The 71,568-nt window shown below is 50.8% G+C and overlaps 2 long non-coding RNA genes across 5 annotated transcripts; one reads left to right on the top strand and one right to left on the bottom strand.

The window, feature by feature from the left end:
- The first annotated feature begins 34,972 nt into the window (after positions 1–34,972).
- On the top strand, positions 34,973–54,358 carry LOC123567616 (uncharacterized). 4 transcript variants are annotated; one of them, XR_010579669.1, is made up of 6 exons: positions 34,973–36,140; positions 37,585–37,767; positions 38,209–39,212; positions 39,857–40,047; positions 41,436–46,368; positions 47,400–54,358. It is a non-coding gene; the product is annotated as an uncharacterized lncRNA (long non-coding RNA). The 4 variants fall into 4 exon arrangements; XR_010579671.1 differs by lacking the exon at positions 38,209–39,212; XR_010579670.1 differs by having other exon boundaries at positions 38,209–40,047; positions 46,227–46,368.
- Positions 54,359–55,330: 972 nt separating this feature from the next.
- Positions 55,331–68,614, bottom strand: LOC141407989 (uncharacterized). The gene is made up of 2 exons (XR_012419791.1): positions 68,445–68,614; positions 55,331–60,851 (listed from the first exon to the last, which is right to left on the bottom strand). It is a non-coding gene; the product is annotated as an uncharacterized lncRNA (long non-coding RNA).
- Positions 68,615–71,568: the final 2,954 nt, after the last annotated feature.

The following is a 71,568-nucleotide window of genomic DNA, read 5'->3' as shown; positions in this document are numbered from 1 at the left end:
CCCCCCCTTCACGCCATTCTCCTGCCTCAACCTCCCAAGTAGCTGGGACTACAGGCGTCCGCCACCTCGCCCGGCTAATTTTCTTGTATTTTTAGTAGAGACGGGGTTTCACCGTGTTAGCCAGGATGGTCTCGATCTCCTGACCTCGTGATCCGCACGTCTCGGCCTCCCAAAGTGCTGGGATTACAGGCTTGAGCCACCGCGCCCAGCCGGACAGCTGCTTCTACAGCCCCACCTTGATGAATTATCCACAGCTTCACAAGTGTGGACCCGCAGCGGGGAGAGCATCCCCAAGTCACTTTAAAGGTGAAGGACAGAAAAGACTCCCAAGATAGAAAGTCAAGGTGCAGCATCACTTTCCATCCACCTTTTCATGAACAGCCTTGCGAGAGTCCTGGGCTTTGTCTTGTCTTTGAGTTCTTCAGAATGGATGTGGTAAACAAGTGCTCCCTCCTGTAACACCAGCTCCATCCTGATTCCTGGAGGTGCCTAAGGCATCCCATCTCAGGGTTTCTCTACATTGCAGCTCAGCAGTTTTGACATCCCAATTAAGCCCCACTTCCAGTAATGGGAGGGAGGTTGAGGACTTGGCAGCAGGATGTAACTTGGGAAGATTTATGAAGCAAGTCAAGGGGGAACGTCTGCATAAGCTCTTTTTTTATCTAAGAGATAAAGGCTTCACTACAAGGTATTTACTGCACCCATGAAGCTGGAGAAGAAATCGACTCAGGAGGGTTATTGTATTTAAACATCATGGTGTTCTTCACTGTGGAAGATCAAAGGATGATGATTTAGAACATGACATGCCGTATAAAGGAGGGGTCACACCAGCTCGACAAAGCCCTCCTCCCTCCCTTAGGACCAAGCACTAAAGCCAAATGGATTAACCTTCTCTACCCCATGCCCCAGTTTCCAAACATGCTTCTCCCAGAGCATCTGCCCTCAGGTTAGAAGGAACACTGGGCTCATATATGGTCCTTCTTCAGTCCTGTATCTGAGCCTGGGTCCAGAGTAAGCCCGTGTATGTGTTACATGTGTGCTGCCTGTGCGAGTGGCCTGTGCCTTACCTGTCTGGTTCCCATGTGAATTGCCCATGGGTGTGACTTAGGGACTGCCCATGTGTGTTAACATAGGTATGGCCTACATGCATAATGCTGTGTGTCACCTGTGAGTGCCATATGTGTGCTGTTTCCTTGTGTTTGATGTGCTGCCTATGTGTGCTGCCTGTGACTATACTACCTGGGAGTGCTTCCTGTGCACTGGTGTCCGTTATCTTTGTACATGGTTTGTTACATTTATGCTGATGTATGTTAAATCTGTGTTACCTGACCACCACACGCCCTCCTGTGCTACTTGGTGTGTGTGTGTGTGCATGTGTGATCTCTATATGTGTACCATTTGGCTGCATTTCTTTTGGTGTTTTCCCATGTACTATTCATGTGTGCTGACTACATGTAACCTGAATTTGCTGCCTCTGTGTGTCATCCGTTTGTGTGCAGCCTGCACGTGCACTCACTTGGGTGGGTCACTCGTGTGGTGTGTCAGTGTTATAGTGTGGGCTTCTCCTGTGTGTTGTGACGTTATCTGTGTCCTTGCTGCCCATGTTACTGAATGTATCACCATCTTTTGTCACTTGTACATGTCCCTTGCGTGTGTTGCTGCTTATTTGTGTTGCTATGTGAGTCTCCTTTGTGTCCTCTCCGGTGTGTCCCTGGTCCATGCATGCTGCTGAGGTGTGATTCCTGTGTATTTCCTCTGTGACCTGTGTGTGCCACCCCATGTTTCGTGTGCCTCTGCTCTGTGTGTTAACAGTTTCATATGTTCCTCTATGTGAACTACCGATCTGATTTTGTGGGTTATTTGCCTATACTGGCTGTATGGCGGTGTCTGTGTGGTGATGTCTGTCTCATGAGCCTTACTTGTGTGTTTTGCCGTCACAATTAGTACCCCGATGTGACGTCTGGGTTTCTTCCAGGCGTGGGGCCTCATGAATACCCACGTGCTCCTACCACCCTTCCCTCTAGTATGGCAAGAGGGGCAGGCAGCGACGAAGGCTGGCAGGAGAATCCTGGGAACTCCGGGTCCTCAAGCTGCTTCTGACAGGGCCCTCCGGGTCATGGGAACAGCCGGCCGCTGTCCTCGCCGGGACCAGGACTGCATTTCCTCACCTGTTGCTGGGCCTCTCCTTCCGCTGGCCAGGACCCTTGGGAGCGAGCCTGAGCCACTTGCCCTCCAACCAGGGATGTCAGAGGCCCGGCTTGGGCGGCGCCCCTACTGCCCGGGTGGTGAGCACAGTGGGCCTTCTGTGGACTCGGCCCCACCTGACTCTGTTCCTCTGTCTGGCACCAACATGCGAGGGCACAGCGGGCTCCACGGGCTTGGGGCTGGCATCGAGGCAGGGTTGGCCCAGGGCCACCCGCGCTGCCCTGAGGCCCCTCGTGCTCCTGATGCCCGCCCTTTCCCGGCTCCTTTCACAGCCAGGGAAACTGAGGCCACGAGCCCAGGCTCAGAACGACAGAGGGGGAAGGGGTGAGATCCGGGTTCTGGATCCTGATCCGGCTTTGTGTGGATCAGAACTCTTCGGGCTGGAAGCCACAGAAACCCTCGAATGAGCTCAAGGAAATAAAAGCGAGCAGCGGACCTGGCCTTGGCAACATTGCAGCACAGGCCTGGCTGCAGGCTCGGCTGGATCCAGGGCTCCAGTGATGTTGTTTTCCATCTCAAATCTGGGCCTTCAGCTGCTCTGGCCCCGCTAATGACCCAATCTAGGGCCTGCGCCCCTCAGAGTGCCCCTCAGGGGCCCCTCAATGGGACAAGATGGCAGCTACAGTCCTTCCAGTTCCTCTCATAGGAGAGGCGCTGCCGCTCCCCCTGGGTAAGTCCTGGCCTGCACTCTGATTGGACTGGCTGGGCCATGTAGCCACGCCTGCACCAATCACAGGTCCAGAGGACAACCAGTGGAAAGTGTAAGAGCCTTTCCCATTGGCCAGGGAACAAACACTGATGCTCACTCTGATTGGACTTGCTCAGGCCATGTGACCAGCCCTGCACCAATCACAGAGCCAGAATACAGTGGCTTCCCACCACAGCCGGGGCCACAGGCCTCTCCGTAGACCAAAGGCATTCGTGGGGGTGCCAGGGTCCCTGCCTGGGGCGGGCAGGCTCCTGAGTGAAACTCCGGGGGTCCTGGAAGGAGGGAGCGAGACCCTCCGCGTATCTGGAGTCTGTGCCCCGAGGCCCCACATGGGGACTGGGAACGAAGAGAGGGGCTGCTGTCGGGGGCTCAGCTCCCCACGCCTGCTCGGGCACCGGGCACCGCCTTCAGGCCGGCTGGACGGTCCTGGTGGGGCTCGGCGCCCCCCGTCCTGCGCCTCCTCCGGGCCCGCGGGTCCCCGGCTCCCCCAGCCCCGCCGCAGGCCGCACCTCTCTGGACGGCGCTGTCAGTAGGTGTTCAGCCCCAGTGCATCTGCGCCAGGACCCGGGCTCTGTGGCCACTGAGTGCAGAACACGCCGAGCTTCGGAGGTCTGGGAGTTCCAAGTGGATTTTGAATTTTTTTTTTTTTTTTTTTTTTTTTTTTTTTTTTTGAGACGGAGTCTGGCTCTGTCGCCCAGGCTGGAGTGCAGTGGCTGGATCTCAGCTCACTGCAAGCTCCGCCTCCCGGGTTTGCGCCATTCTCCTGCCTGTAGTCCCAGCTATTCGGGAGGCTGAGGATTTTGAATTTTTAATCTATTTGTCTGATTCCTGAACTTGGAAGCTGACATCACGCAGGCGTCCCAAGGTATCAGCTGCAGATATGCACGTGAACGCCGGCAGGAGGCTCCAGGCCTGGGATTTTCGCTCAATCTGGGAATGATAAATGCAACCTAATGACACCCGGAGCTCCTGAATCACCCGAGGAAAATGACGAGAGACACTCTCTGGTGGGAACGTCTCCTAGAGACAAGGCCTAAGATGGGGCAACAGCAGCCCCACAGCTGTGTCCAGATGGGTGGACCACTCGCCCATGCTGACAGGTCTGTCCAGTGGTGGAGAAAGGGCCCAGACCCCACGGCCCTGTGGTCCACTCTTAGTGCAGGGGGAGAGAGGGAATCCACGTCAGCAGTCAAGGAGCTGGAATCTGAAATGGCCAAGGCTGAGCCCTGCACAGTACCCAGACCTCCATGTGCCTCCAGAAACATCCGAGGTTGGGCCTTCCTTGAGATACTGTTCAACTTCAAGGCTCTTTTCACCTGAGCTCCCTGGAAGCTGTTCCAGACCCCCAGTCAACCCTGCTGCTCCCCCTCTGTCCCCACAACGCAGAGTGTGGCCCCATTGGAGAGACTGCTTTTTCCCCGTGTATGGGAGTCAGTCACCCCCACCTGGAAGAATGGGATTGTTGAATTGAGGCATCGTGGGTGAATTGAGGCTTCCATCCCAGAGCGTTTGATTTGAGTGGTGAGTCTTTCCAGAACCCACTCCCTCTGGCACGCAGAGGGCAGCAGCCCCAGGGGCCCTGCAGTGGTTGCAGTGAGCAGAGAATCCCTGTGAATCTGCCATGGACAGGGCACAGGGAAGAAACTGACAGTGGCCTTTTAAGCCCTGGAGATTTGGTGATTGCTTGTTACTGCCTGAAACCTTTGCTTTGCATGGATTAGCCAAAGGCAGCTCCTGTAACAGAAGAGCAGTCTTGGACAGCAGTCAGACAGAGTTTCTTTCTAGTCACATTTGACTTCTCCGTTGCCCAGGTCCAGCTGTTGTCCTGTTATCTTGCATTCCAGGGCCCAGAGCTGTCACTCACCTTTATTCCCTATAACAACCTCTTTTGCAAGGATTAGGGTTCATTTATTATTTGCAACTGGTACATCTGTTTCATTAATTCTGATTTATTATCCTTATCATTCTGTTTATTATTTCCAACTACTTTTTAAATATTTTATTTATATTTTGTTTCAGTTTCTCCTGTTTATGCCATAGAATTGGGGTTTCATTCTAGCGTTGTTGTCCGTTAATCTCTCCTCTGGGCTCTCAGATGGTTTTTCAAAGCTCATGAACATGGGTTAGAGCATCTCTAATGAGTTATCACCTCTGAATGGAGAGTTCACGATTTATAAACAGGGGATCTTAGGCTCAGAGTGTGTGCTCTCTAAATCTGTTAGACCTGTGCTTAGGTCAGTAAGACCGAGGGGCAGGTACACAACTATTTCATTAATTTAAAAGTTTAGAAAAACAAATCTTATAATACTGGTTGGCACTGTACAAATTTTAAAGAAGACATACATGTTTAAAGCTATACACTGTAGAAATAAATTTAGAAGAGATCAAATAAAACCAATATTCAGAATCACATGCAGACTTTACACAGAACCATTCGACATCTGCCACTGGTCAGTGTCTACATTTATAAGTTAACACGAGTGGTTTCCATTAATCACTGGGATGGTGCACACTCCCTGCCTAGAGTGATCACATGAAAATCTACCCCACAAACGCTGACGAACAGACTTCAGACTGATGTGTGGAAATGACCCATATTGGTGAGAGCTTCCCGTGTGTTGGAGCACCAGGCACTCATATGCCTTGCCTGGTCTCAGTGAATCCTCATACTGGCCTATAGGACAGGTATGATGTTATCCCTATTTATAGATGAAGAATCTAAGTTCCAGAATTGGCCATGGTCTTGTGTTTAATGGGGAAGACAGGACAGCTGTCTACTAGCACATATCCTTAGGATACTGTGATTGGTGGGTACACAGCATTGGAAAAGGAAGACACTGGGAACCATGAGGATGGTATTGAATGGATGTGGTTCATCCCATTCATCCCCAGGGTGTGGGGTCACTGGTACCCTCCTGGACCTTGTTGAAGCCTCATTTATCATCCAATAGCTCTTCATTGAGCACCTACCACATGCCAGGGAATGTTCTGGAAAGTGGGGATGAGACACTGAACAGGTCAGACACGGTTCCTGCCCTTATGGAGTTAATGTTATGGGGGCAGAGGCTGACAATAAGCAAGTAACAGAATCATGGACACAATGATTCCAGGTGGTGATGTGTGTTCTGAGGACAGTGTTGCAGGGTAGCAGTAGGGAGTGTGTCTGTGCATGTGTGTGTAAGTGTGTACATGTGTGTTTATATACAAACATAAATGCAGTTTGTGTGGGTGGACTTGTAAGTAGGTGTGTGTGTGTATATGTGAATTTATAGGGGTATGTGTGTATCCGTAAGTGTGGAGGTGTGTGTAGGTGTTTGTGTTTTTATGTGTGTGTGTGTACATGCATGCTAATTTAGAAAGAATGGTCAAGGGGAACTTTCTGGGAGTTCAGTCAAGCTGAGGTGTTGGGAAAAAGTATTACAGGAAGAGCAAATGGCAAGAACAAACGAGCTAAGGTGGGACCTGGGCTGGAGTGTGGAGAGAAGAGAAATTTTCATTAGAGATGTGGAAAGCAATGTACGTGGGGCCAGGTTCTATGAGGAGCAGCAGCCTGAAGTAAGGGGTTTAGGTTTCTATTCTGATTCCTATGAGAAGCCCTTGGGGTTTTTTCAAAACCACATTTATTAAGGGTAATTGATATGTAATAATCTGCACATTAAGTTTGATAAAGCTTGATAAGGTTTGACACATGCACACACCCATGAAACCGTCATCACAGTCAAGGTTGTGAACATAGCCCATTACTCTCCAAACCTTCCTCCAACCACGCCCTCACTTGCATGACAAACAGAGAGTGCGGGCATTTGACACCCTCCGGGAACAGCCTCCCACTGATGACTGATGGGAATTGGTATATCAGTACCCCAACTCCCTCATCCTTGGGGGGAGGATAACTCTGAGGCATATGTCCTGCCTGGATTCTCAGATTTCCCAGTGGGATAAAGCTCTGGTTGCCCCAGAGGTAACACTTGAAAACAAATTATTTACTAACTGCCCCCTCATCCTGCCCCATTCTCCCTTCTCTTACCAGTGTTTCCTGGGGTCACCTAGCAAATACATTGCTAGTCCTGAATCTTTGTCCCAGGCCTGCTTGTTCCTGAAGGGCAAAAACTAAGATGATATATATTAGAGGCAGACCTTGTAGGACCTACAGGAGATTAGACATGGGGCGTGAGATGATGAGGGAGGTAATGGATGAAATCTACAGTTTTTGGCCTGAACATGAAGGCAGCACTGCTGTAGACTCATGGATTTTATAAAAGAAAAACATTCCAGAATTGGGAAAATACCAGTAAAATCTCGAGAGTCACATTATCTAAATTCTTCCTTGGCAGCCCCAGGACGACGGGCTGTGAATATTCCATCAGTTCAGTCGCCCCAAACTGCGGATGTCTTCTGTGGGTCTTTTCATTCCTGCCTTACAGCATTAGAAAATCTCTCTATCATCTGTTGGCAATGGAATATTCAAATAACTTCCAATGAGCAGGATTTGTGTGTAAAATGTTCAGACACTGTCCTCAAAATAATTTCATTAGCCACCTCATTTTCAGTCACACATGACTTTATTAAAAGGTTCCTCTTAAGAATTAAATTTTCATGCTTGGTTTGCGCTGATGGTGAATCCATTGCAGAATTTAGTTAAATTTATTTCAGGGCTTTGTGAGTTAGCAGAGTGTATGCTTCTAACTAGTAAATGGATTTCTTCAACTTTACTTTTGACCATGCCTGGGAATTGTCAAAGGTATTCTGGTTAATAGACAATTAAAATACTGCAATTCCTTCCCTAATGGAATGTGTCAGTGGTGAAATTAGCACAGTCGTAGGCAGGAGTGGGAAGGTAAAGATCCTGGGGCTCAGTCTACAGCCCCCTTCTCACCCTGGCTTTGCGCTGTCCTTAGGCGAGCTCACCCAGCTGCTGCTCTGAGCAACCCTTGATTCAAGTCCATCATGGTGTGTTTGGCAGAACAATGGCCCCAAATATGCCCAGACCCTAATCTCTGTAACCTATGAATATGTCACCTCACATAGGATAAAGGGCTTTGCAGATGTGATGAGGGGTTTGGACCCTGAGATCGGGAGAGCATCCTGGGTTGTCAGGTGAGCCTAGTGTCCAGGTAAGCCCGTGTCTAGGTGAGCCCTGTGTCATCATGTGAGTCCCTAAAATAGGATGACTTTCCCAGCTTGGCCAGAGAGATGAGCCAGAAGCAAGGGAGATTGTTTGAGAGCCTTACCCTATTGCTGGCCCAGTAGGTAGAGGATGGTGCCAAGGCATGCACATGGCCCCTTGAAGTTGGGAAGGCCCTGAGCCAGCCAGCCAACGAGGAAACAGGGATCTCAGTTCGATAACCACAAGGGAATTCTGCCAGCAACCTGAGTACACCAGCAAATGATCTTCCCCTAGGGGCTCCAGAAAGGAAAACAGCCTGTGGATACCTTGATGTTAGTCCAGTGAGGTCCACATCAGACTTCTGACCTATAGAACTGCAAGAAAATGTATTTGTGTTGTCTAAGCCACTAAGTTTGTGGTGATTTGTTATGGCAGCAGTGGGAATGTAATACAGGTGGTTATGGTTCTGGAAGTAAAGGAAAACTAACCTTCAGCTTGCAGAGACTGGAAGGCTGCTCCACCTGAGGCCAGGGGTGTATGTGCAAGGTATTGGGTGGGGAGAGTTGACCTTAGGATGGAGAACAGAAACAGATGTGGTGAAAAGGATGCATCCATCTGCCCAGGAAAGAACGTTGGCAGTGTTCACCAGTATCCTGAAAGGGAGAACAGGGTGAGTCAGCCCCGAATAACCACCACTGTGAAGTGGAATCCTGAGAGCTAATTACCCACTTAGCAGAGTACTGATTCTGCCATTTGCTTAGCAGACTTGGCAGAGGATCAGCAGAACGGCTTCCTAGAAGTGCTGGGGCAAAGGAACAGGTTGGAAAGTGTGTGATCTGCTGAAATGTTTTTATTTTCTATCGAGAATGTCGTGTTTGTGCTTTTTGTGTCCTAACTGTGAAATGATACATCGAAAGATGGATTTTAAGAAGCTGCGCTTTGCTTGCTGTGATCTTACACTTTTGAAAGGTTCTCAGGGAGGGGTCTTGTTTCTTTCACTGGCGGGTCTGAATCACACACCATTATTTATAGAGTAGTTGGGCAATTTCTCTCGGCTTCCCTGGTGATCACCAGCTGTACCAGCTCTGGTGTGGATCCTAGAACGTTGTCTGTGACCTGTGGCAGGTGACGACTTCCTGGAAAGAGTCCACATTGAGTGCTTACGATGATTTGGAGCCTGTGTACAAGTCTGTGTCTGTGACAAGGACATGACGGAATGGTTCGGGGAACCTGGGCCCGTCCTCCACTTCTCTGACATTCATCCTTTCACCTGCTCTTTCCTGAGTGTGGATTGTGGGCCAGGCCCTCCCCTGGATGCTGGGTGTGAGCATCAGTGGGAAGATCAAGTCCTGTAAACCATCTCACATGTCAGAGACTCGGGGAGCAGAGACAGTGGGATGGTGGCAGGATGAAGTCGGCACCGTCTGAATACCAGGAGGGGCGTATTTTCTTTTGACTTTGCCCCAGTGTTATAAACTAGGTTCTGCAGTGGACTGAATGTTTGTGTCTCTTTAGGTTCGTAAGTTAAAATCCTAACCACCACCACGGGGATCGTATTAGGAGGTGGGGCCTTTTGGGGAGTGATGAGGTCGTGCAGGTGGAATCCTCATGAGCAGGGTTAGTGCCCTTATAAAAGAGGCCCTGGCAAGTTTCCACCATGCAAGGGAATGGTGAGAAGTCTGCTCCCTGCAACCTGGTAGAGCCTCACCCTGCTGGCACCCTGATCTCAGACTTCTGGCCTCCAGAACTGCGAGGAGTACATTGCTGTTGCTCATCCACCCAGTCTGTGATACTTTCTTATAGCAACCTGGGCTAAGACAGAGATCCTAGAGAGATGTCCCCTTGCATTTGGGGTGAAGTTTGCTTTGTGTGAGCAAGTGTGAAAAGGGAAGACAAAGAGGAGGGAGAGAAAGCTGCTGTTGGCTGACGTAAGAGCTTGAGGGAACACTGGGGAAGGCTGAGCAATTTCAGCTCTCACTTGGGGATAAATCAAAAATCACCTAAAGGGGGTTGATGGAAAACTCAGGAGATTTTTCTTCCAGTTGGTAGGCAGAGGAAATGGGGTATAGAAATGAAACAGATGTTCTGAGTAAATGTTAATGACCCATAGGCTTGTGTGAAAGGCAAGATTGTATAAAATCAAAAAATCAATTTTAATCTGAAGGAAAAAATGCAATGATACTTCCTGTTGCTGTTATTCTTCTAAAGTCTAGGTTGAAGCATTAGGACTGAAGTGATAAGAAAGACAGGTTAATGCAGCCAGGAGAGGAAGAAAAATGTACATTCAACAGGAAGAAATATTTGCATCCAGGGTCCTAGTAATGAGAAAGATGAGAAAGTATTTGATAAAAGCCTTCAAATGCAGTGCTTTATTCACAAAAGCCTTGGAGCAAGGCATGACAAATTAAATAATCATTTCTGCATCCTGTACTGCAGAGTCCATCTTGTGAACTTGAAGTTAATAACCACAGCATTTATTGTGCACCTACTGTGTGGCAGGCCTTGTGCTAAAGGCCTTAGATGGATTATCTCATCTAGTCTTTGCCTAGTGAGGTACGTACTATTATCATCCACATTTTACTTGAGGAAACCGAGGCGCAGAGAGGGTGTACAGTTGACAAAGGCCACACATCCAGCAAAGGAGAGAGCCAGGATTCCCACACAAGTCTGTCCCGCTCCGAGTTGGGTCCTTAACACCCAGAATGTGGCACAGTGGGATGGTGACACACAATATGCGGGGGTTTTAAAAATACAGACAATGCAGTTGAGCCAGGGATCAGGTTTACATCACTCGGATTAGGTTTACATCACTCAGGGATTAGGTTTACACTCAGGGCCTTTGAACAGCACCATTTGCCTGGCATTAGAGCAGATTGCAGTGTTTTGCTTTTGTTTTCTGTCCAGTATCAGATGAAGTAGCTTCCTTTTTATAGGGCTATTTTGAATGAAAAGCTTAATTTTAAACATCAAGATCAGTTTCTGGATGGTGAGATGTTCACCCCTGGAGAGACAGATGAGAGACAGCTCCTCTCCATTTGGGGGATTGGGCTTCTTGACTTGAATTAGCTGAACAGTTCAAATTACATTCATTCTCTCTCTCTCTCTCTCTGTTTTTGGGTATATACATTTGGACTTAGTAATCACATGAGCGTGGCAGGATCCCACTGTGTACCATATAGTAATTAGTGGAAGGTTCCTTGGTCGATATTCCCATAGCAACCCCCCCACATTGACTTTCTGTTCCCTCTGCACATGCTGACTACAGCCCGGGGCATGTGACTGTGTATGGGGTCAGTCCCTCTCCTTTCCCAGCCACGTCTGTTCCTACCAGGGAAGGTACTGGTTGGCCAGGAGTCAGCGTGTCTAATTCCTAACTTGCTTATGCAAGTTGTGTGTGTTACTGAATTTAGGTGCTTCAATAAAGCATCATAAGTCAATGAGATAAGAGGGCAAAATAGGGTTATTTCTATGAAAACTAAATTGAAAGCAGTAGGTTTACTTAATAGACACACTAAAAAAAATTCTTTTGTCTTAAGTGTAGCTAAAGCAACCGTAGATAACTAGGTATAATTATTGGAGGATTTTGTAGTGGAATTATTGGTTTAGTTGCTTTGTTTAAAAACATGAACAAAAACCCCTAAAACTCTGATTCCTGAGTACCATACTGTGGCTGTGGTTGATGGAAGAGAAAGTGAGTAGACCTCAGTTACGAAACCCATACTGAAAACATTGACAAACAATTGTACATTTCCATGCATTGTGTGAAAATATTTTAAAGAAGTATAGATCTTATTTTTTTCAGGATTTGCCACTTTCCCCAGCTTTATTCAGTTCACCAACTAAAGAGATGTCTATTCTGATATGAAGCTCATAGGCAGGAAAAAGAGAGTCTCACTTTTAGAACTGAGATTCATCTGTCCTTTATGCTTTGACCTTTAGTTCCGTTAAGCTCAACACTGGGTGACCTCTGACTCCTCCATCATCCTAGTAAGACGGGAGAGGTTCCCTTGCCCCCTCGCAGGTGTGCGATGGAGTGGCTCGCTTCTTCAGAGCCCTGCTGCTCGAACCTCTAGGGGAGCAGACAGACGGGCAGGCTGTGGGGCTCCAACCCCGCGGCAGTGTCTAGGGGAGAATGTTTACAGCTGAAGCTGCAGTGGGTATGTGTTCCAGGGTGCTCTTTAGTTTAGCTGTCTGTAGGTGGCTTGTGTCAGTCAGCGCAGTTAGACCCCGGCCTTATCGCAAGGACAGAGGCTTTCTGTGTCCCAGGGTTCTGGCCTGGGTGTACCAGAGGAATCAAATCACATGTGGTCTTGGAGAATGAGTGCGAGGTTTTATTGAGTGGAAGTAGCTCTCAGCAGATGGGGGAGCCAGAAGGGAGATGGTTTTCCCCTGGAGTTGGGCCGCTTGGGGTCTGGGCTGTGCTCCAACTGCCCCAGCCAAACTCCGCATTTGCCGGTGCCTGTCGGTGCTTTCCTCTTGATGTCCAGCCACCCGTGTGTTTCTCCACTGATGTGCTCCTCTCAACATCCAGCCACTTGTGTGTCTGCCTTGCTAGGGTCTTGGGTTTTTGTAGGCACAGGATGGGGGCATGGCAGGCCAGGGTGGTCTTGGGAAATGCAACATTTGGGCAGGAAATGCCTGTCCTCACCTAGTTCCATGGGGCCAGGGACCATGCCCTTCTCTACCCAGCACTTCCCCACTTCCATATCATTTAAAGGGACCATGCCCTTCCCTGCCCAGCACCCCACTCCCATATCACCAACAGCTCTGCCCTCATCTTCCCCCTCCCCATCTCTGGCTTCCATCTTCATGGCTCCCTGCTGCCTCCAGACTTACTTTCTACTCACATGGGTGATGCTGTGACTTCCTCCTCTGTCCACTCCCTTCTCTTTCTCTCCCCAACCCCATCCATTCCATCCTCCACATTCCTGAGCCGTGGCTCACTTTACCCAAACCTAGTGAGGGAGTGAGTGCATGGACAGATGAGGGGAGCCCCCAGCAGTCTCTTAGCATCCAACACCATGCCAGTTGTCCCTGTGGCTCAGTCCCAGCAGGCATCTCTTCCACCCACTGTTCATGCTCTTCAAGTGTGATCCATTCTGTGCACACAGAGGGGCTCCAGGCCCCTGGATACATCCTGCCAGAGCCAGTGCCCTTCCTGGAGACATACCGGCTAGAGGTCTCCAGTTCGTGCAGGAGATGTCAGATGGTTGTTCAGCTGTTCCTCAGAGTGGCTGTGGGGATGGGCTCACTGCGATCACCACAGCCCCTCCCACAACAGGCAGCAGCTGAGAGCCCCAGCGCACCCAGCACCACTGGCCTCTGTCTTCCTTCCTTCCCTGAATTACTGGACTTATTTCTTTGAGCATGGAGAAATGATTTGCCGTTCAAATACGGAAGAGTATTTCCTTCACCCTGCTTCAGGCAATCAGGCAGGCAGACAGACCCCACAGACCCCAATCCCGAGGCTTCCTCCCCACCCTGGGCACCTGCATTGCCAACAGCATTTGGTTGGTTGAGGGGAAGACCCTTTAAAAGTGTCATGCAGGGACAGTGGATTCTTGTTAAATGCTGGGGCCAAGAACACTGACCACGCCAGTGGAGAAGGGCACTGGCAAAGAAACCAGACCTCTGAAGGAGCCGCGCACGTGGACACAGTTAGCAGCACAGACTCAGCTTCATCTCCAGATCACTTCTTCTGGGAGGACCCCGCCTCTGTTTGGGAGATGCCTGGGAGCATCCGTGGGCCAGATCCACTGGCATCATGGTGCCTCGCTGGGCTGGCCCAGGAAAGTCATTTTAGTTTTGTGTTGAAAGGGGGTGGGGCATTGGGGAACCTTCTGGGCAGTTTTCTCAGTGCTGCAGCCTTGGATTTGGGTATCATGTTCTGAAATGACCGGAATGCTCAGGAAAGCTCTCTGAGGAGGTGACATTCGGGCTGAGGCCTGGATAGAGATGTGGGGAGAGAATATTCTAGACCAAGCCCATGGGGATGGGCCGAGTTCAGGCCCATCTTCTCTGAGTTCAGGATTTGGGTGAAGCTGCCATGGGCGTTTTGTGGCCTCTGATGGTCCCTGTGAGCGCCCTTCCTATGGGCACACATCCCTCATGGTGTCTCTCACAGTTCCAAGGGGAAACCAGACTCCATTTCCCAGGATTGCTTGCAGCCAGGTCCCTCATGTGACCTGAGCCCGGTCATGTGATTCAGGCTCAACCAATCAGAAACCTCCCATGAGCCTTTGCCTAGGAAAAGAACTGGAGGAAGATGGCAGCTGGGTGGATCCCTGTGTGGGCACTGGGGCTGGTGGGGCTGGTGGACTCAGTGGGAGTGGGAAAGAAGAAGGTTGATGTCCCCTCCCGGGGCCAGCAGGGTGAGCTGTGGGGTCAGGTTGAGTGGCCTTCCTTGGAGCAGCCCCTGGTGTGGGCTGGGCATTTGTAGCCATGGAGTCTTTGCCTGCATGAAGCGTTGAGACCTTCCTGATGTCCACACTGGCCCCAAGGAATCCGCTTCCCCTGGGTCTCATTGGAAATGCACCATCTCATACCGCAGCCCAGACCTGCTGGTCAGGGCCTGCATTTTATCAAGACCCCTGGGGTTTTGTGTGTAATGGGAGTTGGAGAAACGTGATCTGTAACGAGCTCCTCCTGCTTAATGCAGCTGGGGGGTGGGCTTCTGTGGTTACAGCAGAGAACCAGGTGGTACAGAAGCCATGGGAGGGATGTGACCAGGGAGTGAGATGATCGGGTTCATCCTTTATCCATCCTGCTGCTGACTGCAGAGGGGCGAGACAGGAGGCCAGCGCATATCCAGAGAAAACACATCTCTGACCAGACAAACACGCAAAACCTGTGACCCAGACACACACACCTGCAGGTGACACTGAGACACACACGCACACACACAAACCCAGAAGCAACCATCTACACAGGCGCACAGAACCACAAAGACACAAGCAGGGCTGGGGCGACTTCACCCCAGAACGTCTCCTTTCTTGTTTCCCTGGATCTGCAGGAAGGAGCCGAGCCTGCCTGACTTTGGTCCCTCGCTCACCACTAGACCTTGAAAGTGAAATTGGATATCCACAAGCCCGTGACCTTGGGGTTCTGGAGAATGGGTCCTTAATGAGTGTCGCGGCTCCAGGCCAGATGAAATGCAGGCGTTCCAGCCTCTGTCCGGGAGGGTCCCTCGGCCCACTTGCTGAGGGCCGCAGATCGATGTGGATCAAATGCTAATGGCTTTTCAGCTGGGGCTGCTAGAGCCCAGTGCAGGACCATGGGCAGTGTGTTTGCTGGGGGCACTTTCGCCCTCCACAGGGCGTCTCAGGCTACCTGCTGAGACCCAGGTTGGCACAATGTGATATGTGCCATTTGTGCAGCAGCAGGGGACTGGGCACAGAGACAGGGGACATCAGCCTGTGCCCATGATCCAGCTGTAAACACAGATTTATACCCAGGCCAAATCTATCCATGAATCCTTTTCAGAGGAATAAAATTGCACTAGAGGGATAGTAATTGTGCAATATATTACACTTGAAATTAGAATTCTGTGAAATCTCATTATTTATGTCTAGACTAAAAGAGATTGAGTTTTGATTATTATAACTACATTTCCTGTTGCTCTGATGAGGAATGATGCTTCTCTAAGGGCCGACTGTCTCATTCCTGAAGAGTAGGGTCTTCAGAGCAGCACCATGAGGGGCTTCTGGAAGTCTCTGGGACTCAGGGTTGGTCTGGAGGGACATGGGGGCTGCCCTGGGCCTGCTTGTCCTCAGGCCCCTTCATCCCCCTTCCCATGAGTCTCTGGGCTCACCCCCCTGGGCTGCATTTCCCAGGCTCTGACTGGGCTGGTGTCTGCCTGGATTAGCGGTTGGGGGCTGTGGTGGAGAGTGGGGGCAGGAGGACCCAGGGCGCCTCCCTCTGCAGTGGCTGCATCTCCCCCATGGCTTCAGTCCCTGCTGTGGCCTGTGAGCTGGGGACCCTACTCCCTCTCATGGTCTACCCTAGGGTCAGTGACAGGTTGCTGTGCTGGCTGATCCTCACCTCACAAGCCGCCTTTGCCTTCTCAGCTTACAACGCAGATCCCTGCATTGTCCCTTCATGGCTGAAGCACCTGCAGTGACCCCTCTTTCCTTGGCCCATGGTGCAGATGTGCCCCTCACCAGGACACCCAGGCCTCTACCCCACCCATTTCGTCCTCCTCTCACCCTCACACACCCTCTGCCCTGGTGCCCAAACTCCCTGCTGTCCTCCACGCCAGCCCCAGCGCCTTTGCTCCTGCTGCCTGCTTGTCTGGAGTCCCCGCCATAGAAACATCCCCTGTGTGAAGTCCCTGCTCACGGGTCATCTCCGAGGTCACCAGTCCTGAGCCTCCCACCTGCCGATGGCATCTGCTGCGACCTTCCAGAGCCGTTTTCTGTCCTCGCTTAAGTGCTCAGCAAGAGTGCGTCTTGCAGTAGTCAAACATGTTCATTTGCATGTGCATCCTGCGGTAGTCAAACGTGTTCATTTGCATTCTTCCTTTTATTCAATTATTCACCAAGTATTCACTGAGGCTAACTATATGTAAATCACTGTGATACAGCAGGGTAATCAGGACTTTTTCCATTGTAGGTGGCAGAAATCTCAACTCAAACTGGCTTGAGTAAGACGGAAAGTTTTTTGACATATAACCATCCATAGGTATGTCAGCTTCAGGCATGGCTGGATCTAGATCAGCTGAGGTCTCTGAAGGCTGTCTCTTTGCCCTTCTTGGCTCTACTTCATGTTGGTGATGGAGCTGCAACAGTATAATGAGAATTTATTTTCAGTTCTAAGTGGCAGAAATCTCTAGAATTGGCTTACACACCATTGTTTGTTGATGCAAATAACCACCCAGGGATAGTTTATCTTCAGGCATGGCTGAATCCAGGAGATCTCCAGAATTCTCTCTTGTTGCCTCTTACTGTGCTTCCTCTGTATTAGCTGCATCCTCAGACAGAATCCCACTGTGGTGTCAAGTTATCTTCTAGGGATCGTGAGGCTTGTGTCTCAGCCTCCCAGGAACCCTGCTGGAAGGGGAGGTGCTTGATTTCTCCAGTCTTTCAAAACCTCCTCTGAGTTTCAAATTTTAGCTTCCTTGTCTCCCAGAGGTCTGGTTTGGATCACACATCCATCTGTGTTCCTGTAAGTGGTCAGGGGAATGCAGGGTTTTGATTGTGCCTGACTCACAGGCCCAATGAACCAAGCATACATTTCAGGCAAGTCAAGTACATGTGTGTAAACAATGAAGTATTACATATATTCAATTCAAACTTTGATTTTGAGAAAATTGTAGATTCACGTGCTGTTGTAAGAAGTAATACAGGACCTTTTGCAGCTTTCACCCAGTTTCCCCAGTAGTAACTTCTGGCAAAACTGCAGCCCAATATCACAGCCAGAGCATCACCAGTGAGGCCTTGTTGGGTTGAAAAATGTCAGCAGATAGATCTTGGTTGTGTTGTCAGATGCGCCATGTGCTTCTGTGCATGCATCAGTGTGTTTGTAAGAACACCACACAGGGTGGCAGAGGTTCGCCACAGAGGCCACAGGTTACAGGGGTTTTGTGAGGTGTGGTTAGATTGGAGGAGTTACGGGTTAGCTTTAGAGGAGAAAATGTTCTTACACGGGTGTGCAACTGAAAATTAGTTTCCCAAGATGGTGGACTAGGAATGTGTTCATGCATCTCTGTTAATTAAAATTATTTTAAAAATAGAAATAAAATAGTGTCCATTTCCCTGAAGGCAGAATGTCTCTTACCTAGTGTGATGTTTGTCACATGAGTGGCAGAGAGTGTATGATTTTATCGCATCTCCTCAGTAGATCGCTGGAAAAATTTTCCAACACAATAAGGTTAAGAGCTTCTTTATTATAGCTTTGTGTAATTGCAGCATTTTGTTTTTGACATAAACTAGCAGGAACTCTCAGTCTATAAACAGTCCCCTCCCTGCCTGTAGCAGAGAACACCCTCCCTGTGGTTAATGGGGATGTATCCCTGGCTTCAGAAGGGAGGAGCTATCCTCAGAGGGTGGTCAGTTCCTCAGGTCCTGGTCGTGCAGGCAGTGGGCGCTGTTGCCCTGTCCTGGGAGGGTGAAAGTCAAGGGTGCTTTTCTACAGGGCAGGGGAGAAGGGAATACATGTACAAGATGCAGCATGCATAGCCCCTGCTCCAGGATCTGCAGTGGCTTCCTACTGACATTCATGATGGAAGAACTACAGGCGGAGGAGAGGGAAGGCCATGCGAGCACCGTTTATTTCTCTGGGGGGTGTGTGTGTGTGCACGTGCGTCAGATGCTGACTCTGTGTTTTGTGTATCCTCTGATGCGTATTTAAGGTAATCCTGTGGCAAGGTGTAATGATTATCTTATCCCCATTCTACAGAGGCGGGGGCTAGGCTCAGCTCCTGATAGTGGGGCCTGCAGCCATACCCACGTCTGATTTAACCAGAGCCTGTGCCTCTTTTCACAGCCATGTAAGGCCTCAGTACAGCATTGGTTCTAGCTTGCGAGCAGGTTGCCTGAGTTCATGGATGGGACGTGGGTGCCGAGCCCATGCCCCGTTTTTTGTTGCCTCAGGGAAATGAAAGGATATAGATGGGAATAGAGTTGAGGACGGAGGTCTGGAAGGCAAAGGGGGAGGAGTTCAAGCATTTTATTCTGACCTCCTAGTTATTCCCCAATATTATCATTACCATCATCCTCATTATCACCATCATCCCCAACATTGTCATTGTCATGGTCACTGTTATATTGTCATTTTCTTCATTATCATTATATTATTTACCATCATCATTATCATTATCTTTGTCATTATCAAGATCTCCTTCATCACTATTAACATCACCATCATCATCACTATCACCATTACCATCATCACCACCATTATCATCACCACCACCACTACCATCATCACCACTACTACCATCATCACCACCATTACCATCACCACCATTACCATCACCACCACCATTACCATCATCACCATTACTATCACCACCACCATTACCATCACCACCACAACTACCATCACCACCACAACTACCATCACCACCACAGTTACCATCACCATCAAGGTTACCATCATCACCACCGTTACCATCACCGCCACTATCACCACCACTATTACCATCACCACCGCCATTACCATCACCACTGCCGTTACCATCACCACCATGGTTACCATCATCACTACCGTTACCATCATCACCATTACCATCACCACCACCATTACTGTCACCACCATTACCATCATCACCACCATTGCCATCACCACCATTACCATCACCACCACCATTACCATCACCACCATTACCATCACCACCACCATTAGCATCACCACCACCATTACCACCACCACCATTACCGTCAACACCACCGTTACCATCAACACCACCGTTACCGTCACCACCACCGTTACCATCATCACCATTACCATCAACACCACCATTGTCATCACCACCACCATTACCACCACCACCACCACCATTACCGTCACCACCACCACTATCATTGCCACCACCACTACCGTCACCACCACCACTACCGTCACCACCACCATTACCATCACCACCATTACCATCACCACCACCATTACCATCACCACCATTACCACCACCACCACCATTACCACTACCACCATTACCGTCACCACCACCATTACCATCACCACCACCGTTACCATCACCACCATTACCATCACCACCACCGTTACCATCACCACCACCATTACCATCATCACTGTTACCATCACCACCACCGTTATCATCAGCACCACCATTACCATCACCACCACCATTACTATCACTACCACCATTACCATCACCACCACCATTACCATCATCACCGTTACCATCACCACCACCGTTATCATCAGCACCACCATTACCATCACCACCACCATTACCACCACCATTACTATCATCACCGTTACCATCACCACCACCGTTACCATCACCACCGTTACCATAATCACCACCATTACCATCACCACCACCGTTACCATCACCACCATTACCACCACCACCACCATTACCACTACCACCATTACTGTCACCACCACCATTACCATCACCACCACCGTTACCATCACCACCATTACCATCACCACCACCGTTACCATCACCACCACCATTACCATCATCACCGTTACCATCACCACCACCGTTATCATCAGCACCACCATTACCATCACCACCACCATTACTATCACTACCACCATTACCATCACCACCACCATTACCATCATCACCGTTACCATCACCACCACCGTTATCATCAGCACCACCATTACCATCACCACCACCATTACCACCACCATTACTATCATCACCGTTACCATCACCACCACCGTTACCATCACCACCGTTACCATAATCACCACCATTACCATCACCACCACCGTTACCATCACCACCACTGTTACCATCATCACCATTACCATCACCACCATTACCATCACCACCACCACCACCATTACCATCGTCGTCATCATCATCACAGTCACCCCTTCCTTTCTTTTACTAAATGGCTTTTTTTTTTACTTTTTTATTTTTACTTTTTTGAGACGGAGTATCACTCTGTCACCCAGGCTGTAGTGCAGTGATGTGGTTTTAGCTCACTGCAACCTCCGCCTCCCAGTTCAAGCGATTCTCCCGCCTCAGCCTCCTAAGTAGCTGGGATTATAGGTGCCTGCCACCACGTCTGGCTAAGTTTTGTATTTTTAGTAGAGACAGGGTTTCACCATGTTGGCAAGCCTGACCTCAGGTGATCCACCCGTCTTGGCCTCCCAAATGTCTTTTCTATATGTTATTGATTTATTTGAGAAAGTGAGTAATTTTTCATTGTGTGTTCATTCACTTGTTTTTAAATTTTATTTAATTTATTTTAAATTTTTTTTTATTGAGATAGGGTTTCACTCTGTCACCCAGGCTGGAATGCAGTGGCTCCATCCTAGCACCCCGCAGCCTTGACCCTTTGGGCTGAAGCAGTCCTTCCCCCTCAGCCTCCCACGTAGCTGGGACTACAGACACTACCATGCCTGGCTGATGTTTTTGATTTTTATTAGAGATGAGGTCTCTCTGTGTTGCCCAGGCTGGTCTCAAACTCCTGGACTCAAGAGATCATCCTGCTTTGGCCTCAAAAACTGTTGGGATTACAGGCGTGAGCCCTGATGCCCAGCCCTGTTTTTTAAAATATATATGCACTATTCAGAGATTTACAAAGGGAATATGTTCAGATAGGGTGAAATTAAAACTAGATAACTTTTTGCCTAAAATAAGAGAAGAAAAAGTCTGGTCACTCATTTTCACTAGTAGTACTTTGATAGCTCTCCTTCCAGTCTTAATTTAATGAAATGATATGCAAATAATTTTTTCACCAAATAGGGGAGAAGGCAGTCCATGATATTTCACAATGAGCTTCCCCAACTGGGTAATATGTCATAACACATCATACCATGTCATGCCACCGTGGTCCTTGTACACATGCTTCGTGATAGGGAATCCTCACCTGTGACTCTGGCCAGCCCCTCCCACCTGTCCTCATGGCTGGTCAGTGGGACAATGCTCTGTTCCCCACCTCCCTTTCCATCTTCATCCCACTGTTCCTTGATATCAGCCCCTGACCTACACCTTCCAGGAGACCCTTGCTCCCTTGTCCTCTGGGATCCTCTTCCTCACAGGGGGTTTACAGCCCATATGTGATCTCACGCCACACCTTTGTCACACATGCCCTGAGGCCCTCCCACTCCAGACACTGGGCTGGGTACTGAGGACATAGGGACAGCCCGGCCGACATTACTTGACCCCTTACAGGCACCAGGAATTTACTCGTCTAATCCCCTGCATTTTCACAGCAGCCCTACGAGGTGTGTTCTGTTCTGTTCCTGAATGGAACATAGATAAAGAGAGGTGGACGTTGCACAGTGAGCAAGAGGAGAGGCCGGACTTCACCCCAGGCCATCAGAATCCAGGGTTGAGCCCCGAACTCTCATACTAGTCCATGGCCCCAGCCTGGGAGGAGGTCACCCCGTGTCAGAGGACCCTTCCCCGTCCCTGCCTTGTGTCGTGAGGAAGGCCAGACAGGGCCCTAAGTGCTCTGAGCAGCTGGAACTCGTTGGGATACAAGTGACAGAAAAGCCAACTTTAACGAGAGGATTTTGGATTGAAGCTCCTGCACAGTCCAGGGCTAGAGCTGGCTCCTGCAAGACTGGATTCAGGCTCCGTGGCGCCATCAGGGCCCGATGCGTCTCTCCCCACACCACCGTCTCCTAGGTTCTTTCACGTTGACTCCTTTCTCTGACAGGCTCCTCCTTCATGGATGCAAAATGGCTGCAGCAGCTCCAGACCTCACATTGTCTCAGCTTCAAGTCCACTGGGAAGCCACCTGCCTAGGCCCCAGCATTCCCTGCAATCATCTCATTGGATCCCACTGGGTCGGATTGGGTCACGTGTCCATCCCTGAGCCAATCACAGTGGCTGGTGGAATAAATGCCCTGATTGACTTAGGCCTGGGGAAGTCACGTGGTCTTGTCTGAGGCCTTCTGGAGCCTTTTCCAAAAGACAGGACTGAGAGCGGGAAGGGACAGCTCACCAGAGATGCGCTGGCCTGCGCTCACCAGGGAGAGGGAAGAGACAACGCTTGGCACAGCCCACAGCACGGCTGCTCATAAACACTCACAGCCCCTCCGTGGTCAGAGGACCTTCCCCACCACTGACATCAGGCTGGGCCCTGTGGCCCCCTTTGTCCACAAAACTGGAGAGGAAGTGAGGGGCGTCGCTTCTGGGCAGAAGCTTTAGTACTTCATGAGTTATTCGTCACATTCTTCTTCCCTCTGAGCACATGAAGTGCAGATGGCGAGGGGGAGACGCCCAGTCAGGGGATAATGGAGGAGGAGCGTGAGCGGGGTACGAGCCTTTCCCTTCGTGAGCAGCTGGGATCGGGGATGTTTGTTACCGCAGGGCAGCCTAGCATGTCCCCGCCGATTCCCACTTACATACACAGTGTGTGTTTGACATAGACCAGGACCTGGGCATCTCTGGGGCTTGTTTCCCCACAGAGCCAAGTCTGCAAGGCACCCAGCAAATAGCCCCCAAGTCACTGTTCACGCTGCTCCTGCTTCCCTGGGCTCTGGGTCGCTCCTTCCCCCTCTAGAGCCTCCAGAGCCTCGCATGCTCCTTGCTCCAGCCTGAAGCACCCAGGAGGCCCCAGCAGCAGGTCAGGAGCAGTGACGAGCTCACTCTACTGAACTGTGGAAATGAGTCCGGTTTCGATCAATTTCCTCGGGGCCTCTGTGATATTTTCACGGCCTCTGGGCTTGGGTGTGATGAGTTTCTGCCCTGGATCAAATAGCAGGAGGGGAGAGCTGGCCCCAGATGTGCACTGACGGCCAGAATGTTCCCCAGGGAGTTCCTGCCCAGGTCGCGCTGACACTGCAGGTGCCACGCTCCGTGGTCCCGCTCCACCCACGTCCTCCATCCCAGGACAGACGCTCTCCTCTGTTCAAGCCCCGAGGTGACAATGAGTTCACCGTGACCTCATTTCCCTTTGATGCTTGGGCAGGTTCCTTCCTAAGTCTTGGCGTGGCTACACCACTCGGGGGCCTTCGCCTATCTAGAGCCCAGGCCGTCTGGCTTCAGGGAGGTATGGAAAAGTGTGACCACAGGCACAGCAGGAGCTCTGGGAGAGCAGGAGCAGGCCCTGGCAGCACCGCTGGCCCCGTCCTGCCTCCCCTGCACCACTGTCTCCTCTCCTGACTCCTCCTCCTCCTCTGTCCTGGCAGTGTCCCATCTCCTCGGGATGTGCCCAGGAGTGCCCGTCTCAAGGGAACTCCTCCCTAAGCCCACATTCTCTCCTGGCATGTCTAGTTCTCCTCCAGTTTACAGCCACACTTTTCCATTCTCTTAAATGATGAGTTTTAAAATTAATTTTCACCAGGAAGAATATGCTGTGATTTTAAATGAATGTCCTCTTTCTCTAACAACTACCACTTAGATAGGAATCTCCATGTTCCCTCCGTGGACAACGCTGTCTTTTGTGAACCTCCAGAGAGATGTTAAACACACACAGAAACACGGAGATGTGTGTGTTTTCTCAGACAATATAGCACAGCATGGACTTGTCTTCTTCAGAATTTTTTTCATTATTTTCCTTCCCCTACTGGTTTTTAGGATGGACATTCTGCATCTCTTGTTGCTTACCTTTTGACAAGTGCATTTAGTTCATTACACTTTCATTAATAACCATCTCTGCCTTCTTTCTGAATTATGATTATTAATTTCAACTATTGCCCTCTGGCTGACAGGCTGTTAACATACAGTCTTCTAGCTGGGTTTGGTTTTATTTCCTCTGTCGATATTATTATTTAATTATTTAATATTGTACCACATACATCATTTTCTTTCTCACCGTAACTTACTGTATTTCAAACTACTTCTCAGCAAATTATCTTCTTTATGCGTTTCCTTCAGGAATTCTAATAGGGAGAGGGTCCTGGAGTTAATCCCTCCTTTTTCTGTATCTTTGAAAACAGTTCTAGTCTCATGAACTCCTCATATTTTCTACTCTCCGTCTGGCCCTGTTCAGAAACGTGTGGCTGCCTCCGGGATCCTGGGAGATGGTGTCCTCCTAAGAGGTTGACTTGGAGTCACCTCGCAGGGCCTGTTTCTCCCCGGGGCCCCTCGGGGACGTCTCAGCTCCTCTCTCGCCCCCACCTGTAAATAACCCTCTGTGGGGCTGCGATAGACCCAGCTCGTGGCCCCAGGGCTTCACTCCTCTTGCGGAGCCCCCACTCTCTGCCCTTGGCTTCGGGCTTGAGCCTGGGAGTGGCTCTGGCCGGCAGAAAGGGATGGGGACGGTGCAGAATCCCTCAGGCTTCCCGTGTCCACGTCCCTGGCTCCTCACCGCACTGGAACAGGACTCCTGCCAGCAGCTGGGGAGACCATTCCTGGCTCCTCACCGCACTGGAACAGGACTCCTGCCAGCAGCTGGGGAGACCGTTCCTGGCTCCTCACCGCACTGGAACAGGACTCCTGCCAGCAGCTGGGGAGACTGTTCTCTAGGGCATCCTCTGAAGGCAGCAGGCTGCTGTGGGCTGAGGCACTTTTTAGACACGAGATAATTCACAGCTCATCAGGAACACCGCATCACTGCTTATGGGTGTCTCACGACTGCAGTGGGGAAAATAGGTCTCTTACCGGAAGATTAAGGAGAAAGATTCTCTCCCTACAGACTCCTCCTGAGCAGCCATGCACGTGGCGTTTGCTCACAATGGGCGATGGGATTTTAACCGGCTTTTATGTTCAGAAGGCAGGGCACACCTCGAAGCCATCGTCAGGTGATGGCCTGATTGAGCTGGTGAAGCACCGGGCGTGCGGGTAGGGTCCGTTCCTGATCAGGAGCGTTCTCAGCGTCGTGAGCAGCATGGGACTCGGAGGCTCGGATGCCCCCAGGAGGCAGGCCCTGCAGCGTGGGGCAAGGAATGGACACAAATGCTGGGCACGTGTTGTGGTCGCCTTGGGAGGTCTTGGCAGCAGCGGGTCCAGGCACACAGGCATCATCGGGTATGCTCCCTGCTGGGGCTGCGGGGGTGGAGCTTCCAAGTCCAGCCGAGGACACAGGCAGGTGTGCAGCTGTGAGTGCTGGGAGGGGTGGCCCATGGCCCTGGCAGCCCCAGGCCCACACCCTGCTGTGTTCTAGGGGAGATGAGATGATTTTCCTGCAATGTTCTTTCTCTTCCTGGGCCCGTTCTCCGGGTGTGGAATATCCTGCTCTAATCCTCAGCCCTGGGCCTGGCCATGTCACCTGCCTTGTCTAGTGAAACACTGGTGGACAGGCGCTGCCCGGGTTCCAGGGAGCTCCTCCCTGAGGCTCACTCCCTGTGACTCTGCCATCAGCACGGAAGGACCTGCCCGGCTGCCTCCGGGGTCAGGGAGGACACACAGTGCGGGAGCAGAGCCGGCCCCACTGCAGCTGCGGGCACTCTTCATCTGAGTGGCGCAAGGTCAGCTGACACCCGTCGGGCCCTCAGAACCCTGAGCCAGCCCCCCTGAGATCTGAGCCACCGCGGCCAAACTGCAGTCACCTGGGAAGGAAGCCCCGCATTCCACCCCTGGGATGTGCGGCCCTTTGCTCTGCAGCAGGTGCGGATGTTGCGCCTCCAGTTGCTCCCCCGCTCCCTGGTTTTGGAAGCTTCCCCTTTCCTGGGTTTCACGGTGCTGAGATCCACCACGAGCCATCACTGTGGTTGTTTCTCAAGTCCAGAGAAGAGAGTTTTCTGTGAAGTGAAAACCTTCCTTGTAACACTGACCAGAGGCTCCGTGTGCATTTGGCTGCCAGCCATGAAGCAGGCTCTGAGCTTCCCCTGGGGTGTGGGTTCTCCATTTTCAGTGGATTCAGCAGGGGCTTTCCTGGGTGCATTTGCCCCCTGGGTGGGTGCCATGCAAGTTAAATCAAAGGCATGAAAAACAATCTCGATCACAAGGCTGCTCAAACACACTCTGTCCTCTGGTCTCTGGTGTCCAAGAGGTCTTTGTGTTCATCTCAGAAACAGGATCATAAATTAAAGACCCTCTAAGACTCCTCCGTGTGGTCTAAACAGGAGGATGGGTGGAGGTGTGGCCCACCTGACCTTCCCTCTGTCCACATATGTCCCGCCCCCCTGCTGATGGGCAGAGTCATGTGACTGGTGCTGGCCAATGGGCTGAGGGCAGGAGGGACCTGGTGACACCCGGCTGAGGTGGAGAAAAACCCCAGGCCCCTCCAGCTGCATATTTCCTGCCGCCCTAAGGGGCCACATGCTCTCTTTGAGTGTGGGCCTGAGGAGCGCAGCCTTGGTCCTCAGGGCCCCAAGTAACCATGAGGAGCCAAGCTGAGTCCCGGCCCACTGTGCTCATGGGGTGTGAGTGAGAAAGAACTGAGGTTTTGTGCTGCTGCTGGGATTTCAGGGCCATTTGTTACTAGAGAAGCTGTCCCAGGGGTCCCAGACCTGGGCTTCCTCCTAGCTTGGTGCATCTTGGGAACTCTGGATATTACCATCCTCATCTCTATAGGGAGAATCATCATCATCATCAAACCTCATTCACTTATTATGAAGATTAAATGAGTTAGCATAGTAAAGCTTTAGATCAGTGTGTAGCCAATGTAGTCACTGTGTTGGTGTTGGCCATAATGAGGGGAGTCAAACTTTTGAAGGCCTTCAATACCAGGCTCAGGAGTTCGGTCTTCATCTCAAAGGCCTGCTTTGGCCAGGCACATTGGGTCATGCCTATAATCCCAGCACTTTGGGAGGCTGAAGTAGGAGGATCACTTGAGCTCATGAATTTGAGACCAGCTGGGCAGTGTAGGGAGACCCTGTCTTTACAAATACAATAAAAAACTATTAGCTGTGCATGGTGGTGCATGCTCATAGTCCCAGCTACTTGGGAGGCTGATGTGGGAGGATCACTTGAGCCCAGGAGGTTGAGGCTGCAGTGAGCTGTGATCACACCACTGCACTCCAGCCTGGATGACAGAATGAGACCCTGTTTCTTAAAAGAAGAAGAAAAAAAAAAGGCCTGATTTTTTCACAGTGTCTCCTGCAAACACGAATTCTACAGAATGCTAAGACATTGCACAAAAACAGTATTCTGTGTTTTTTTTTTCATTTTTTACAAGTAGTGGATTAGCAAAGTGAATGCATTACTTTTTTTTTCTTTTTTTTTTTAATGCAGAACTTGTCAGTGCCTTTAATATGAGGGATGAGTCTCCAGGAGAGTTTGTTGTCAGGATTTAACACTTACTCTTGGCAAAGCAGTGATTTGTGCTGGAAATGAACTGGGTAGACCCTGTTCCCATCTCCGTCTGCCCCAATCTCCATGCTGCCCACTCCCCATTAACAGTGCCTATAAACCAAATCACTGCAAAACCCACAAATGGAGAGTGGAGGAGCATCACTTTCCACCCTGGGATCATGACCAGGGCTCTGTAACTTTAACAGCCGGTCAGAAGACACCTGGGCTTGGGCTTGTGCAGCAGCTCCGAAGCCTGCCCTGCCTTGTCACCCACGGCACTATGACTTTGGAGGGTCTCAGCTCAGTCCCCCCTGCAGAGGGGCTGTCAGTGCTGGGCAAGAAATGATGCATGTTCAGGGATGGGCCCTAAACCTCCTGTGGAGGCACCTGACATGCCCCTCCCATCTTCCTGTTGACTGAGGTGGTGCTGCCCAGGTGACCCTGCAAACCGCATGTTGGTGGTAGCTTAGCAGCCACCAGCCTGGGCCTCTGAATGACCACGTGGAGCAGAGTCTTCCCGCTGACTGGAATTACCACTCTACATTCCTGTGAGAGAGAAACGAGTGTTTTCCTCATGAGGTGGTTGAGTTTTGGATGTTTCTGTGCCAACACAGCTAACCCTGGCCCAATACACAGGGTGAGGGCAGACTTTCCCCAAGAAGAGAAAAAGGGTGTTTGGCAGAGGAAGGGGCGAGGCCGGAGGGCAGGTGTAGGAGGGTGACTGGCTCTTCTTGAGTGGAGCCGTGGGCCTGTGGGCAGGTGGGCGGGGGAGTTGGTGGCTGCCTTCCCACTTCCTCTGGAAAGGCACAGGCTCCTGTGGCTGAGCAGCGGGTACAGCCCCTTCAGTCCTGTGTCCTTCCCTCTGCCAGCATCCCCTGAACTGCTGGGTTGACGTGGGATGTGGACCAGGAGCCCCGCTGTCACCACTCGAGCTCAGGGACTAAAGCCGGCCTGGCTCAGTTGTCAGGTCTGGGGGAGACACTGAGGATTCCAAAAGCTGATTGAACAAGTCCCTTCCCAAAACGAATGGGCCGAGTGGCCAGCACCCCTAGGCCTTGTTTCACTTGTCCTGAGGCAGAATCGTCCTCGTAAATACAACCCGGGAACATGCACTTCGGGGACGAGGGCCCTGCTCCAGGTTTAGATCAGCCTCGTCCAAACCGCGGCATGTGGGCCACATGTGGCCCAGGATACCTTTGAATGCAGCCCAACACAAATATGTAAAATTTCTTAAAACATTATGAGATTTTTTTGCAATTTCTTAAAGCTCATTAGCTATTGTTAGTGTTAGTATGTTTTATGTGTGGCCCAGGACAATTCTTCTTCCAGTGTGGCCCGGGGAAGCCAAAAGATTAGACAGCCCTGGTTTGGATGGACAAAGTCTCCAGGAATGAAGTGCGTTTGGGATGAGCACAGGACAGGCTGAGGCTCGGTGAACAGAAACCACAGCTGAGCAGGATGCCGGGTCGTACAGACCGTACACTCAGCTGCCAGAAGGTACATTTCCTTCTTTTCCTATAATTGGATCCATTTCATACCTTGAGCCAATATTATGACTGATGTAAAAGTATAATTTATTAAATTCTAAAGAAACTTACATAAGATCAAAGTAATGTGGTAGACAGAGCATGAGTAGGAGTTTTGCAGAAAAAAATCCAAGGAGAGAATCGTCTGTGTGTGTGTGTGTGTGTGTGTGTGTTTATATATGTACAGTTCACCCTTGAACCACACAGGGATTGGGAGTGCTGACCTCCCATGCAGTTGAAAAATCCATGTATAATTTTTGACTCTCCCAAAACTTAACTATTAGTAGCCTACTGTTGACCAGAAGCATTACTAATAACACAGTAGATTTACATATATTTTGTAAATTATATTATATACTGTATTCTTACAATAAAGTAAACTAGCATACAGAGAATGTTATTTGAAATCACAAGAGAAAATCTATTTGCTATTCACTAGTGGAAGTGCATCATTGTAAAGATCTTCATCCTCATTGTCTTCGTGTTGAGTAGGCTGAGAGGAGGAGGAAAGGGAGGGGTTGGTTGTGCTGTCTTGGAGGTGGCCGAGATGTAAGAGGTGGAGGAGGTGGAAGGAGGGAAGGCAAGAGAGGCAGGCACACTCGGTGCAATTTCATGGAAATTTTGTCTGACCTGTTTGCTTTTTCATTTTTCTAAAAATATTTGTATGTGAATCCTTCTGCCACCGTGTGCTTTGGATTCAGTGCCTGCGTCATAGAAGGGCCCGCGTCAGTAAGGAAGTGAAAAGCAGGATGGAATACTGGAACCCTCCTGGCAGATTGTCTGTGGTCAATGTATTTTCTGGTGTGGCTTCTTTGTCCTCTTCCTCAACATCTGTCACTGGTTCAGAAGCACTCACCTCCTTCAAGTCGTCTTCTGGTTTTTGTCTTCTGTGAATTCCTCTGGTGTGGTGTCTGTTAGCTCTTGGATTTCTCCAAGATCCACATCTTGAAAATCTTCAATCCCCCATCTTTTTTTTTTTTTTTTTGCCAGATGCACAATCGCTTTCATGATTTTTTTTTTGATTGGCTCTGTTTTAAACCCTGTGAAGTCATGTACAACATCTAGACATAGTTTTCTCCAGCAGGAATTTATAGTTTCAGGCTTGATGACTTTCACAGCTTTTTCTAACAATGGCATGTTCCACGGTGTAATCCTTGCAGACTTACATGACATTCTTGCTATTGGAATTCTGTTCCATAACGTTGACAATCCTTGCCGTACAGTACCGAGCTTAATGGGCCTTAACGGTCCTTATGACTCCCGATCTAGAGGCTGAATTAGAGACATTGTATTTGTCTTGTGTTGTGTTGTATTAGAGACATTGTATTGTATTTGGGGACAAGACCACTTTGATGCCTTTGGCATTGAACCCAAAGCATTCTGGGTAGCCAGGGGCATTATCCAATATCAAACAGACTTTAAAAGGCAGTCCCTTACTGGCAAGGTACTTCCTTACATCAGCGACAAAGCACCCATGAAATCAGTCCAGGAAAAGGGTGCTCGCTGTCCAGACCTCCATGTTGTACAAAAGACTGGCGGCTGCTGTTTATCTTTTCTCTTCAAGGCTCGGGGGTTAGTGGCTTTATAGAGAAGGGCAGTTCTGACCATAAACCCAACTGCGTTTGCACAAAACAGTAGAGTTGGCCTCTCCCTGCCTGGCTTCAGTGCTGGTGCTCACTTCTCTTTCTTACTAATAAATGTCATTTGTGGCATTTTCCTCCCAGAATAGAGCACTTTCATCAGCATTAAAAATCTGTTCAGGCAGATAGCCTTTATGCTCATTGATTTTCTTAATGGTGTCTGGTAACTCGTCTGCTACTTCTTGGTAAGCAGAAGTTGCTTCTCCTGTTATCCTGACATTTTTTGAAAGCCAAACCTCTCTCTCTTTCTAAAATTATCAAACCATCTTTGGCTGGCATTAAACTCTCCAGCTTTAGCTTCTTCACCTTCCTTTTGCTTTAAGTTGTCAGATAATGCTTTAAGTTGTCAGATTTTCTCAAATCTTATTAAAGTCTACATGTATGCCTTTCTCATAGTCATCCTGCACCCACACAGAAGCTGCATTTTCAATACGAAATTCAAACGTCTGCCACAAAAAGTGTGAGGTGTTTGTGCTTGCTGGCATAGCTGCAGCAACAGCTTTGTGGATTTCCTTTTCTTTCTTTTTTTTGTAATGGTCCTTATGCTAAATTCATTTATCTTGAATTGGCAAGCAATCTCAGCTGCAGACCTTGACCTAGAGTACGTATCAGGCAATTCAACTTTGTATTGTAATGTCATGACTTTTCTCTGCTTCTTGGAACACTTCCAGCATCACTAGTGGCACTTCTCATGGGTCTCATGGTGTTATTCAAGGTTTATGGTATTGCAGTAAATATGATTCAAAAAATACATGAGAACCACAAGAGATCACGCTTTACTGCAATATGTAATTTACTGGAGTGATGAGCTGCACAGGTGGGGGTGATTAGCATCGCATCGCATTTCAAGCAAATACTCAGAACACTTGAGCTCACCATAATAGCAACAGGAGGGGCCATGAAATTATGACAGTGGCATGTTAGGTACTACAGTGAGTTCTATGCAGTTATGATTTCACACTGCATCTTTATGTTTGTTTACATTTCTCTTGGCTGTGAATGATGCCATGTAAAGTCTGTGTTTATTTGTGTAATTTTGATAAATTTTAACTTTTATAATAATTTGTCTAATATTGTGGTAGTAAATGATAAGATAGACTAGTATCTACATTTATTTTATGTATTCATGATATGCGTAACTTTAATTTTTTTCCAGTATTTCTAGGTTATGTGTTTCATCTGCAAGTTTTCTCAAATTGTTGCAAATCTTCAAAAAATTTTCCAACATATTTACTGGAAAAAATCCACATATAAGGGGCCCCCCCACCAGTTCAAACCTGTGTTGTTCAAGAGTCAGTTATATTTATGAGGTGTTTTCAAAAGTTTATGGAAAATGTGTCTTACAAAAAAAACTATGCATGAATTTCAAATTTCTTTTGCACCAAAATAAACTCATACTAACTTGTTATAATATGTCTGAAAAGTATCTAGTTTGAGACACTGAGAAAGATAAGACATCAGTTTGGAAAGAGTCCCTATCAAAGCAACGTAAATTATGCTAAAATTGAAGCAGAACAAACACCAAATCTGTGGTGAAGCTTAGGTAGAGGACTGGTGAAGTCATTGATGCTTTATAAACAGTTTAGGGGGATAATGCCCCGCAGAAATCAGCCATTTACAAATGGTTAAGTCATTTTAAGAAGGAACTGGATGATGTTGAACGTGAAGCCTGCAGCAGCAGACCACCTCAGTTTGAGAGGAAAAAATCAATCTCATTGATGCCCTAATTAAAGAGGACTGGTGCTTAGCAGCATAAATAGCCAACACCGTAGACATCTCAATTGGTTCAGCTTACCTAATCCTGGCCAAAAAATTAAAGTTGAGCAAATTTTCTACCTGATGAGTGCCCAGACTGTCACACTCAGATCAGCTGCCAACCAGAGCAGAGCTTTCAATGGAAATTTTACACCAGAGGGGGATCAAGATCTTGAAGCATTGCCTAGAAGAATTGTAACAGGAGATGAAACACAGCCCTGCTAGTACCATTCTGGAGACAAAGCACAATCAAAGCAATGGCTACCAAGAGGTGGAAGTGGTGCAGTCACAGCAAAAGTGGACCACCCAAGAACAAAGGTCATGGCAACAATTTTTGGGAATGTTCAAGGCATTTTGTTTGTTGACTTTCTGGAGGGCCAAAGAACAGTAACAGCTGCTTATCATGAGAGTGTTTTGAGAAAGCCAAAACTTTAGCAGAAAGTTGCCTAGGAAAGCACCAGAGAGTCCTTCTCCACCACGATGCTCCTGCTATTTCTTACCATCAAACCGGGGCAATCTTTTTTTTTTTGAGTCAGAGTCTTGCTTTGTCACCCAGGCTGGAGGGCAGTGGTGCGACCTCGGCTCACTGCAACCTCTGCCTGCCAGGTTCAAGTGATTCTCCTGCCTCAGCCTCCTGAGTAGCTGGGATTACAGGCACCCACCACCATGCCCGGCTAATTTTTGTATTTTTAGTAGAGACAGGGTTTCACCATGTTGGTCAGGCTGGTCTCAAACTCCTGACCTCATGATCCACCCACCTCAGCCTCCCAAAATGCTGGGATTACAAGTGTGAGCCACCACGCCTGGCCAAACCAGGACAATCTTGACAGCATCCCTGGGAAATCATCAGGCATCACCTTTCAGTCCTGATTTGGCTCCTTCTGACTTAATTTTTTCCTCATCTTAAAAAGTTTTTAAAGGGCACCCCTTTTTCTTCAGTTAATACTGAAGCCCAAGGAGAGGACATCGCTGGGCCCTTCTCTGGGGCTGCCCCCTGGCTGGGAGGAGAGTGGACAGTTGCCAGGGGCGGACATTTGGGACAACAGGGCCTTGTCCTGCAGCTTGAAAGCCCCTCTAGGGCTCATTTCCCTCTTAAATCATGTCCCATTTCCCTCTTAAATCTAGCCCGCTGTGGCAGGGAAGCTCGTGGGCAGAGAAGGGGGACCAGGGAACTTTCCAGAGCCCCTCTCAGCCCTGTGATGGAAACGGGCCACCTGGGGAGGATGGTCATAGTGTCATCAGGCACAGTGCCCGCTCCACTGCCAGGGACTGTGCTGAGAGCTCATGAGCCATCCAGGGACACTGCTCACATCCCAGTGCAGGATTCCAAAAACACGGGGAAAACCTTAGAACCGAACACAGGGAACTGCCTCCACTCTAGGACGGAGGCCGACAAGTGCTCTGCAGAAATCAGGGATCTCACAGATCTGCGTTAATTAGAAGCAATGGTGTCTGCGATCTAGTGAAACTGGTAGGTGACAAAATACTGTTTATAAAGTGGTCCCATCTAGGTATAAACAAGGTTACGTCTATTACATTCTATGTGTGCCTTTTTAAAAGTGAGACTCTAAAAGATGGTAAAAATTCAATCCTAATTGTTCACAGTGATTTGTCTGATAATACAAATTTATAGGGTTTACTTTCTTTGCCTGTCAGTATTTTCTGACCCCTTCCCCTTCCTGCCTTTATGAGTAATGAATGTTCATTACTTATGCAGTTAAACAAATAGGAGGCTTTTAAAACTTGGCTTTGTTTCCTGGCTGGCATCTTCCTCTCCGGGCACATCCCCTAGCAAGAACAGCTTCTGAATTGTCCTGTGTTTGTGAAATGCATGGACATTAGCTCTGCCTGGCACAGCTGAGAGCAAGGAAAAGTCAATCAGAAAAGCAGAGAAAAACAGATCCAAACACAACTCGAGTTCCAGAATATGGTGACACTCTGTGCACCCACACTTAGGTTCGCCTCATTTACTCGTCCTGGTGGAAAAGATACCAGGAGATGAGTCATCTAAGAGCAGTCCATGGATGACTGAGGGTTTATATTTGGCTTCAGAATAAATTAATTCCCTTTTTAATAATGATCTCCTCCCAGGAGAATGGCATTTTAAAATGCCTGACTTGGCTAAATATTAAGAGTGGAGTCCTCAGTTCACGCTGATGAATGGAGAGGGCAGGGGAGAAGCAGGGGTGGGTGGGGGCACAAGGAGGGCACCGGTGGATGGGGCAGCCTGTCTGGGAGCAGAAATCCCATAGACGGCATCCCCGGGCCCTTCTGTGCTGCAGCAGGAACCAGTGCTCGGAGGATGTCCCTGAACCATGGGCACCGGGGCAGAGTCCTGAAAGTAACACTTTCATGAAATTCGGTAAGAAAAATCTGGGCAGACTTCGTGAAATCTGATTTAATGATCTATTCTCATCATTAGAAGGGGGACTCCGGTTTGGGGCAAGGCTTGGGGGAGTTACTTTTCAGGATTAATTAAATAAGCCACGTATATTTCTCCATGGAGACCTGCCCTGTCTATCTGCACGCCAGTTAATCAGGGAATTGTCAGGACCCCACCCCGGGTCAGCTCCCCACCCCGCTTTCCCTTGTCCCCATCCCCTCCTCCAAACTGCAGTCACCTACCCAGGCCAGGCTGGCGCTGGGGGGCAGGGGAGCAGGTCCACACTGTGGCTTTGTGAGAACACAGGGGGCAGGCGCCCCTTTGCATCCACATTTCTCTCCCCGCCCGTCCTCATGCCCTGCCTTTGATGGTGAAATGGAACTAGCTGAAACTCGGCTTCCTTCTGTGAAAACAGTAAAAAGGCATAGGCAAACAAGAATATGTGACCGTCACAGCGCAGCTGGGCTGACAGTCCTTCAAGTGGCTGGGGGTTCTTGTAAGGGAGGATAATTACATTTTCATTGTGTTAAAAAAGGAGGAAATGGGGAATACGCCCACCATCACTGCTTTGAACCTCCTCAAATTTCATTTCCTTCTGAAACTGTTGGGAGTCCCAGGCAGGCCTGTGGCTGGACTCATGACACCCCCGTGGGTGGGTGGGTGAGAAGGTGCTCGGGGCCCTTCAGTGTGGGTGAACAAAACCCCCAGAGCCCCCGCCAGCTTCTGTGCAGGGCTCAGACCCACAGCTGCTCAGGAGGTGCTGAGCCTGGGGCGCATCACGGAATGCCTCCCCTGTGAAGGTGTCATTGGCGTGGAAGAAGATGAACCTCATGGAAGAGCGTGTTTCCAGCTCAGCAGCACCTGGGATTTGTGCAGCCCGGGCCAGGGCGAAAGTGCGTTGAGGGGCTTCCCGGCCTGAGTTTGGATTTGGGGACCCGAGGAACCCGTGGAAGACGAGGAGATTCCGTGTCGGTGTCAGTCCTGGGACCTCCCTGTGCAGAGGGTGGTGTGTTCCCACGCTCCCTCCGTGGGCAGGTGGGTCCCAGAGCCGTATCCGCGGGGGGGAGGGGGCAGGAGGGAAGCCACGGGAGAGGCCTCACGCCGGGCGATCCAGCACCTGTCGGCGTGAACGCCACTGCAGCCTAATTGTCAGTCATTAAACAGAACAAGACTGCCCGGAATCTCAACTGGATAATTCAAACAATTAGATTAACAAGGGTTTGTTTGGTCCTAACATTACGGAGCGGAAGAACAGTATTCGTGGCGTTAACTCTGAAAGTGTCTCGTTCCCAGGACTAAGCAGGGCAGCCTGTGATTAGGAAATATTTCGCCACGGCAACCCCCCGCCCGTTCCCTGTAGGGTGGCCTCAGGGTCCTCCAGGGAGAGCCCACTCTGACACCACACCCAGGACGGTCATGACTACACATAGGCGGCTTCTTCGGGGTATAAAAACAGCACATTTGAATGACACGATCACCTCTCTTCATTATGTCCTTAGCAAAAGCACCGTAATTATACACGTAGAACCTGAAATCAATAGGGGCCCTGTTTTGTAATTTGAACTATAATTTACAATGATGAACCCTCCACGCTTCCAGGCAACATGCAGAGAAGGTAATTTCTAGATGGATGACAAGGGGTGCCCTTCAGCAGCCTGGGTAGTCACACTGTTGGGTAGTAAAAAAGAGGTTTGTAGCCCTGGTGGGAAGCTTCAGGTTAAAGAAGCCAAGAAATTAAATAAACAGAAAGTAGATTTGAAATACACACGGCAAACTGGCAATTTGTCTTTGACTGTTTCAAAATCACGAACTATAAAAGACTCTAACACACTCTGGTGTTTTTCAGAGACAAAGGTTGGGATTTTCCCTAACATTTAGAAACAGTTGGGAGCATGCATGTGAACTCCTGTATTGAAACTGCTCTGCATTCATTTAGGACTCGTATCTTCAAGTCACCTTCTGGAGGACCTGGGCATGTGTTTGGTCCCTCTGGAACTGTGTGGGAATCCTTAGGGTCCAGCCGCGTAGGTGCTAGGGAGTCTGGACCAAATAGCTCCCACTGGTCTGGGTCCACTCTTCCTTGCTGAGGGACGTCTGGAGAAAGGAGGAGCCTGCATGGGCGGGAGGCGGGGTCCTGGCTGGGCCTGGGGTCCTGCTGCCTCAGGGTCAGGACCCTGGGAACCCCACCCCCACCCACCGTGTCCTGCTCCGACTTTGCTCTTGGTGGCGGCGGCGGGGACCGGGGGTCTCTCCGTGGCTCTGCCAGGCTGGGAAATGCCTGCTCCACGTCTAGCTTCCTGCTACGGCCTCCCCATCTTGGCCGTCAGCACCGCTCCAAGACCCAAATACTGGGGCTGTGGGTGGAGAACCTGGCTGGAGGCAGTCGGGGCTCCGCTGCTCAGCAACTTAAGGGGACTGAGTTGGCCTGGGGTTGGTTGCACATTCACTACGGCTGCACATTCCCATTCTCTGCTTCCAGGGCAAGGAGAGGACCGTGCATCCTCAGTGACCATGGTGCCTCACCCTGCTTTAGAGAAGCCTGTCCTTGCCCCCAAGCTGCTCTCCACAGAGTTCTGTTTGCGCACAAGAGGTCCCTGTGAAGGAGTGTCCATCAGGTCTGGACGTGCACCTGACCTCGCTGACTGAGAATGTGGTGACTAAGGTAACTAATGCTCCTTTACTTCTGCGTCTGATACCCAGGTCTATGCAGGCTTCTTTGGCCTCTGTCCTCAATCCTTAAATTAATCCAAGGATGCAGCAGTCGGGGCCTCACTGGAGAACTCATGTATTTACCACACAGGAGACTGAGTGGACGGAGGGGACGGGAGAGCTGAGAAGTCAGACAGGAGCTGGGAGGCAACTCAGAGGCCAGGAAGGAAGGTGGCGGCTCTGTCCCTGGGATGGAGCGGGGTGGGTGGTGCTGGCAGAGCCCAGGGCTGGGGTCTCTGGGGAAGCTGGACCCACAGCAGCCTCGGTGTGCAGGAATGACGTACACAGCAGGCCGGAGGCTGCCTGATTCTCACACGTGTTCACGGAGACCTGTGTGCAGCAATGATCCCCAGCCAGCATCCGGCGGCTGCCTGATTCTCACGTGTGTTCACAGAGGCCCGTGTGCAGCCATGATCGCCAGCCAGCATCCGGGTGATCCCCAGCCAGCATCCGAGAACTTGGCTTTTGGGACGTTTCCTGCGTGACTGGTTGACCAGGTCATTTGTGCACTCAGGGAACTAAGCCCTGCCCTACCAGCTGCCTGGACTCGGCAGTGTGATCAGGGCACGCCCGACTTCTGTCACCACAGTGGCTGCACAGGTAGAGGGTGCCTATGTGACCAGTCCTCTGTAGAAGCCCCGAACTCAGAGACCTACACAGCCTGCCTGAGAAGCAACACTCTGGATGTGCTGCTGACTTCACTGCTGGAGCAAGCCGCGTGTTCGGTGTGATGCACCCTCCCCGAGGGGGAGCTCTAGCCTGCACCTGGCCAGTCCAGACGACTCTGGGTCTTTCTCCCCTGCTGATCTTGCTACATGACTTTTCTCTGTAATAAGCCATGGAGTCCACACTGTAATCACGCAGTGTGTGGTGGCCCCAGGACCCCTGAGACATGGAGCCTCAGGGAAGACAGGTAGCTGCCCGAGGTGCTTGAGGCAGAGAAGAATGGGGAATAGCCTGGCTCCTCCCCTCCCCCTGTTGCCCACCAGGGCCTCTCACTGCCTGAGCCCAGCTGAGGCTAGCTGACCAGGGGTGTGGGAAGCCCAGCTCTACAAATTCACAACAGATCAGGAAGGGCAGGGCATGGATGGGAGGGCATCGGGGCCACAGGCCAGGACAGGCATGTGGGTTGCTCTTGGGGGCATTCGCAGTTATACTAAGAAGCTCCAGGAAGGACACACACACACACACACACACACACACACACATATATACACATACATATGCACACACACACATACACAGACACACATGCACAGACACACGTACATACTCCCCTGCCCTCTCATCTCCAGACCTTGTGGTCCCCATGAGCCCCCCAACTCCTGGCACTGCCAAGCTGTCCTGAAGGCTCTTTTGGCTGGAAACGGGCAGGGATCTGAGAGCACCGGCTGTCGGGTGAGTCCTGCTGAACTCACATCAGAGATTAGGATGAGAAGACACAGGAGTGAGCTGGGCTGGGGTCTCAGCTGCGGATGACAAGAGGGTCCCAGAGAAAAGCCCGGCCCCCCTCCGCTCTCCACTGGGCCCCCGAGTGGATACTGCCATTTCCAGAACAGGCTGTGGGTTGCACGGGCTCCTGAGGTTCACTGAACCGGGGCTCTGAGGGGTCCCCAATGCTTCCTCCCTGTCCTGTGCCCCCACCCCATGGGCTGGAACAGCCGCCCACAGGCCTGGGTTCCGCCATGCACGAGGGAGCTGGACCTTGGTGACTGTTCAGGAGGGAGTCTCTGGGCCACCCTCCCCATAACCACATGTCTATCCCCTTTGGCCCCAAGGGAATTTCTCATAATCCTCCCTTGGAGGAGCCCCTGAGTGCCAGCCCACCCTCATCACTCTCCTGAACCCCCATGAACAGCCTCCGTGGCACTTCCACCTGTCCTTGTCCCGCCAGCCCTCCCTGTCCAGAGCAGCCATGGGGCCTCTTACAGTTTTAAGTCTGTCTGCATCACACGTTTCCTCAGAGTCTCCTCGGGCTGGGTGAGTTCTCGTCCTAACAGGCCCTGACTGCCTGGCCCTGCCTACCTCTCCTGCCTCACCAGGAGCTGCCCACACCCGTCTTCAGCCAACCAAGCTCCTAACCATCGGGGATCCTGGGACTCAGGCCTGCCTTTGCCGGACACTTCCCTTCGGATTTCCACCTGGCCACATTCCACTCTTACTTAAGGATTCTGCTTACAAGTCGTGTCCTCTAAGGCTCCCCGCTAGCCTTCCCCACCACGATGACATCCAGGTAAGGCGCTTGGGGGTTTAAGGAGCAGATGGAGCAGTGGGGCTGGGCACAGATGTTGAGGCAGGGGTGGGGGCAGGAGCCAGGGAGTGTCAGGCTTTGACCCAGGAAGGAAGGGAGCCATTGGAGGGAGCGTGTGGCCTGGTGACTGTGGTCAGGAGACCTGTTCCTTAAGCGATAGTTGTGGTGGGCATGTGAGGAGGAGTGGCTGGGGGCTGCTGCATGGCCGGGCTGCATCTTCCCTGCATGGCCCCAAGTGGGGCAGGTGCCCCTGCAGTGGAGCTGCTTGCAGTTCCTGTCCTTGCCGTGTCACGTGGGGCTCCGCAGAGTGTGAGAGGGTCCCTTGCAACTCTGTCTATGTGAGTTTGTAGTGTCTGCCCCAGGAACACCCTCCCAGTCATATAAGCCTCAGGCCCACAAGGCCTGGGCGCCTCTCCTGCTTCCCTGTGCCATGTCCCCGGGGGACGAGGGCCCCACCTGCCAGCTTGTGGACTTCAGTTCCCATCAGTGCTCACCCTACTGCAGCCCATTCTCACTGCAAATGCTCTTTGTTTTATTTTTAAAATGCAATTTCTTCCAAAGCAAATAACTCCAAAGCAGGAAGGGGGCAGTGGAGCTGAGAGGCACAGCTGTGCAGAGGACACCCCATGGCTGGTGTGGACGCCCCGCTCCCAATTCGTGTGCAGGGTGCTTCACAGGAGGGTTGGAAGGTGGTTATATCAGAATGGCACTGTGGGGGAGGGACTTGCCTGCCTTTGCTTGGGCCCACAGCTGCAGCGTTTGCATGCTGAAAGCCATTGTTATTCTAACTGTTGACAAGGGGCAGCTCCAGCACAGCTCTCAGCAGGAAGCCTGCTCCTCCCCTAGTGTCTCTGGCACCATCACTGAACCAGTATCTGCAGCAGCCAGCAAACTGACTAATTACGGATGAGCCCTTTGTTCCTGATAACCCAGTGGCTCTCATCTGGGGCAGGCCATGGGCAGAACATTTCACCCAACAACAGCAGGAAACACGTTCTCTCCATGTGCACATGGTACAAGGAATACATCCTATTCCAGTGAAAAAATAAGTCTCAGGAAATTTTAAGGAATGAAATTATACCAAGTAAGTTCTCCAACAACACTGGAGTGAAATTAGAAATCTGTAATGGAAGAAAACTTGGTAAATTGGTCTATATGTGAAAATTAGACAACATATTTCTGAACAATAAAATGGGTCAAGAAAAAAATCATAAGGGAAGTTAGAAAATACTTTGAGATGGATAAAAACAAAAGCACAATATACCAGAATTTATGGGATGCTGTGTCACAGGGAAATTTATTATAGCCACATACATCTAGATTAGACAAGAAGAAATATCTCAAGTCATTAACCTAACTTTCCACCTTAGGAAACTGGGAAAAGAAGAGCACACTAAGTCCAAAGGAAGAAGAAAAAAGTGAATACAGATTAGAGCAGAAATTAGTGGAATTCTACTCATTTGGAAGAATCAAGAAAATCGACAAAACTTTAGCTATGTTGACCCATGAGAAAAGAGAGAAGACTCAAATGATTAAAATTAGAAATGAAAGAAGAGCACTACTACCAAGCTTATGAAGAATAAAAGATTGTAAGGAAATATGGCTGGGTGCAGTGACCCTCCCCTGTAATCCCAGCACTTTGGGAGGCCAAGGTGGGCAGATATCTGAGTCAGGAGTTCAAGACCAGCCTGGCCAACATGGTGAAACCCCATCTCTACAAAAATACAAAATTTATCCAGGCATGATGCTGGGTGCCTGTAATCCCAGCTACTCAGGAGGCTGAGGCAGAAGAATCGCTTGAACCTGGGAGGCAGAGGTTTCAGTGAGCCAAGATTGTGCCATTGCACTCCAGCCTGGGTGGACAGAGCAAGACTCCATCTCAAAAAAAAAAAAAAAAAAATGATTATAAGTAAATACAATGTACCATGTACACCAACAAATTAGAAAACCTAAATGAAAGGAACAACCCCTAGAAAGTTGCATGTTTCCAAAACTGACCCAAGAAGAAAGAGAAAACTTGAATAGACCTATAATAAGTAAAGACATTGAGTTCATAAATAATAATAACAATTTCTACAAAGTAAATTACAGGACTAGATGGTTTCATTGAGAAATTCTCCAAGTGTTCAAAGAAGAAACACCAATCCTTCAAAAACCCTCCTAAAATATGTGAGTATGGAATACTTCCTAACTCATTCTCTGAGGCCAGTTATTACCCTGACACTAAAACCAGACAAAAGTATTACAAAAAAGGAAACTATAGCTCAATGGCCTTAAGAATATAGACACAAAACTCCTCAACAAGGTACTATTCTAAACTCAGGAACATATAAAAATAAAAATTAAAAATTATTACCAAATAAGATTTTTTTTTTTTTTTTTTGAGATGGAGTCTCGCTCTGCCGCCCAGGCTGGAGTGCAGTGGCCGGATCTCAGCTCACTGCAAGCTCCGCCTCCCGGGTTTACGCCATTCTCCGGCCTCAGCCTCCCGAGTAGCTGGGACTACAGGCACCCGCCACCACGCCCGGCTAGTTTTTTTTTTGTATTTTTAGTAGAGACGGGGTTTCACTGTGTTAGCCAGGATGGTCTCGATCTCCTGACCTCGTGATCCGCCCGTCTCGGCCTCCCAAAGTGCTGGGATTACAGGCTTGAGCCACCGCGCCCGGCCCCAAATAAGATTTTTTTCCCCTGGAATGCCGTGTTGATTCAACATAAGAAAATCTATCAATATAACAGTATATTAATAGAGCAAAGAACTAAAACTCTGGGATTATCTCAATAGATGTGGAAAAAAATAGTTGCATTTGACAAATCCAACACTTTTTCATAATAAAAGTATTCGACCAATTAGGAATGGAAGGGAACTTCCTCAACCAGCTAAAGGGCATCTATGAAAAGCCTATAGCTGACATCATGCTTCAGAGTGGAAGATGGAACCATTTTCCCATAAGATGAGGAATAAGGTAAGGATGTCTATGCTCACCATTTTCATTCAATATTGTACTAGAAGTTCCAGCTACGGCACTTAGGTAAGGACATGAGATAAAAGGCATCTGAGTTGGAAAGGAAGAAGTAAAATTATCTCTATTTGCTGGGGATATGATCTTATCTATAGAAAACGCTTACACACACACACACACAAAAAAAAAACTATTAGAACTAATAAATTAGTTTAGCAAGGATGCAGAATACAAGATCAATACACAATCTCAGCTGCGCTGCTAAACACTATCAATGAAAAAACTACAATGGAAATTAAGAAATAAGTGCCATCTATAATAGCATCAAAAGGAATAAAACACTTAGGAATAAATTTAACTAAAGATGAAATATTTGTATACTGAAAACTATGAAACATTGTTGAAAAATTAAAGAACTAATAAATGGAAAGACATCCCATGCTCGTGTATTGGGAGACTGAATACTGTTAGGATGGCAGTATGCCCCAAATTGATACAGATTTAATGCAATCACTAGAAAACCCCAACTGTCTCTTTTGTAGAAATGAATAAGCTGATTCTAATTCTGTAAAAGCCCTGACTTGACCATTATGCAATCTATGCATGCAACAAAATCGCACTTGTACCCCAATTTATAGTTTACCCCATAAATTTATAAATTGCATAAATTTATACGAGTAAAAAAATAAAATTCATGTGGACATGCAAGGGACCTAGAATAGCCAAAACAACTTTGAAAAAAGAACAAAACTGGAGGACTCACACTCTCAAGTTCAAAACTTACTGCAAAGCTACAAACTGAATAGTCCACAGAAGAATGAACTTGGATCTTCCTCTCACATTATGTGTGAAAAATTAACTCAAAATGAATTAAAGACCTAGAAATAATAGCTAAAAATATAAAACCCTTAAAAAAACACAAAAGTACAAATCTTCATGACCTTGGATTAGGCAACTGTTTTTTAGATTTGATATAAAAAAAAAAAAAACCAAGGGGAAAAAACATAAATTGGACATCGTCAAAATTAAAACATACATACATCAAGGAACGCTATTAAGAAAGTGAAAAGGCAACCCAGAGAATATCTGAGAAGTATCTGGTATGCAGGATATATGAAGAATTCTTAGAACTCAATAGTAGGATGAAAAATAAATTTTAAAATAGGCAAAGTATTTGAATAGACATTTGTCCAAAGAAGATACACAAATGGCCAATAAGCACATGAAAAAATTCACATCATTAAGCATCAGGGAAATTCAATCAAAACCACCGCAATGAGATACCACTTCATACCCACTGGGATGCCTGTAATTAAAAAAAAAGCAAAATAAAATAATAAAAAATACGTATTGGTGAGGATATGGAGGAACTGGATCCTTTATTCAGTCTTGGTGGGAATGTAAAATGGTGATGCCAATAGAGAAAATACTTGGGCAGTTCCTCAAAAAGTTAGGATTATCCCCAAAAAGTTAGGGATATCCTCATAGAATTATCCCACGACTCTGCTATTCTACTCCTAGATAGACACTCAAGAGAAATGAAAGATATGTTTACACAAATATACACAAATGGTCATGGCAACATTATTCATAATAGCTAAAGGGTGGAAATAACACAAATGTCCATCGACAGATGAACGGATTAGAAAATGTGGTCCATCTCTACGATGTAACGTTATTTAGCCATAGGAGGGAATGAAGCACCAACACAGGCTACATAGTGGATGGACCATGAGAACATTTTGCTAAGTGAAAGAAGCCAGACACAGAGGCCACACCCGTACGATTCCATTCCTATAAGGTGCCCAGAAATTGCCAAGCCATAGACACAGAAAACAGCTGGTGGTTGCCAGGGGCTGGGGAATGGAGAGAGGAATACATGCAATTTTTGGGGGGTGGGGTGATGAAAATATGACTGTTGCATAACCTTAGGAATGTACTAGAAACTACTAACTTGGGCAGTTGGTGCAATTATGTGGTATGTGAATGATATCCCTGTTTTTAAAGTGTAGAAACTAAAAGAACTGGGGAGCAACTGGACACATTGGGGGTGCAGGCATGGGCAGTGCAGGCCCAGCGTTTGCACTCAGTGGGGGCAGGAAGCAGCCCCCACCTGAGGCTTCTGCACCTGGGAGGCCAGCATGAAAGTCTCATCTCTTCCTTGGACTGGGAGGCAAGGGCAGCATGTGGGGTGAGCAGTGCTGGGCTGGTGCAGGCTCCTCTCCTGGGCTCTCCTGCCTCCCTCCTGCTCCCTGGTGTCTTCCGGTGCCTAATTTTCTGGGTATTCCAGACGCCTGACTACTCTTTCATGAACCTCACTCAGTTCTGTTCCTGTCTGGAGACGCCTCGTCCAGGGAGGCCTCCCCAGTCCCAGTCCCCAAGTTCGGGCCTCCTGCTGGGTCAGGGCCCCCAGCCAGGGTGCGGCATCTTAGAAGAAGCCCTGCTCCCACCAAGGGAAATTGTCCGCCCTACAGTTTCTCCTTTTAAAATTAACTTTCCCGACATTTTCCTATTCTAAACACAACTCATCATTTCAGGAAATTTAGAGAATGTAGAGAAGTAAAAAGAAAAATGTCCCCAGCCATGGCCAACGCTTTCCCGAGTTGCACAAATACAGACAAGTGATATGTGTTTCTTTGTTAACAAAAATTGTAACCACCATGTCTAGGTTATTCTTAAGCCCGACTTTCTCACGGCATGGTGTTTTGTAAACGGTTCTTCACGACAATAAAATAACCCTCCTGGGCCTCTGTTTTAGCGGCTGCACAGCATCCCCAGCGCCGTCTCCATGGAGAACCTGACCCCTCATTCGTGAGGCGGAAACTCACCTGAGCTGAGCTCCAGGGCATCTCTGCGGGGAAGCGGGGTGGGTGGAGCAGCCCCTGCCCTCCCCAGTGCCCCAGAGACAAACTGGCCCAGAACCCTCTTCCAGCAGAGGAGCCCTGTGCCCCTGGGAATGGGGATCAGTGGGCCCTGGTGGGTGGGCTCTGCTGCAGAGGGGGCACTGAGGCCCAGGAGGGTCCCCACAGGCCAGGCAGACCAGACGGCGATGGCTTTACCAATCTGGGTCACGGCAGCCTGTGCCCTTCAGTCTGCCTTTTGCATCTCAGGGAAATCTCCACCCTTCTGTCCACCAGGGGCACTGGTTTCTGCACCAGCTTCCTCCCCAACTCTGGTAACAGCCTTTGCTTTGCCTTGGAGGAGCCCACCTCTATCGGATGCAGATGAAGATGCCAAGGGGAGCCTGACCGACCGTGGAACCATCATGGAGGGAGGCAGAGCTGAGGGCTGGGGGAGGTCCCGGCTGCATCACCTGAGCCCCTGAATCCAGCCACACCTGAAGGTAGCTACCCTTGCCCCTCTGAGTTGCATGAATCAATACATCCCTTTCATTCTTAAGCCAGTTTGAAATGGGTTCTGTCCCTGACAAATGGAGTCCTAGTTGGTACCCTTCTCTGTCCCTCCCACCCCAACTTCAGTCTTAGCAGCCTGGGAAAATTCAGAGAGAAATGCGGGGGCCGTGGAGAGCCAGGTTCTGAGGCTGTGGCCGCTGCACCCCTCCCGCCACACAGGTGGGCCGATGTTTAGGAAACGCTACTTCCACCGAAGCCTTTGGTAACACCCTGGTGCCCGCAGCACCCACGACTGGACACCCCTCCCCAGGTTTCTGTCTGCTCTGATGAGCCCCCAGCTGCTCTCCCCTGACATCCCTGTGCTCAGCAAGACCCCAGCTCCTCTCTCGTGTTGGATCCCGTCCCCGCCTGCCCAGCTGTGCTCACCCCTGAAGCAGGAGCTTCTGAATGTCCTGGGTTTCTTGGCTCCTCGCAGAGCCCCAGGGTCCCTGATACATGTCTGGCACCGGTGGGGCACCCGGTAACTGTTCACCCACTCCCATAAATATGCTGTTTACTGCTGAATTATAAAGGGTGTGGGAACAAGAGAGAGGTTTCAAATCACTTTTCATTCTTACGGTTTGAATACATTACACAGTGATCTAATTAGGCTTGTATTTCAAGCAGAGACCACACTTCAAAGTAAAATTTAAAAATAATTCTACTATGGGAGGAAATGAATGTTTCTAATATAAAATTTCAACCGCTGTGCTTGGCAGGCAGGGAAGCTTGCGGAGCCTCGTTATCCTAATCGAGGAAGCCCCAGAAAGGAGAGCCGTTAAGAGAAGTGACGTTTTCCTGGACATCTGTCCTGAGAGGTTTCCATCCCTCCCGGATGCTCTGGCTTTCTGAGCACCCCAGCCTGTGGGTTCTGACAGGAGGTGGGTGGGAACAGGATGGGGCCCCAGGCAGGTGCTCCAGCCCCATGTGGGGAGCAGAGGTTGGATGGTGGGGACTTGCTCAGACCCTCCTCTTCCTATAGTCCCAGCGCCGCACGGTGGGACTCTGGACGGTCCTCCCTCTCCGTCTTCCCCTCACTGGGGCCCAGCACGGCACAGGAGGGGCAGCCAACACCATTTAGACACCAGAACTGTTCGGAGTGTCCTGCCCTCTGTCTCAAGTCATGACCCCGGATTCCCCAGGCAGCCACACACAGCGGTCTACACCCGGAGAAAGTTGCTGTGAGAACTGCGGCAGCACAGGAGGCTCTGTGTGTTTGCTTTTGTTGATCTGTTCAACTGCAGCTCTGATTTATTCCTGGGGTGGGGTTGAGTTGGTACCGTAGGCGGGTTAGTCTGTGACCATCTCCAGGCGGTCCTTCATCCCACTCTGCTTGCTCCCTTGGATTTATTTTTCCAGCGCGCACAGGGAACCTCCTTCCTTCTGCTAAGGGATGCTGACCGCCTAATTAATTGGTTGCTCTTATGACCTAGCCCAGCTCCCAGAGGTTCCTGTGTCAGGGCTGCTTGGGATTTGTTAAGGAAACAACATGCCGTTCCTCTCATAGTCATTTGTCATCTGTGTCTGAACGTTCATGACATGTCTTTGACCTAAGATACCTGATCTACACGACAAATTATTTGAGAACATAAAATCTGAACTTGAAATTTTAGCAAGAAGAGAAAGCCGACGTTCACTTTTCACCTTCACTTGGGCTCTGAGCTGTCTCAGAAAGACATATCTGATTTCTGTTACATGAACGACGTGTTTCTTTTTTTCCAAGTTCTGAGGCCTCCAGCTCACAAGTCAGATTAGGAGCAGGCCCTGAGAGGCAGGAAAATCCTTCCTGAGCTCTTGTGGCCCCAGGACCAGGGACCATGCTAGAGTTAACGCCTCACTCCCCACAGGGCTCTGGGGGAGTTTCCCCTTCCTCCTAAATGGCTTTGCAGGGAGAGCTGGGCCCTGCCAGCGGGAGCCCCCTCCAGGCCAGCTGACCTGGGTGCTGGGAGGAGCTGCTGCCCCGAGGCGAGGACTGATGTGTGTTGAAAACCAGAATTCTGAAATGAAATGGAATTCGAATGAGAGACCAGGGGATGCCCAGACCTGGGAGGAAACTGCATTTCACCCGGTCGGACCCTGCCCTTGGCGTCCACAGCCCAGGACAAATACTTCAGGGCAGTTGAACAGCATTAAGGCGGGAGGAAGGGGACCCTGAGTGGCTCCAGTGAGGGGTGGCCTGGGTTGGGGTGGGAAGGAGGCTGTGCCCGTCCCAGGTGGAGGAACGAGGCAGAACCAGTGGGGAGAGGCCTCTCATCTGCCTGCCCTGGACAAGCTCCACCCTGTGGCCCTGCATCCTCCCCTGTCCTTTGAGGCTGCCCCAGGGCCATGGTTTGGAATAGCCGGTGCCCACAGGGAGCCCCACCCCACCCAGGCCCCTTGGCACCACTGCTCTGATCTCCTCGGGAGGCTGAAGGTGACTTGATGGGAGGCAGGAGAGCACAGGGGGAGTTCACTGCAGGTTTAGGTGCAGGGCCCAGGGCCACCCAGACAGCAGCCACAGCCACAGCCACGGCCCTGGGGGGCAGGGAGGGGGTATGCAGGGCCCTGCCCACGTCAGCGGGAGGTGGGGGCGCAGAGGGCTGTCCCGGGGACACTGGGCTGTGGAGGACGCAGTGAGAAATCTCAGGGTATGGGGCCCACCCGGCACCCCTCCTTCTTTCCTCCAGTTCCTGACTCTGCCCTCTGTTGGCCAAACCCTGGCAGAGGCCAGTGGACTTACAGCCTGGACCCCGAGGGTCAGCCCACCGCACAGAGCTGGGGAGGCTGAGGAGCCTCTGAGCAGAGCCCGGGGCAGCAGCCTCTCCATCTGCCAAGGCCTGGCTTCCCGGGCTGCCCCAGCGCTCTCGGGTCCTGGTACTGCCAGCCTCGGTCCCACCATGGCCTAAGATGGGCCCAGGGCTGCTTGGGAGCGAGTCTCCTCCTGAGGGTAGAGCTGCTTCTCCTGCCTCACCGGCCATGGGCTCCCCTTCAGCCCAGCCTGAGGGACTTGGGGCCCCTGGTGGAGGGGACTGGCTAGAACCGCTCAGAGCCCAGCGTCCCTGAGTCGTCAGCACAGGCCGAGTTTCAGGAGCCATTCTCACGCAGAAGGGCGTCCCGGGTGCAGGTGTCAGAATATGGGGGCAGGTGTGGAGAGGGGTTGAGAGGTAGGTTGGGGTCTCTGCCCATGTGAGGCTGGACTGAGCCTGCCCTGGCCTCTCTGGTTTTCTGTGGACTTTGGGGTCACCTCAGATGTTTCCTCTGACAGCAGCTCCCAGTTCCTGTCCCACACTGACCCTGAGGCCACCTGGTCAGGGCCCTTCCTCACTGGCTGATACCAGAGGGCTCCCATGGCTTAGGGTGGTCCCAGGACTTGCCACTTGCTGGCCGGGACACTGGGACCTCAGCATAGGCCTGGGCCTGGGAGGGATGGGGACAGAGACCCCCAGCTGCAGCATCCCCCACAGGTGGAGTCACCCCAGGGGTTAAGCAGGGGAAGGGAAGGGCAGACGTGTGGGGGAACGTTCCCCACAGTTTCACACCTACGAGACACGTGGCCAGAGCGGGGCTGGAGCTGTCACCGGAACACTGTGTTGTGGACCCAGCCCCTTGTGTCCTGACCCTGTGAGCGTGTTTGCCGCATGATGTTGGGTGGTTCTGATAATCGCAGCCAGTCCCCAACTGCACTGCATTCAGCATGAGCTTCCAGGACGACGGTTCTACTGACCCCGTGAGGCTCTGGGCTTCCTCCTGTCGGCACCAGCACAATTCCAGGGCCTGGGAAGGACAGCGGCACAGCCCGCCCCACAGCGAGCCCCACCCATGTGTCTTCGATGAGGAGCGCGGACTTGAGGTGACCGTGGATAAAATAATCAGAGAAGACGCAGACGTCGGCCACCTGACGGGTCCTGGGGTCTTTCCTGGCAGGAAGGCACAAATAGAGTCCAGAGTCCCCCAGGGGGCCCATCTCTTTTCAGGACCTGGCTCTGCATCGCACCTCCAGACAGGGCCACGGGACCAGTGAACAGGCTCAGTGCCCCTGAAGTGAGCCCCTCACAAGCAGGGGGCAGCCAGGCCTGGCAGAGCCGCACAGGTGCCCCTGCTCCGTGACCCCAGAGAGCACCACAGGCTCCCAGGGAACCCGGCCACGCAGGCCTGGCGTTGGTGACCGGGGGAAACTCAGCCATGTCGAACATTAAGGGGGCTCCTGGGCGTGGCTTCTGCGGGCCCAGGGAGTCTTTGGCAGAGTGGAGAGAATTCTTTGAGCAGAGAATGTTCTCCTGACAACCCGGATCGGGTGGGGTGAGCTTGGCTGAAAGAGCATCATCACTTGAGGACAGTGACCCACACGTGTTGGTTGGTTCTTTCAGTCATTCATTCACTCACAAGTTGTGTGTCACTGAGGCTACCAAGAGGAATCGTGTACAGGTGACCTCGTGGGGGACTGAACACAAGTGTGGCCAGTTCAGAGCAGGAATCCAGACCTCACAGGCCCCACCCCACTCCCCTGTCACTCCTGTGTTCCCTGTGTAACCACCCAAGGGGTTCACCTTGCCTGCTGCCTAGACAGAGCTGATTTATCAAGACAGGGGAATTGCAATGGAGAAAGCGTAATTCACACAGAGCCCGCTGTGCAGGAGACCAGAGTTGTTTTATTACTCAAATCAGTGTCCCTGAGCATTTGGGGAGCAGAGTTTTTAAAGATAGTTTGGTGGGTCGAGGCTTGGGAAGTGGGGCGTGCTGATTGGTCAGGTTGGAGATGGAATCATAGGGGGTTGAAGTGAGATTTTCTTGCTGTCTGCTGGTCCTGGGTGCGATGGCAGAACTGATTGGGCCAGATTACCGGTCTGGATGGTGGCAGCTGATCATCCAGTGCAGGGTCTGCAGAATATCTCAAGCACTGATTTCAGGTTTTACAACAATGGTGTTATTCTCAGGAGCAATTTGGGGAGGTTCGGACTCTTGGAGCCGGAGGCTGCCTGACCCCTAAACCATAATTTCTAATCTTGTAGCTAATTTGTTAGTCCTGCAAAGGCAGACCCGTCCCCAGGCAAGAAGGGGGCCTTTTCGGGAAAGGGCCTTGATCGATTTTGTTTCAGTCAAACCATGAACTGAATTCCTTCCCCGTGTTAGTTTGGCCTATGCCCAGGAATGAACGAGGACAGCTTAAAGATTACAAGCAAGATGGAGTCGGTTAGGTCTGATTTCTTTCACTGTCGTAATTTCCTCAATTGTAATTTTAAGAGAACCTGAGACAGGTTCCTTAATGTCTCTGTTTCTTCCTCTATAACATGAAGACAGCAGCCAGCTCACCTCACGGGGCTGCTGGGCTGACTGAGTCCTGCGTGGAAGGTGCTCAGAGCAGGGCCTGGCCCAGGAGGCCCCTCAGCTCTCAGCGGCCCTCACTGTGGAGCTGCGAGGCGTGTGGTCATTGATTTTCTGGTTCTGCTGACGTGAGACTCCGCACCTGCGAGGCAGAGGCTGCCCAGTGCTCTTCAGGGAGCCTGGGCTCTGATTGGCCATTCCATGATTTTGCAACTTTGGATTCTCAACATGTACACACCTGAGTTATAGGAATTCCAAGATATGCATTTTGCAAGACAAAATGAGAGAAATAAATCAAATCGAATGCCAAGTTAGATTTAACACATACACCATTTATTATCTGCTGTTCATTTTAGTCTGTATTCTGCTTCCTGAATATGTTTACATCTGTTCTGTATATATTTTGGAGAACCGTTGAGCATTGTGTTTTGGGGGTGATTTGTAAGGGCAATTTTGACTAAGCAGTTTTCCCTCTGTGCCAGCATTAGGACAGAGTCCACATATGGTGTGTGGTTCTGCCCCATAAACAGGGGCTCCGTTCCTATCTCAGGATGAACGCAAAGGTGTGAAATGAGAATTCTGGCAGCGCCCTCCCTCCCTCCCTCCAGCGTGGCAGGATCTCCGCCGCATCTCAGTCCCTAATGAGTCCTGTGCAGGCCTCTCTGTTCCTTTCCAAGAGCCATGGTTGAATTCAGCCCTGCCACGTGGTGGGATCATGTCTGGCACCTGCAGAGGCAGGGCCCTTGCCGTTGGCCCAGTGAGCTGGGATGGTGGCCTGGCCCAGGGCAGGGGCAGGGACCTGGGAGAATGGCCCGGGAGCCTCAGGCCCACTTTACAGGGCAGAGCAGGGATGGTGTGTCCGAGTCAGCAGGAGACACACACTCTCTCTCTCTCTCACACACACACCACTCATATACACACAACACACACAGTCTCATCCATGCACACTCATGAACACTCACACGCTCACATACATACACGCTCACACTCACACGTGCTCACACATTCCCTCTCACACGCATGCAAGGTCATACACACACTCATTCACACTCAGCACTGAGACAGACAGCGCCCTGAAAGCTAATGACAGAAAAACCAAATTCTACCAAACTATCGAAAGAGGTTTATTCTGAGCCAGTGTGCGTGCCCACAGCCCAGCGAACACAGGCTGGGGAGTTCCTGAGAGTGCCCCAGGGCTGGTTACAGCTGGTTTCATGCATTGCAGAGAGACAGGGCCTGCAGGTACAATCACGAATCCATGCAGGGAAGGGATGCACTGGCTCAGCCCTCAAAGGCGGGACCTCGGGAGGCCGGGGCTTACCAGTCACCGGTGGGTTTCTGGGATTCTTTAGCTCAGAGATGGCTGAGAGAGCCAAGCTTTGTCTGAAGCCTTGGAGTCCGGAGAAGGGGTGCTGGGGTTAAGAGGAGGGGTCTGCTGTCTGTTCCATGAGCTGCACCACAGTCAGGCTGGAAGGTGACCCCCATTATACAGGTGAATAGAAAAACCCGTTTCATGAGATTCTGTGGTTTGTAGGATGTGACTCCCCAGGACTCTTAGGAAAGAATTGGGCAAGAGAAAGAGCGGGCAGAGTTCAGTCCTCAGGGGACTGACCCTTGAGCCTGGGGTCCATCTCCCCCAACCTTCTCCCAGCCCTGCTGGACCTCATTAATCCCAGGACACCGCAGCCTCCCCACGGGCCCTGACCCCTGTGCCCTCTGCCAGCGAGGCTCCCTCCGTGTCCTGGCCGGACCTGCTCACCCTGCCCCTCTCTGCCCAGCCCCTCCCCAGCGGGGTGTCCCCACCCACATCCCCAGGCCTCGGCCCCTCCTCCACCCACTCAGCACTGCAGGACTGCGTGGCGTCCAGTTCAGCTCCGTCCCAGACACAGGACCCTGTGCTCAGAGACTGCCCAGCCCTGCCTCGCACACAGTAGGCGCTCATTAAATGCGGAGGGATAGTGGCCTGGAGAGGAGTCTGGGTGTGGCCAGAGGGTCTCAGCATCTCCATCCCACCCTGGAGGGTTTCCTGCAGGAGGGTGCACTGGCCCCACAGGGAGCGCCTGTCCTAATAGAACAGAATAGAAGGAGGGCTCTGCTTCCGGGCTCCAGAAAGCGCTTAGGAGCCTGAGCTGGGGCCGCCTGCAGGCTTATCCACACTGGAGACAGCACAGCTCTGTGTCAGCTGCGCAGGGGACACCATGCTGAGCTGAGGAAGCCAGTGTTCCTCTCGTGAGGAGCTGGGGCTGTGGGCAAAGGGGGGCTGCAGGCTGAAAGCATCTGTGACATTGAGCACACAGCGGGTCAGGGTGTGGTCAAGTCATAGGGGGTGGGGCCAGGATGGATGGTTGGGGTCAAACCACAGGGGTGAGGTCAGGGTGGAGAGTGTGGTCAAACCATAGGGCAGGGCCAGTGTAGAGGCCAGGGATCAGAGAAGGAAATGGCTAGACAGGGGGTGGGGACAGGATGGACAGGCGTCACCAAGCCATGGGTGTGGAGAAAGGGATGAGGCCAAGATGGAGAGGCAGGGTCAAACCACAGGCACAAGGTCAGGGTGGAGAGGCGTGTTTAAATCATAAGGGCCAGGGTGGAGGTGAGGGATCAGAGAAGGAAATGGCTAGAAATAGGGGGTAGGGACAGGATGGGTGGCCAAGCCATAGGTGTGGAGATGGGGGTGGGGCCAGGATGAGGGGAGGTGCCAGACAGAAGGGTGGGTCCAGGATGAAGGGCATGGTCAACAAACATGGAGCCGTGTCAAGCACTGGGGAAAGCCAGGATGGAAGGGTGGGGTCAAACCACAGGGGTGGGGCCACGGTGGGGTCGTGGTCAAGCTGTAGGGGAGGGGTCAGGGTGGAGGGGCGGGGTCGATCTCCAGGAACGAGAGGTGTGGTCTAGTCATGGGGGGTGGGGCCAGGACGGAGGGGCGGGGTCAAGCCACAGGGGCTAGTCAGGGTGGAGAGGTGCGGTTAAACCGTAAGGGCAGGGCCAGAGTAGAGGTGAGGGATCAGAGAAGGAAATGGCTAGAAAGAGGGAGTAGAGATAGGAGGGACAGGAGTAGCCAAGCCATGGGTGTGGAGATAGGGGTGGGGCCAGGATGAGGGGAGGAGCCAGACAGAGGATGGGTCCAGGATGAAGGGCATAGTCTAACCATGGAGCAGTGTCAAGCATTGGGGGAAGCCAGGATGGAGGGGCAAGGTCAAATTACAGAGGTGGGGCCAAGGTGGAGACGTGTGGTCAGGCCCTAGGGGTGGGGCCAGATTGGAGGGGGCTGGGTCAGGCATGGGCGGGGCCAGGCTGGAGGGGCGGGGCCAGGCTGGAGGGGCGGGGTCACACTGTCCTGTAACAGGGGAGGGAGGACACACACATCCTGACGCCCAGCCTTGGAGGTCTCCATGGGTCTCACAGCCCTACCTCACTGTGTCCATCTTTTCCTCCTCTTCATGACTGGCCTCAAGAGTCAGGGCTGAACGAACCCCACTGCACAGTGCGTGACACATCACATATCATCTGTCTGCGCGTGGATTCCTTCAGGCTTCAGGCTTTATGATGTATTTTCGTTCCTTCCCATTCCTCCTCCCATTCCCCTCCCTGCCCTTAGGAAATCACTGAGCCGTGTTTAATGACGATCTTTTTATTGGGACGTGTTCTTGGAGAGTGTCCGTTGCTGTTTCTGGGCACGAACATCGATGGTCTCATGTGATTAATTTCATTCTGTGTATTTTTAAACTTTTACAAATAATCGTGTTTTAAAGATTCTCTCATATCACTCCGTGTGCACCAGCTCATTCTGTCTCGTTACTGCATGTTTCTCCGTGTGCGTCCAGCTCGTTTTCCTCTCTGTTCTCCCAGGGACACCCACCCGGGTCCTGTGCCCCTCCCGGCCCCCACAGACAGGCTCAGAGGTCATCTGTGGGCCTGGGTCAGCACCTCCCTGGGTGTCTATGTGAGGTGGGACCTATGGGTCCAGGACCCTCCGTCCACCCCCACCTGCAGGACGTCCCTGCGTCCCTGCCTCCCTGCCCAGGTTGGGCAGCGCCAGCTTCCTAATCACCGCCAGGAGTGAAAGGAGACAGCCTGGGTGTGGCATCTTGGCCTGTTGGGATTTCCTCTCCTGGGTGTTGGCTGCTCCCATCACTCTGTCCATTCTTTGGGATTTCTCCTGGTTTCCTTGTTGATTAATAAAGTTACATTGTATATTTGACACATTGGTCACTTTCCAGTTTTAAACTTTGCAAATCTCTTTTCCTATTTTGCCAGGTATCTAATAATTTTGTTCATGGTCTTCTTCATTAAGCAGGCATCCTTTGTTCTGATGTGACAAAACTAACCATTTTTCTATGGTTTATGCTTTCCAAATGTGTTTTAAAAAATATTCCCAGGCACAGGCTCCCAAAGACTCTATATGTTTTCCTGTTTTCTCTCTTTTCATATTCAGGCTTTTAATCCATCTAGACTCCACCTTTGTTTGCAGTATTGGTTAGAGATTCAGTCTTACTTTCCTCCACACAGATAACCCATTTTCCCAGTACCAGTTTTACACAGCCCATCTTCTATCAACTGTTTGTGGAACCGGTTTCATCATAGTTTTAATAAATATCATGTGAACATATTGCTTAGCTTGGTTGGTATTCCTGAAATGTTCTATTTTCTGTGCACTGTGCTCCTTGGGGAAAATAAACCCAAACCACACAGAATAATGAAAACGTCATCATCATCAACAGCCAAATGCCTCCTGCTTTTCCTTCAGCTGCGGTGCTGGTTAAGAGCAGAGCTCTGGGGCCGGGCGCGGTGGCTCACACCTGTAATCCCAGCACTTTGGGAGGCCGAGGAGGGCAGATCACGAGGTCAGGAGTTCAAGACCAGCCTGAACAACACATGGTGAAACTCCATCTCTACTAAAAATACAAAAATTAGCCAGGCATGGTGGCGCGTGCCTGTAATCCCAGCTCCTCAGGGGGCTGAGGCAGGAGAATCACTTGAACCCGGGAGGTGGAAGGTGCAGGGAGCTGAGATCACACCACGGCACTCCAGCCTGGGTGACAGAGTGAGACTCTGTCTAAAAAAAAAAAAAAGAGCAGAGCTTTGGAGCCTACAGGCCTGGTCCCCGGAAGTAGGTGCTGGGATGAGGACTCAGGTGACGCGTGAAGGGAGGGCCTGGGAGCCGGGACAGGGACGGGGTCAGGACAAGCAAAGCCGTCAGCACCAGGTCTCCTGACCACAATGACTTCCTTGTGGTCCTGCAGGGGCGCCCTGGAGCATGAACCTGCCTCAGCCGCCCTGTTGGAGGCTCCCACACCCCGTCACTGGTCAAGGCCTCGCTGCGTGGGGAGGATGAGACAGGGTGAGCTGCTGAGTATGGAACAACTTGCTCCCGGGGGCAGAAGCAGAGCCCCTGCCAGGTTCCTGGGGTGTGAATAATTTCGCCGTGACTGATGTTAAGCCCGTGTCATACCTGGTTTACATAATTCCTGACAACTGTGAACACTGAAATCATCTCCCACAAGCTGGGAGGAGGCGGCTTCAGCAAGGCCGGCCCCCAGGCCGCTCCAGCTCACTGCGATGGGGCCAGTCGGGCTCAGTGGCCTAAGGACAGTTGTCCAAAGAGGAGTGTCAGGAGCCAGCCCTGGAGAGAGAACACAGAAGCCCAAGAGGGGTCCTGGAATGGTGAGGGCCAGAAGCTCTGAGTGGAGCCCCCCCCTGGTGTCCAGGCCCCCGGGATCGGGATTCCTCTCCTCCCCAACTGAGGCAGGTCCTAGAAGGTTATCAGGGAGCTGCAGCTGTCCCACAGCAGCATGCGGGAGCCGACTCTCACATTTTCAGGGGTTTTACAAGCCAGTTGTTAAACTGCTCGCACTTGAAATTGGATATGCCGGGGACATTTGCACCAGGGAACCTGGCAATCTCCACAAATCAGGGTGCTTTGTGTTTCTGGAGAGCTGGCTGTTAAATGTTACCAACACAGCTGTGATTACTTCTCAGTACACCCCAGCCTCCTCTCTGTCAAATGGGAATGGAGCTGTCCCTCACCCAGGTCCCTGGGGGTATTAAGTGATATGATAGCATTAAGCCCTCAGCTCAGGGCCAGAAAGCTGTGTGACAGCCCCATCAGCCTGCCCCGGCCGTGAGACGCACCGGCCCTGCCCTTCCCCCTGTGGGGAGAGGAGTCTAAGCTCACAGAGACCCTCAGTGCCAGGATCAAATCCAGACTTTTCTGGACCTGTGGGCAAGAAGGCAAATCAGTGTCCTCAGGGTGAGACTGTGAGGGAAGCAGGTGTCCCTGGAGCACCTGCCACCACTGCCGTGGTGGGGTGGGGAGGGAGGCCTGTGCCACAGGAGAGGCCAAGGCAAAAGGGTCCCTCTTTCTAGAGCTGGCATTGGGGTCTGAGGACAAGAGCAGAGGGAACTGAGCGACCCAGCTCTGGCCTCTACCCGGTAGCACCTGGCCTCCCTGCAGCGCCCCTGCAGCGGCCGTCCTTACTGGAGGGACAGAGAGCAGCCTGCCCTGCAGACTGACGGACCACCCAGACGCCAGGCTGTGAGGAGACCCCACCCGGGGACCAGGAGCACTGGTTAGGCCTCTTCTTGAAGGGGAACCCGCCTCACGGGCACCCAGGGTGCAAAGTGCCTGTCCAAACACCGCTGATCCTTCCCAGGGAGATGGGAAGTGCAGTCCCAAATCATTCCAGGTGGAGCAGGTTAGTAAATAAATGTACCTGAAGCCAGGCAGATTTGAATTTCAGATAAACAGGAATGATTGCTGCTCTAAGTATGACCCCCCACCCCCTACCCCTCGCAGCAGATGAGGCTTCTCCATCAGGAGGAGGAGGAACCTGTGGGTGGGGAGGCCCCCACTGGGCCTGCCCTCCCGGCTTCCCCGTCTTTCCCCAGATGCAGACCATCCCGGATGGGCGGGCCACATGGTCACAGGAAACAATAGGATGAAAACACTTGTGATAATCTGTTAAAAGCTTATCCTGTGCACTAATTTCCCTAGAAGATTCTCCGTGGGTGGGAAACAAGGTGTAGCCTATAGCTTGGGGTTGAGGACAGCAGAGAAACAGCTCTTTTCAACACTGATGTGCCCCGGGCATGTTTATGGCCTGGGAGAGGCAGCCCGAGGAGAGGAACCAGGTGGACGGGGAGAAAGCCCAGGTCTCTGGAGGCAGCAGGGGGAGCAGGTGAGGGCAGGGAGGCCAAGTTGGCTGCAGCCATGAGCAGCTCTCCTGAGCCCAGAGGGGACGGGTGGCGGGAGGCGCTCAGACCTGCCCTGCCTTCCTATCGGTGCACAGATGTCTCATGTATAATATGTAAGGACATTGAGCACATTGATGTGTCACATATTTAACTCTTGGACAGAAAACATTTTTGTAAAATTTGTTATTTTGCTTTTCAGTATCCATTTCCCATTCTGTTGCTAAATGAACCCCAGTGTTCTTTTGGGTAATCAGTTGGGCCCCACCTCAGTCCCCGCGGTTTAGGAGGAACGAACCCTGCCCCTCCATTCCCCGAGTCCAGGTCTGACCCATCAGAGCCACGAAGTGTCACGGAGCTTTCTCTTAACGTTGGAATCCTGTGGCAAAATGTCAGAATCTGTGCTTGGACGCACCAACTAAGAACACATTTTGCATTATTTTAAATGGGAAAAATTATAATGTATGATCTTAAAATCTCCAATCAATCCTTCAGTACAGCCAAAGCCCAGTAAAATGCTTACATATCGATATTGTTTGGCTGAGTCGCCACCCAAAGCTCATCTTGAATTGTAGCTCCCATAATTCCCATGTGTTGTGGGAGGGACCTGGCGGGAGGTAATTGAATGGTGGGGCTGGGTTTTTCCCGTGCTGTTCTTGTGATAGTGAGTAAGTCTCATGAGATCTGACGGATTGTAAATGGGAGTTCCTCTGCACAGGGCCTCTTGCCTGCTGCCATGTAAGATGCGGCTTTGCACCTCTTTTGCCATTCACCATGATTGTGAGGCCTCCGCAGCCATGTGGAACTGTGAGTCCGTTAAACCTCTTTCGTTTATGAATTACCCAGTCTTGGGTATGTCTTTATTAGCAGCATGAGAACCGACTAATACACCTATGAAGGTCCAAATATTGTGTTAGGGTGCACAGTACTGGCAGGATCCCTTTTTGATCAGCAAATAAATGATCAAGATTGTCAGCCAACTGTCACCTGTTTGCAATGGAGCACCCCCCCCCCCCCACCACCAGCGCAGCATGCGTTAGCGTCCCTTGGCCCCTACTGGCATCTGGCGCACTTTTCAACACGGTTTTCAACACACGTGATTATGACAAGCATATGTGTGATGTCACTTAGTTTCTAGACATAGTTTTGTTGGATGTATTATATTAAGATTTGTTAATGGGAATTTGATTCTCTCTTGTGTAATCATTGGCCATCTTTTCAAAGAGAGTTCGCACATTTTATGAATTTTGGCTATTAGAGCCAAGGGGTGACTCACTGCAATCCCAGCCATTCTGCAGGTTATGCCAGCTGAGTCTAAAGTTCATATGGAGAGGCAAAAGTCCTCGGACAGCCAACACCGTGAGGAAGAAGAAAGAACAGAGTTGGAGAACCCACATACCTGACTTCAAGCCCTGCCATAATACCACAGTAATCAAGACAGCGTGGTTTTGTCTCCGACACAGTCATTCCCCCCAAAGAGAGGGGCTTTCCCTGTTGGGTGTCACGAAGCCAATACGTGAAGCTGAAAGTGAGTACCCCGCAGTGCAGGCTTTATTCCATGGCCTTGGAATTGAGAAGCGGGAGCACGGCTCACAAATCCACTCAGCCTGGGAGGGGTGGGGAGGCTGACACACGAGGACTCTCTCATGAAAGGGTTGGACACGCCAAGCAAGGGGAAGAATATTCATGTCTTTTCCGGGAGCGGGCAGCGAGCTTCCAAGAACTGGAGTGCGACTTTCCTTTTTGTCTTTTTATGGCTTTGTCCAGTCATTGTCATGGCGATTTCCAACTGTCATGGCACTGGTGGGAGTGTCACTGAGCATGGAAATGAGATGATAATGAGGCTGAAGGTCTTTTTGAAGCTGTTTGGTCGGCTATCTTGGTTTGAACCAGTCTGAGCTGGTCTGGTTACAAAGGAAACTTTTTATCCCGGGAGTCCTGTTTCCTAAAGATAAGCAGAGTTAGCGCAGGGTAGAAATTCAATTATGTTCCATAAGCATTCATTCCAGTAACAGTATCAATCAAAGAACAGATAAATGGATCACTGGGACGAAACAGGGAGCCCAGGAATAGACCCACAAAAGCCCAGTCAACTGATCTGTGACAGGGAAAGTTGGCTCTGGTGTGGCCTTTCCCTGGTGGCTGGTGTCCAGGAGCAAGGACACAGGGGACACTGGGGCCACAGGGGAGAGGACACAGGGGAGAGGACACAGGGGACACTGGGACACAGGGGAGAGGACGCAAGGAATGCCGGGGACACAGGGGAGAGGATTCATGGGACACAGGGGATGCCAGGACACAGGGGAGAGGACACAGGGAACATCAGGGACACCGGGGAGAGGATGCAGGGGACACGGGATGCCGAGACACAGGGGAGAGGACGCAGGGGACACCGGGGACACTAGGACACGGGGAAGAGGATGCAGGGGACGCTGGGACACAGAGGAGAGGATGCAGGGGATGCTGGGAAGACAGGGAAGAGGACACGGGATGCCAGGACACAGGGGACAGGATGCATGGGACACCAGGGATTCTGGGACACAGGGGAGAGGACACAGGGGATGCCAGGACATGGGGGAGGGGACACAGGAGACACAGGGGACGCTGCAGGGGACCACAGGGTAGAACTGGGCCAGAAAACGTCTTCTGTAAAGATCCAGATGGTAAATACCTTCATCTCGAGGGCCATGGGGGCTCTCCCACAGCTACTGAAACCTGCCACTGTGTGAAAGCCGCCAGGCAGTGCAGAGACCAATGAGCCGTGACAGGCTCCCACGGGCCTTCCCCACAGAGGACGAAACTGGGCACTGAGAGTCCACAGATACCTCCTGCTCCTTTTCTCCTCTTGCCTCTACTTCCCTTCTCTTCCTCTTCCTCCTCCAGTTCCTTCTCCTCCTCTCCTCCTCGTCCTCCCCCCTTCCTCCCCAACTCCTTCTCTTCCTCCTCCTCATTCTCTTCCTCCTCCTCCTTGCCCTTCTCCTCCTCTTCCTGTCCCTGGTGGGTGAGCCATCAGAGTGACAGGCCACACACGGAGTCTGGTCTTGCCTCTGCCTTAGCCTTGTACTGTGGCCCTGGGTGAGTTCTGTCCCTTCTCCGGGCCTCAGTTTCCCCACTTGTAAAATGGGGAAATTGGACTCGTTCTTGGCTTCCCAAACTCCAGTCTTCACTTCCCACCTTCCATGTTCCATACATATTACTTATTCCGTGTTTTTTTAAAATCATCTCGTTTTCACTTCACTAAATTCCTCTAAAGATGAAACATCGTTTCACTACCATGGCAGAAAATCATTCTCACTTACCATAAACAGAAGGTGGTTTGAACGTGAAATGAAGACAAAATAATGTTATTCACAACAAGCTAAGGCTTTGTCTGCCCAAAGCTCTGAGCCCGACGCCAACCTACAGGGGTTGAAAAATCAACCACCACCAGGGGCCAGGAAGTGACCTGCAGGCAGTGTGGGGTTTTATTTGCATATTAAAGTGATGATGATGAGGAGGAAACTTAACAATCTATGTTCTTCAGGTGTACGGGCTCACCCAACCCTCGTAAGAGCCAGAAAAGGGGCCGGATGCGGTGACTCACCCCTGTAATCCCAGCACTTTCGGAGGCCGAGGTGGGTGGATCGCTTGAGCCCAGGAGTGTGAGACCAGCCTGGGCAACAGATTGAGGCCCCATCTCTATTAAAATTGTTTTTAAAAAAGAGCCAGAAGTGGCAGGTGCTGTTCTCATTGCCACTCACAGACGAGGAACCTGAGGGTCTGAGACACAGGAAGCTGCTCGATCCTCCAGCCAGGACGAGGAGGCTGAGGGAGAGCCCAGGCCAACCGGCTCTCGGAGTTTGGACTTTCAATCGCGAATTTTCCACAACTGTGCGGAAATGTTTGTCCAGAGGTTCTGGAAACACTCATGGTCTATCTTCTCTTTTCCTATTTTTGGTAAACATAAAACAAAACAAAACAAGACCAAAAAAAAAACCTTCCCTTTCTCTGTTGGTTCGTTTCGAGGAAGCGTCACCCAATGTGGTGACAAACAGCAAGTGGCATCAGCCCCAGCGTGGGAGTGACAGGGCGTGGTGGGGACGGTGGCGCCAAGAGGGTGCAGTCCTCACCCAAAGCAGCAGCTCCACCCACAGATGCTCCAGCAAGGAGAGCCCCGTGCCAGCCGCCCAGGCTGTTGGACCCAGTCAGGGATCTGGCTTGAACGTGGGCCCACGAAGGGGCTCTGCACACAGGTCGGGTCTTTGTTCCCGAGTATCTATTCCCAGCACCCACGGCAGTGCCCAGCTCAGAGCGAGGGGGCGATAAATGATGTGTGAACAGATGAGTTCATGGAAATCTCCCACTTTTTACCTATTGGGGATTAGTTCCGTGTTTTAAGTCTGGGCTGGCAGTGCCACGTGGTCCTCCAGGTGTGTCCTCTGTCCTGTGCTAGAGGACACCCCAAGGTCAGCAGGGGCTTCTGCTGGGTCTCTGAGCTGTTGTTCTCTCGCCTGCCTCACGTGGACACAGGTTTCCCGGGTGGAGTTTAGTTGAGGGATCTCAGTCATTCGCAGGAGGAAACCTGCTGCTCCCTCAGGGGCACAGTGAGTTTCAGGCATTAGGACGGAGCCAACACCCACATTTCCTAAAGCCCTGAACAGAAATTTCTCTCCACTCCCTTTTCTTGGGAATTAGCAAATCAAACACTGTGTTTTTCAGTGTCTCAAATCTCCCTTCGTCCCAGCTGAGCCCAAGGACAGTGAAGGGCAGAGGGTGGCACAGGGTGGAGATTTGAGAAGTTTAATTAAAGCATCAGGTTCAGGTGTGGGGTGATCCTGATCCATCACTGAGGTGCGGCCGCTCCCACTTCATGAAGAGACAGCCCAGCCCTGAGGATCAGAGCCATCTCTCAGACAGAGGAGAAGTCAACGCCTGACAGCCTTCGCTCATTTGACAGATGCTTCCCTGAATTCTCCTCTTGGTAATAAAGTGGTCTCCATGGTAACTGTTGAGGTCTTGATGATGGATTAGACGGGCTGTTTTTAATCATCCTGAAAACAATGCTGTAAGGTGCATAAAATCCTTCCAGAACCTTCCAGCTCAGCCCAGCCACCAGCAAGATGAAACTGAGGAAGTGAACCCAGGCAACTCCACAGCAGAACAGCCACCTGGCTGGGCCCTGCCTGGATCTGCCAGGATCTCTATCCTGACCACAGAATTGTCAGAAATAATAAATCATTGATTTTGTTTGAAGTGACAGCATTTTTGGGAGGGTTGTTAAGCAGTAAGACATGAGTCAGGACAGGTGGCACAGACTGGGCAAGGCTGGGACTTTAGTCAGCCAGGAGGAGCTGCCTGGCAGAGCTGTCCACTGGTCTAGGACCCAGGCCACACTGCCCTGCAGCTGGTTACCTGCAGCTGCTGTTAGTGCTGCATGGCTGTGTGCGTCCCCTCTTTCTCATTAGGTGCTTTACTGCCCTCCTGGAATGTCAGGATTTAATTTCCATTCAGCTTTAATGAGACCTCCTGACCGTGTGCTCACACACTGAAATTAATTTCTCCAGCCTGGCTCTGACGATTTTCATCCTTAATTCCTCCGTGTCCCCAGGGCAGCTCCAGGCATGTTGTTGTCTTAATTCATCTTCTGTGATTCAACAAAGGGACTGTCCCAGCGTGGGGCACCCTCATGCCACGCATGTCTCACCACAGCCACGCCTGGGCCAGGTAGGATTAGTTCAGAGATGCTTTTGAGGGGCTGTCACCACGAACACCAAGGGGCAGGTCCCTTTCTGGTCACAGACATGCGTTCAGCCTCTGTCTGCCACCAAATGGAAGCAGCTACATTTGCTGAAGCCACAGAGGCCTATGGTCACTGGTCCTGTGTCATTTTGTCTGCCTGGCATTTGTTCCCTCTACTTCCAGTAACAAGCCCTGATGGGCTCTGCGCAGCCACACCTTCCCTGCTCAGCTCTCACAGCCCCGTTGGAATTGCTTTCTCCTGGCCCAAGCATTTCACAGAGGCTGCACCACTCAGTCCCTCCTAGTCCCCTGGAGAAAGTGGCTGAGGGGGTGGTGGGGGATAATTGCATTTCCAAAGTCCAGGCAATCAGCCAATGTAAACAAGCACCTGAGTCACTTGGGCTCTCTAGGAAACAGGTAAAGTAAATTAAATACACACAATTTCCCGACATTCCAATGCATTTCTGCATGAGCTGGGTTTCTTTTTTTGTTTTTCTTCCTTCCTTCCTTCCTTCCTTCCTTCCTTCCTTCCTTCCTTCCTTCCTTCCTTCCTTCCTTCCTTCCTTCCCCCCTCCCTCCCTCCCTCCCTCCTTCCTTCCTTCTTTCTTTCTTTTCTTTCTTTTTCCTTTTTTTTTTTGACGGAGTTTCACTCTTGTTGCCCAGGCTGGGGTGCAATGGCACCATCTCAGCTCACCGCAACCTCTGCATCCTGGGTTCAAGCAATTCTCCTCCCTCAGCCTCCCGAGTAGCTGGGATTATAGGCATGCGCCACCACGCCTGGCTAATCTTGTATTTTTAGTAGAGACAGGATTTCTCCATGTTGGTCAGGCTGGTCTCAAACTCCCAACCTCAGGTAATCCACCTGTCTCAGCCTCCCAAAGTGCTGGGATTACAGGTGTGAGCCACTGCACCTGCTGTCACTGTGTTATTTTTTCTTGCATTAACATTTAATTCAGTACAGTTGCCATCTCTTTAGTAAAATTCCTGTCCTGTTAATGTATGTTTTTCATATTTTGCATTAGATCCCTTAACATAGTATCATCATTATTTTAAATTCCCTGACTTATAGTTCCAACATCTGTGACATATTTGTCTAATTCTGTTGCTTGCTTTGTCTCTTGACAATGAACTCTTTTGTGCTTTTTTTCTGTGTCTTGTAATTTTTGGTTGGAAGGTGGACATCCACATATATAATTCAAAATTAAGATAAACACTGGACAATACAAATTGAGATAAATAGTATTTATACCTGGAAATTGGCATGCCTCTTCTTTTAATAGGTCTTTATTTGAGAGTTAAAGGATAAGTGAATCTTTTCCCTCTTCATGGAATGTAGCATTTGCTCTTTCCTCTGTCTGGAATATTCTTCCTGATACATCCACATGTCTGATTCCTTCTCAGCGTTGAGTTCTCAGCACAAAAGTCGCTTCAGTGAGAACTTCTCTGACCCTGTGGAAATGGCCTCCTCAAGTTTTTCTCTATCTTTTCACTTTTTGGTTGGTTTTGTAGCAATTATCACTATCTAAAATTATCTTGCTTTGCTACTCATTTTGTCATTTTGTGTCTGTTTTCTAAGAGAGCAGGGCCCTTATTAGCCTTGATCTCCACTGGTCAACAGTACCTGGACAGTGTCAGTGATGAAGTAGACAAAACTCTCCTGAAGCAATGAAGAAACCGGTGCACAAATGAATGAATTAAGCAAGTTTTTATGAGTCTAATGAAGAAACTCTGCTGGTTTTTCCTCCTTTGCTGTGAAGCCTTCCTCCCTCCTCCCTGGACTGTAAGGAGGTGGTGCTCCCAAGTCATGAGGGTGAGGAAAGAATCAGATCTCCACCTGTGGCGTCCTCAATGCAGTGCTTCTTCTCCCAGCCCAGCCCTGTCTCTCTTCCTCTTTCCTACATTTGTCTACTGCTTCTGCTATCTCCTCCTCAGCCCAGCTGCACCCAGAACTTGGTTGAGCCCACCCTGAAGTGTGCCCACCTGAGTGTTCACCCTAACCCCTACTGCCCTAAATCCAGAGTGGTATCGGACTCAGATCAGCCTTGTTGGCCCTGCGCCAATCTTACTTCCTGGTTAAGAAAAAAATATATGTTTGTTTCTCTTTGGCCTTAAAACAAATTTGACATTTGTTACACTGAATTTAACTGTCTCTCCCAAAGCACTCTTGTAAATGCAGTGGGCATCTCTTCCCAAGCCATCAACTCACATGTGCAGAATCGCCTGGTTCCTTTATAACTGAGTATAGTCTCTCTCGGGAGCCCACACACTGCCTAATGGCAGAAAAGAGTAGACTCAGTTCCAGGTGAATGGCATCAATTTGGGGTGGTAGTTTTTTTTTTTTTAGACCATTAAGGATTTTCTCCCTTCCCTGCTCTGTTGCCTCTATGTTGCTAGTTCTCATGTAGCCAGGGTAAGATCCTCAGCCATCCCCTCCCATGCCGACACCTGCTGTCCGTGCCTGTCCCATTCAGGATCTGGCTGTGCAGTGCTCAGCGTGCCTGGTGTCAGCTCCTCTAGCCCAGAGCAGCCCTGCTGCCACATCCCTCCCTCCACGGCCTGGACCTGGTCCTCCGGGGCCCAGGGTGCATCACTCCCTCCCCCAGGTACTGGAAGGTAAGAACCCAAACAGCCCCTCCTGAGTCTCTGTGCCCTGAAGCCTCACCAGTCACCTCTTCTCTGTCTACCATCATCTGGCAGTGTGGGGCCCATTGTGAGGTCACCACTTACAGGTTCCCACGTAGGAAATGAACCAAAGTCCTCTTTGCTTTCAGACCCCAGGTGTTTCAGGGTCATGCGTCATTCTCCATTTCAGGACTAAGAGATGGCATTTGGTGCAGGGTTCCTTCTTGCAGACCCTCCCCAATGTCTCTATTTCTTCTCTGATTCTTTTCTCTTCCCCAACCCAGAAATAATTTCTACCTATTTTAGGACTAGGAAAAAAAACTGGCTTAGAAAGCGTTTTCCAAGTGTCTCTGCATTGCAGCAGGGGAATGTACTTGAAACGCACACATTCTAAAAGCAGTAATTTATTGCTTTGTTCTCTATTTTGGCTGAAGGGCTTCCTCTTGGGAGCTAAAGCCCCAACAGTGAGGACCCCAATGGGGAAGGGTCAGGGAATAAAAGAGACACCCAAGGCAAACATACATCAGTCAAAGCTTCACAATATCATCCTGCTGCGTGGGCATTGCTGGCCTTTCCTGGAGGGGAATTGCCAGCCCTGGAGACTCTGCTCTTGAATGGCCCAGCACCGGGCTTGGGGAGCTGCACCTCGTATCTCCAGGCCCTACTCAGAAGGATCCTGATTTACTGTCCCTATGTCAGCCTGCCACAGGAGGTTTCCTCAAATCTCCTGAGCCAGCAGGGAGGGGAGACCCCAGGAGGCTCAGTGGCAGCACAGTCTGGGCCCCCCACTGCCCGCCATCAGCACACTCCTCCTTCTCCCATCCTCTGCCCATGAGGGATGCATGCAAGGGCATCATGAACATGCTGCACCCACAGACCACTCTGCAGGTGGCTCAGAGGGGACAGGTAGAGGAGGAGGGAGGAGGGAGATAGGGAGGAGGACAAGGAGGAGAAGGAGAAGGGGGGGAGGACAGGGAGGAGAAAAAGGAGGAGGAAAGGAGGAGGAGGAGGAGGTGGGAGAGGAAGGTAAGGGGAAGAGGAGAAAGCCACAGAGACCTGAGCGGGCCAGACTCCTCTGAGGGACTCAGGAGTGAGGATGTCCCAGTGAGGCCACAAGGACAGCCACACCTGGGCCAGGTGCCCTCCCAGACAACGTCACGGCATCATATGGCCCCCACACATGTGTCAAAGCCCTTACCTTAAAAACAAACGATGACATTGGCTGATTAGGTGAACATGAGCTCCCGTAAAGGGTCTCGGGGAGTGTGCAGCACCATCCTCGGGAGGGCTGGGGACAGGGCTGGGAGGATGCACAGAGCCAGCCAGGTGAGGAATCAGCCCTCGCTGCTGCCAGCTCCACACACGCCTGGATGCTAGGGTAGGAGGTGGGATTTCTGATCCAGCTCACATTCATACGTCTGCAAATTTGCCAAACATATGTATTTCAGAAATGCTCGTTTTACCCTTGCAGAACTTAGAACACCAGGGAAAGAGTGGAGACCCTGACCTGGCTGTGATGACCTCTCCACCAAGGACGCAGATAGGAGGAAGAAACGGAAGTGCGTTTCCATTATAGGAAGATGATTTCAAAGTTACTTTCTTGCACGTGGAGTTGCAGACCGAGCTTCCTAGTTAATGTGTTTTTCACTCCAAATCAGCCATGGTGATGAAACGTGTTTTCCCAGAGTTCCAGCTCTCTCTGCACAAGCTCCTGCCCAGCCTTCTGAGTGGGAAGCACCCGTGCAAATGCCTGGGAGGAAAGCAGACTGTCCTGCAGTAAATTCTGTTTAGCAGCTCCTGTTCCTGGCTGTTGAAAGGCGGTGGGATTTACTGCTCCACGGAGGATAATTAATCTGACTAAAAAGAAAGAAGGCAGGAAAGCTTACTTCAGCCCACCGTGGAGGGCTAAGGGCAGGATTTGTTTGCACACCGCGGGGATACGTCCTCCTTCACTGAGCAGCTGCCACCAGGTCCCTGGTCACCCATACCCTGGAGGAAATGCCCTGTAGCCCTCAGGGCCACAACACGTGTGCCACTGGTGATTAAGCTTTGGCCCTCATGCCCTGTGAGTTCATGACATGTCTTGTTGTAATTAACTTTGCACAAATCTATTGATCTGAACTGTCAGTGAGTGGAGAATTGCTGCATGACCTGTCAATGAGTGGACCTGTCAGTGAGTGGACCTGTGAGTGGACGCGTCGTGAGTGGACCCGTCGTGAGTGGACAATTGCTGCATGACCCGTCAGTGAGTGGACCCGTCATGAGTGGATCCGTCGTGAGTGGACAATTGCTGCATGACCCGTCAGTGAGTGAACCCATCATGAGTGGACCCATCATGACGGACCCGTCGTGAGTGAACCCGTCATGAGTGGACTCGTCGTGAGTGGACCCATCATGAGTGGACCCGTCATGGGTGGACCCGTCGTGAGTGGACCTGTCATGAGTGGACCCGTCATGAGTGGACCTGTCAGTGAGTGGACAATTGCTGCATGACCCATCGTGGACCCATCACGAGTGGACAATTGCTGCATGACCCGTGTTGAGTAGACCCGTCAGTGAGTGGACCTGTCAGTGAGTGGACCCGTCAGTGAGTGGACCTGTCAGTGAGTGGACGCATCGTGAGTGGACCTGTCATGAGTAGACAATTGCTGCATGACCCATCAGTGAGTGGACCCATCAGTGAGTGGACCCGTCATGAGTGGACCCGTCATGAGTGGACCCGTCATGAGTGGACAATCGCTGCACGACTGTCACTCATGTCCATTCCCTCCTTCAACAACAACATCCCATTTCCTGCTGGGAAGAGCCCTGGCAGGCACCATTCGATCCAGGTGAAAATGCCCCTCTTAACCCGAGCAGCCTCCGCTTTCCACTGCCTCGGGTCCTAAGTGAGACCCGCGTGGGCAGAGTGAGTCCGTGGGACTCACACATCCAGGGAGACCCCAAACAGGATCTGTGAGCAGCTCCTGCTGGTGGACCCTGAGCTGTCCTTTCCCAGCCAGATGTTCTACCGTCCCCTTCGGTTTCCATTGCTTGTGACCCCAAAAGTCCTGACTGCTTTGGCCGGCCACCCCAAGAGCACCTGGATCCTGGAGTCACCTTAGCGCCAGTGAGCCAGGGGCCTGGATGGGGGATCTGGCTGCCTGAGCCTTGACCAGAGCCCCTGGATGGCATAAGCTCACTTATCCAAGAACCGTTCACGGAGCACCCCTGCTGTGCCAAGCAAGCACCTATTAAGCATGCATGTGATGATCAGAGAAAATCTCAACGTTAATAGTGACCTGGTGAGGGAAGAGGGCTGGTGTGGAGGGCAGGGGTGTGGAGGGGCAGGAGTGTTTGTTCACTTTTGGGTTGACCAAGGAGTTGTCCCTCATCTATCCCAAGACTTATCCTGGAGATAATTAAACTACATGCTTAACACCTTCAGTACTGAAAGGGGTTTATTGACTTTGGGTTTATGTAAGTCACAACCATCGACAGCAGCTGAATATCTTTGTTGTGTCTTATTCTATCTGATGTGGGATTTTCAGTTGGGATTGTTAAAAAAAATACATAAAGACCTGTAATCCCAGCACTTTGGGAGGCCGAGGCAGGCAAATCACATGGTCAAGAGATCGAGACCACCCTGGCCAACAGGGTGAAACCCCATCTCTACTAAAAACACAAAAATCAGCTGGGCATAGTGGTGAGCACCTGTAATTCCAGCTACTCAGGAGGCTGAGGCAGGACAATCGCTTGAACTCAGGAGGCAGAGGTTGCAGTGAGCCAAGATTGCGCCGCTGCACTCCAGCCTGGTGACAGAGCGAGACTCTGTCTCAAAAAACAAAACAAAACAAAACAAAAATACAAGAAAACCTCAAATGAATAAATGTCTCATTAACACTTTAATTTGAATCTGGAGTTTCAGGATAAAGTCTTATGCTGGTGCAAAGAAAATTTTGTGATTGTCAGAATTTTAGATCACTCTGATGGGGAGACATTTCTGCACTGTTGATCCATACATGTGGCCTAAGCTAAGTTCTCATTAACTCCTTGGCTAGACGTCTGGATGGAGGGTGTAGTGGGTTGAATCATGGTCCCCGAAAAAATATGTCTATGTCCTAATACCTGGAAGCTGTGAATGTAGCCTTATTTGGAAACAGGGTCTTTGCAGATGTAACTAATTTAAGGATCTCAAAAAGAGATCATCCTGGATTAAGGGTGTAAATTCAGTGACTAGTGTCCCTGCAAGAGAAAAATCACAGGAATATTTGAAACCTGAAGACCTAAGAAAGCCATGTGAAGACACAGGCTGAGATTGAAGTGATGCATCTACAAGCCAA

This window comes from Macaca fascicularis, chromosome 11, assembly GCF_037993035.2.
Source record: "Macaca fascicularis isolate 582-1 chromosome 11, T2T-MFA8v1.1".
Classification (NCBI taxonomy): domain Eukaryota; kingdom Metazoa; phylum Chordata; class Mammalia; order Primates; family Cercopithecidae; genus Macaca; species Macaca fascicularis.
This window is presented reverse-complemented; position numbering and strand designations above follow the sequence as displayed.